Consider the following 60948-nt stretch of genomic DNA (forward strand, 5'->3'; position numbering starts at 1 on the left):
TGGCTTGTCTTCTTTGCTCCTTTGTCCTCCTGGCACCTGAAATTCTGAGTTGTACCTTATGTGTCATAAAATGTCATAATTAAGCATACAATAAAAATAAACCGTATTCAGATTTACCTAATTTCATACAGAACTTGATAGAACAGAGAGCAGAAAATACAAAAGCACAAAATAAACAGAACAACAATATTCCTAATGAATGTGTGATCCTAACAGAGTGATTGTGTGATCTTGTAAGGGCTTTTGCATGATGGGTTCCGCACGAATGTATGACCCTGTTTGCTCGATTGCATAATTTTGCCTATGCGATTGCGTGATGATGTAAACGCGATTGCGTGAGGATGAAATACATTTTTGAATCTGTACAAAACCTACAAAAAATGAAAAATTCGTACGACCTGCAAAAATCACACAGAAAACACAAAAGGTTAATTAGTTGTTGTTCACGTTGGGTTCACCAAAATGTCGTATGTAAAATTCATCATTAATTATCAACTAGAAATAAAGGAAATTGCAAATCCCTATCTAATCAAAGAATTCTAAATAAACCAATGAAATGATACAATCAATCAAATAGGAATGCAAAATTGTTCAATTAGAACTCTCTATTCCATGATCGCATATTGCTTCCATTGTTGTTCTCTTCTTTGTGGTATGGTGACTCTCAGATATTGCGCTGGCAACCTGCAAATGATACAAAGATTCGAAGTCCGTGATTCAGAGTAATTGTGAGAGGATTGAAAATAGAATTTGAATGCTCAATTTATAGATAATTGGAGATGATTGATTGAGAGGTTGAACAGATTGATGAAGAGGTGGAACTCAGGTGAGCTCACATGTTAATTGATAGTTGAACTATTGATTTGGAGGTGGAACTCAATAGATTGAATAGATTAATTGAGTTAACTGATTGAGAAAAAGCTGATTGGAAGATGAAAAAGAATGATTGGAGGATAATTGAGAGTATGACAAAGAAAGTTTTATTTAGAAAAAGCTAACTAAAAGATGGAAATAGAAATTGAATAGATAAATTAATTAATTAATTTAGATGGAATAGTTAAGAGATTGAAATCTTTTTACAAAAAAACAAAGTGAAAGATAGAAATAGAGATTGAAAAGATAATTAATTGATTGAATTAATTAATTTAGCATGTGCTTGCACTTTGACTTTGATTTTCAATTTAATATTTGCATAAGATTAATTCAAATATTGAATTTATTTTAAATTCAATTTGTTATTTGAATATATTTAGAACTTGATTTTGATTTTCAATTTGATTTTTGAAATCATGCACATGTATTTGAAATTAGAAGAAGATAGAAGAAATATGAATTAGTTAGTTTATTAAATAATAAAAGATTATTTGAATTAAAGGAATTAAATCATAATTAATTAAATAATAAGACTTAATTAATATTTAGAAGAGGGTTAATGTTTAATTGATTAGAGATAGAAATTGAAAAAGAATTTATTTAAATAATGAAGATTATTTAAATTGAGGGATTAATCAGAATTAATTAAATAATAAATATTTAATTAATATTAAAAAATGGTTAATGATGAATTGATGACAGAATTGGAAATAGAATTAATTAGTAAGATAATGAGGAAATATGAAATAGAAGAATAAGATTAATTAACTTAATTAAAAAATTAAAGAATTATTTAATCAATTAGAGGAATAATTAGTACATGATCAATGAGACATTTTTAGGTGTATGTACTTGTCCGTTTTATGAAAGCAACACTCAGGTCGTCTTGGTTCAATTATACCTTGATGCTTGTGCCATCTTGCTATATCAAAATCCATGTAAGTCATACTTAGGTCGTTATGGTTCAATTATACCATGATGCTTGTATTAACTTCCAACATATCAAAAGCTCAATGATGACAAAAAAAACAAAGCACAAACAAGTGACTAAACAGGAATGACAACGATAGAAGTAAAGTGATGATTTAGCTGCATATCATTCTTAAAACTTGCATTTAGTTGCATATCATCTTAATCTTGCATTAGTATCACATCATTATCATACATCTCATTTTCAAGATACATCCTACATCATTATCATATCATACATCTCATTTTCAAGATACATCTCACATCATTATCATTATTATACATCTCGTTTTCAAGATACATCTCATACATCAAAGTAATCAATCAAATGCATCACATTCTCACTCATCTCATCATGAATCATACATTAACATTATCATCAAAATCAAGAGCATTATTATGTAAGTATCAATCTTATATCAAAAACATAATGCATATCATCAATCATCGTCAATAACACATCACATGTGGATCAGAGAAAATCAGTGCCATATATATATATATATCAAAAATGGTTGAAATGTACAAGGAATATCATGTCTTTCAAAATACAACAAAGTGATCAAAAATAAAAGAGAAGTCTCTCAGGTATGACTATCTCCTAAGGCTGACGGTCTGGCAGTAGATGTCCCGGCTCCTGGATCTACACTAGGTGGATCACGTCGAGCAGGCCCTGTAACACCTCTTCTCTCTGTCCTCGTATGACTGTGGCCGAATCGACTAGACGCCACTGCAGCATAGCTAGGAGCTTTGTGATCTCGAGGGACCACCTCCTCGTATAAATGTCTATAATACTCAGCCTCCTTGGTCAAATATTGTATCTCTCTTAGCGTGTCCTAAACTGGGGCACCAATCGTCGCTCTCTCCAACCTCTTAGCAAGATCCTCTACCCGACCCCAAGGCTCTCTCTTTGTATCTTGCTCTGCGATAACCTTCGTAATCGGGCGTTGTTGTGCTAGCACCTATGCCTGCAGCTCCTGCACCGTGACCTGTAGCACTCTGATATGTGAATCTTGTCAATGGGTGGGTACCCTAATCTGAACAAGTACCTGTGTCAAAGGTCCCACCCACACCTATCCCTGTCTGAGGCGTCGATGGAAGTAGAACATCATATCTCCTCCTCTGGACAAGTCGCCTATCATCCTCTATACCACCCACCAATGCTAGCATCGCGCCTACCCTACCAACCCCACTAGCACCAAGAACGAGCCCACCTCCTATATCTCCTCTCCCTCTATCTAATCCACCACCTCCTCTATCTCCTTCTCTCCCCCTATCAAATCCTCCTCCACCACCTCCTTTATCTCCACCTTCCTCTCCTACATCCTCTCCCTCATCATCTCTCTGTCTGACTCCCCCTTATCTCTATGGCTCTTCATCCTCATCATCATCAAAACAAGGCAGCATCTTTACTGGATCATATATGCATGCCACTGCATGTGCCACGAAGTAAGCTGAAAACTCCTTTGGCATCCCAACATCCACAACCCCAACCCCATAATCCCAAATATGTCCTACCAACATCACATACTCCTCAATCGTTGCTATGCAATCCAAAGTGGGTCCCCACTCCGACACATCCTGTCACCGACGAGCATATAAACAAGCTCCCTATGGCATTCATTGTTGTCTACCATACTACCGTTGAACACGGCTATGCAAGAATCGCTCAATAATAAAGGGTGTCCGTCCAATCAAGTACCTCGACATATATACATAGGGAATCTCTAGCCCATCCTCTGCCCACACCTCGCAATCCATATACGGTCTCCAAATGACCGTATCAATATCATCCAGTGTCCTCCGCTAATGGTCTAGTTTGTCCAGCTTACGCCTACGCTGGACAACTACACATGTATACCCATAAGCATAAGCCCAACCAACTGACCTATCCCTGTCTGCAAGCGGTCTCAACACTAAAATATGCTCCCAGGCCCACACCTGTAACAATGTCACCCCAGCTGATTCTATATATCCTTTCAGGACCCCCATGCAAACTTGCATCCCTGCATCATCATGTCCTCCAGCACCAATCCCCATCCCACGGCTAGTCCCTTTGACCTACGATCGGGACACAAAAACCCACCAATGAAACTTGCTAATACTGATGGCAATGGAGCGTAACCCAAATCCAAAACTCTTGCCACGGAATCTCATACCCACTAATCTAATCATCCTGGAAGATGTGGCGGAGAACCTCTGTCCCACCCTCCTCAGTCTACTCATAAGGTAATAGCGCCCCAACAATAGGAATCTACATAATCCGATAACACTCCTCTGGTGTGATTGTCATCTCACCCGTAGCCAAGTGAAAGGTGTTTGTATCATTGTGCCACCTCTCTGCCAATGATGTCAATAAACCCCAGTTAATGATATACCGAGGCATGTCTAATAAAGAGGGCGACCCACATCTCTCGATCACATCTTTGTCATCCTGTGACAAACGTGGAATAACTGTCCATGCCCTCAGAAATTGCTCTTGAGACCGGAGCACGCCAAGCTCTGCCTGCAAAACAACAAGTATCCATCATTAGTTCCCAAATCCATCCGATATCAAATCAAAGCACAATCAACTTGAAACAACGGAGGATCTCAAGAACACATCATAAACATATTCACATCAATCTGTGAATCAATCAAAGACCCATATCAAGAATCAAAGACCCATATCGAGAATCAAAGATCCATATCGCAAGCATCGAATCAGGACCCATATCGAGAATCAAAGACCCATATCGCAAGCATCAAATCAGGACCCATATTGAGAATCAAATACCCATATCAAAAGCAGAATCAAAGATCCATATCGCAAACATCAAATCAAAAATCATATCGAAAGCAAAATCAAAGATCCATATCACAAGCTTCAAATCAAGACTCATATCGGATATCAAATTAGGACTCATATCGGAAATCACATCAGGACTCATATCGGATATCAAATCAAACTCATATCGAAAAATAACATCAAGATCCATATCAAACTCAAAATCAAGATCCACATCAAAAAAATAATCAACTTGGCACTCCATATCGAAAGCAACTCATATTGACAGCAATAGACTCAGATGATCCTACACCAGCATATCAGAATTGGACATCATCACAAAGCAGGACTCACATTGGCTCAGGAACCGTAACAGAACAATCAGCAGACGCATATCAACATCTACACCATCTATCTAATCTATTCGACTCACAACGCATTCTTCACAATCTTTTTTTCATCAACTTTAGACCCTACGCGCTAAACTAGGGCTCCTAAGCGCTACATTGCCACCTATGCACTAACAATCAAACCCTATGCGTTAAATCTATCCCGTGTGCTAACTGGAACTTCCATAGCGCTACCCTATTAACCCTATGCGTTAAAAATATCATATGCGCTACCCAACCTACTCATTGCACTTTTATGCAGACCCTATGCACTAGAAAATCCTATGTGCTAGCCTATTGCCCGCCCGTGCTACCATATGCTCCCCAGACGCTAAAACACCTAGGGTTTCCCTATGCGCTAACACTCCTATCGTATGTGCTAAGAAAATTAACCTACGTGCTAACCCAGCAAAATCTGACCCAAATTTGCAAAATGTGATCAAAATAAATAAAATCAATAAAAAATGCAGAGGGATTTCGACCATTTACTGGTTGGTCATAGGCGACGGGTCTCTGATGTCGCCTAGCGTGCTCAAATCGGTGCGAGTATGGAATCGACATCGTCGTCAGAGCTCCAAATATCACAATCACAAAGAGACAAGTGTGCAAATGATTTTTCAAAATCACTTTTTGCCTTTTTATAGGGTAAAATAAAAAAGGTTAATAAGTGGGGTATGTATTTTTCTCTCTTTTTCATTTTTTAACCTTATCAACATCATTTTTGGGAGATGAATCAATACAAATACATTCAACGTAGTCAATATTCTCAAATTGCAATTAATCCAAAAACGCTCACCAATTTGACAATTTTTCACTAAAGCCTTGATTCATCTCCTCAGGGGGCATCATCAATATCGTTCATCAAATATGGGGCATCATATCGACATTTCGACACACAATATCATATCGACAATTTTGACAACATATCCAACAAATTTTCTTTGAATCAACATGTGCACACATGTCACTTCAAAGAGGGGGAAAATATAGACATATAAATCTGACCACTTTCCTAAATAAATATTTAATATTTATTTTAAACCCATTCCTCCTATAAGTTAAATTTTATTTAATTAATTTCTTCATATTCATCTATTGATTAAATGAATTACTCAGTTTATTTAATTAAGTTTGCCTAGACCTTTTCTAGCCTTTAATTAAATAAATCACTTTATTAAATTAATTCCCCTTTCTCCCTTTTTAAGTAAATTTACATTTAATTAAATTGATCCTTGCAAATAAATAAATCTAATTTATTTATTTAAATCTCCCACTTGTATTTATGCAAGTTGCAACTATTTTGGTTGAAACAAAGGAATTTTATTTTAATTAAAATCTGTTTTCCTCCACTTGCATTTTCCTACATCTCTCACTTGCCTCCTAAACCCCTTCTAGATTCTTCTAATCGATTCCAATTTAGCCTAATTCATCTCCTAATTATTGTCACATTCCTAAGCAAAGAGAAGTCACTTCTTAAAGCCTCCAAAGTTTTCAATAACCATTAAAGGTTTTATGTCTTCAACAAGTTAACTTCCATAGTCTTCCAAACCATTTAAGGCTCTTACATAACTATTAATGGTTAACTCAACCTTCTTGCATGATTAGCGACTTTCTCTCTAACTCAACCCTCATCTAACCCAAGGGTCTCATCAAGCATTCATGATTCTAACCTTGGTTATCCCTTTAATCATTGCACAAGAGTTTACCCCTTGGGTAAAAGCTTTATCCAATAGGTGAACCTAACCTAACCTTAACCCTTACCTCCTAAGGTAACCTTCATGTCTTCTCAAGCATTAAATGTTTTTTACATCTCCTCTCAAGCAACCTCTTGTTGACAATTGTCACCATTTCATTGGTGATAATTGTGAACATGAATTGATTAACTTTCAATCCTAGCCCTTGTTAAGATTATTCAATCTTAACCATCCATTGCCCTATTTTTCCTATAAATAGAGCTCTCATTCTTCATTCTCAAGATCCAAGTCTTTAGATATCAAACTTGTAGTCATTTTACTAAGAATTTTAGCCTCGCTTTGTTAAATCATCATAATAACATTTAGAAGCATTTTTAATATCATAGAGTATCCATGCTAGATTAGTATATCATGTTAGGATAAATTTACTAATCCTTTATCATGGTATCATCTTCATACTAGCTTAATCATCATAGTTTCAATATCATGCATGTTTTAGGAATGCATTCATGCTTATAAATCAAACATCACTCGTTCTTGGAGTTGTCATTCCTAAGTCACTTTGCTCAGGGATCTGAAAGCAAAATATTTCCTTTAGGGATCATGTGAGATAGAGAACAATGGGACACCCCTTGGGAAGTTGAACTATTTCAAATAGTTCCTATAACTTGCACCAAGAGTCTCATTTGTGTGTGGATCTTTTGAATCCGACTTTTATGCTTTTGTCGCCCTCATTCCCTGCATACAAATATTATTTTTGGAAGTAATCAAGTGAATTTGGACTATGATAAATTGCTTCTTGTTCTTTTTTGGAGAAAAAACCCTTCAACTTTATTAATGAAGGGTATGTTGCAAAGGATTGGATTGGAAATTGTAATAGAACATATTTGAAGCTTATTCAGAAAAAGAAATTTCTATTTGTTTTCAACCTTTATTCAAAGACACTTGTTTTGAAACAATGAATATTTCAACAAATTTTCTAAATTATGTCAAAGTGGCACAACAGAAACTTGATAACACAAAGGTTTCTGATTGTGGGTTTGTCAATTTCATCCAAGGTAGTCATAATTCTATCTAGGAGAGATAAGGAGGTGCTATAAGCAAAGTATGTTGCAACATTGTACTTCAAACAAAAGATCATATAGACATCCTAGATTAACTTGGGACTCTAGAATCATAATTGGTTTCTTGCCAAATCAATCAGGTGATTTTGAGATTGAATCAGTATTGCTTGAGGACAAGAAATCTTTGGGAAGCACTATAATGCCCCCATTTTTACACTTCCTTGTTCTAATAGAGTTGGCTTAGTTTTGGGGATTTTGTGGTATTCAATTATGGTTTGAAACTCAATTGGTGCTCTAATTGGTGACAATGCTCTTTTTAGCATTATTGAATTTTTCTAAGTTTGTTCTCCTCAATCCTTGAAGAACGCTGCTATTTATAGTAAGTGCTCATTTCAACATCAATTTTTTGGGGTTTGCTCTCTACAATCCTTCAAGAATATTTGCTATTTATAGTAAGTGCTTGTTTCGGGATTGATATTTTTCAATTTGTTCTCAATCCTTGGAGAACATTGCTATTTATAGTTAATACTTGTTTTGACTCCAATTGCCATCCTTGGGCATCAGTTGTGTTCTAGCATGGTTGGTTTCTTTTTTCGATGTCTTCGCAATTTTTTTCGCAAAGTGAATGATATTATTTAAAATTTGCACTAAAGAAATAAAGTAATGTTTAATTATTTGCTAAACTGTTTAAATGTTAAAAGTGTTATGTTTTGTCCCCAAAGTTGGAAATGCCTAAGTGTTATGAAGGACTTAAGATGTTTTTAAAATGCTAAGAGGAACTTCTCTAGGGAAAATAAAATATTTGAAATTTAAAATGCCCTATATCCCTCCAAACTCTATAAATTGGAGTTTTAGCTGCTCTCCTTTCATTGATTTAGATGTTGCACACATAATAGGATGTTGCACACATGAACAACGAAATTATTCCAAGATTGATTGAAGACAAAAAAGCTCATCAAATAACTAGTTTCGGTGGTGAAAGATCCTCTCTAGCTTGTTTGGTGTTTTCACACAAGAAACATATTGGTTTTCACAAATTTTCCAAAATCGAGGTTTGAAGAAAATGAAAATATACAAGATATTTTGATTGCAGATTTGTGGGGTTTTCTTTGGATATTAGAAAAGATTTTGGGGTGTTTTTTTCTGGTTTTTTCAAGTGCTCTTATTGTTGGCCATACAACTGAGAGTTTAGGGCGATGTCCTAGTTGCAAGACCATTTAGCATTAGAAAAAAGAAGCTGGAAAGAGTTTAAATTTATGGTTTCAAACTATGCCTATGATCTAGGCAACTAGAGAGCAACTGATTTTTTGGAGGTTTTTTGTTTATTTGATTTTTCTCCAAGTTCGCCCTATTTTGGAAAGATAGTGTTGTGGGTATGCAAGTTTAATCCCATCTCTAAAGGGATGGGGGTGCTACTCTGCTTCACTTGTTCATTAAGCTTTGAATAAAAATTATCATGTCGTTCTGCTAAATTTTGCAACTTCTCTATCTACTAGGCATGCACGATTATATTTGCACCATGTAACTTGTATGTTTTTAACTATAGGAGCTGAACTTCTCAAAAAAATTGAATCCTTTCAGCGTTCACTGCCATGATGTTGATATTCTAAATCTTAATGCACAATACACTTAAAAGAAAGAAAGGTACAAATGAAAAAAAAATAATCAACCTTATGCTACCCTTGAATGCCTACATGGAATACTCTATTTGATGGTAGATAATAAGGCAACCTTAAACTATATTTCATAGTTAATAGAATTAAAAATTGTAAAGTCGTCAGTTTATCCTTGTTTTTGTTAATGGCAATGCCAAATTTGGTATTTTTAATCTTGAAAAAATGGGGTTTATGAAGATCCTCACATGAAAATTGAGGCTGCCCAGCAAATTTCAAAACTACCATTTGAGGAATATAGCAGGTTCAACGTACCTCATGCCGCTAGGCGAATCCCTGATAATTGACTTTGGAATTTTCAATTTTGAGTATGTCAATGGCTATTTAGCATATTTCAACAACAATCTAAAATATCTCATTTTGACTTTTGAACGCTTATTTGCCTATCCACTTTCCACAAAGAGAATAAGTCAGCTTTTGCAATTCAGTGCATCCTATACCTCGCTGTCAAAGTCTGTAGACTCTTTCATAATAAATTGAGTTCAAAGTTGCTTCGACATGGACAATTCCAATGACCAACTTCAGCAAAACAAATATCATCATAGACAGCCAGCTATTATTTCCGGTGACTAATTGGTTGATTCAAGAATCAAAATATGTTATAATATAATGCATTGCTCTAGCACCAAGACTCAATTGCAGATCTCTTTAATGAATCATTCCCACGTCATGTCAGAATATGTAGGTTCTTCCAACATCAGAAGCCTGTGAAACATATAAAATCATACTCAAACGGCACTGTTAACAATGGCAAAATCTTGCAGTGCCCTTCATTTAATTTTCCCCAGAGCCTGTAATTGTTTTCCAACAGTTGCTTTGAAGATGGCCAAACAAGAATTAAAAAAAATGCTTTATCATTATCACTGGCATGCTTTTTGCCTAGAGTACAACATTGTAATCTTCTACAAAGAAAAAAGGTTCGAACTCAATGTCATAAAAATAGCAAGTGCAAGATTTCCATAACTATAATGAAATGGCTTTCATCTGCTCAAGAACAGACATAACCAAAGGAGCCTTTTCAGGTGATCTTTGCTTGTAATCTTTGACTAAAGCAGCTGCTGCAAGGGACGGCAACTCTGAGCTTTCTTTTTCTTCCCTGCTACGGCCCTTAGCTAATTGATTGATAGCTGCTCCACACTGCATGTTTATACAATGTGTCATGTTAGACAACTGAATATAGCATGTACTTTTCAGTCCAAAGAAGGTTTATTTTGTATCCCAGGCAATTGTTAGGGTACTGGACTGAACAAACTAAATGTATATTTCATAACAGTAAAGGAATGCTTGGGGTAGCTCTACCATAAATGTACATTTCATAACAGTATATTTGTTGTAAATAACAAATATGCCAAGGCATGATGTCAAGCTTTCACATCTTACCAAGCAAACACCATATAGAGCTCGTGTATTCCTTCCCCCAGTGAAGTCAATCGCTGCAGCATAATACTTCTTAGCAAGCTTCAAATTTTCAAGTCCACCAAGTGTATAAAGCACCTGTTCGGCATTCAAGTAGAATATTATTTTTAGATTGTGCAGGCTTGCAAAATGAACTTAAATTTTACAACATGAACAACAAACAATTTATATAGGTATTTAATAGTCAACATAGTAAAAATGCTGCTGCAATGAGTGGTGAGTGGCAAAAGAAGATCACACAGAGTCTTGAATATTATAAATTTAATAAATACCTGAACTGAATATAACAGCACAATCAAAGCAAAGAAAACACAGTACAGCTGTTTGCCTCCGCTTTGGGCAGGCCTTCTTATATTTAACATCCAGCCAAGGATAGGCTTCCCTCTAGCTAAACTGTTGGTCTAAAACTATTGAGCACAAGATAAACTGAACGAAAAGCTAAAATATAAAAGATATAACAGATCTGAAGAATCGTCATAATATAATGAGCTAGATAATATTTAACCTTGAATTTACAACCAGCTCTTCATCTCATCAATTCTGAGCAATATTTATAATATTGCAATGAATTTTAAAAGCTATGTTACTGGAGTTTTAAGTACTAGGATGACAAGAAATGGTGGACTGAATTTTGGGGGCAACAAAATTAATGGGTAATAAGTAATAATGATGTATACATATATATATACATATATATATATACTACCCAGCACGCTATACCTTTAAGCTTAACAGAGGATTCATGCTCTAGAATGGTTGTATCTCAACTTGTATGTGGCTAGATTGCTACTGCCAATCAAAATGAAAACTGGACAAATTATAAAAATTAAAGAAAGTAAGCGCATAGGTACACACATAGCAACACAAGCCAAAACTTAGGTCTTGGAAATTTTGATGCCCAAAGATAGAAATAGAGGATATTTCTAATTTCAAGCTTCACATTTGTAAATGATGAGTATCATTGCTAACATTTCCAACTGGCAGTCAGCAATGTCTTGATCATTATACACCGTGCAGATGATCAGTCCCTAGTGATCCTTTCAGACCTCTCTCTTAGATGTTCAGAATTGCTGTTTTCAATCATTTTCAAGTTTGTTAATTCCCATAGCTGTTTGTCATATCTTCTACTTGGATCATCTTATTTCAATAGTGGCTTTCACCTGTTAAAGTTACCCCATCATTCCAGGAGGGTGAGAAAACCTTCATTTCATAAATTTATTGAATTAAAAGCTACAAGTGTGTTAAGACCAGGATAAGCTCCTGTAATTTCTATCTTAGCTTGGGTGCACTCTTCAAGTTTCGTTAAATTCATTCTACGACAGTTGCACATTGTATGTACTCTGCTAAGCATACACTCACTTGTTACCAGCAGAAACTGTGACTTTGAGCATTCACAACCTGTTGGATATAAATGGTACTAGCCTCTTCATGCTGCATTTCCTCTTAACATTGGATCTCTATGATATAACTCCTATAATTTTTCTGTGAACATTCAAGATTCCCCTTGCTAAAATATGGAATTCCCTGAATATTTCTTGTTCTAAAACCTTGAATGGGTAATGGATTGCATGGGACATGCTCTTACAGGATTCTTCACAGCTCCTGAGTGGATTTTCAACTTTGTTTCTTTCTTTCTTAACTCATTTTTTATGTATATGAGCTCATCCTCCAAATTGATTGTCTTACATTCCTAAGCGTCCTTCCATGCAACTCAATACTTTCACAATGCTCATTTAAGAGACATCAAAAATATGTTGTCTTAGTTTAAAAAATACTTATGACCAAGTTGATTATTGAGTTTCCTCCACTGGGCAGTGGTCTCGGTATCCCAAGCTCCCGTTGCTTGTGTTGGAGTTAATTTTTTAAAGCACACCATCTTCAGCAGTGTCCAGGGCAATCTAGGTGGTACCATCAGAGGGAAGACAGAGGTTCCATGCCAGAGACTGCAGTTTCTATTATCAATGAACAGATGACAACATGGGAATGGGAAAAATAGAAACAGGAGATTTTCGATATTTTCCCTAAAAACAACAGGCAGCAAGTTTTCATGTAGAAACTAGGTGAATGGGAAAAGAAAGGACAAGAAGCCAGTCCTGTTCTGTAGGAAGATATTCGGCCAAAAAGCAACTTACAAATGATTCCATTTTCTTCAAACTTTCTCTGCAAAATAAAAAATTAACAATTCGATAATCATCTCTAAGAACTTTGCAGCAGAAACTCAAGATTTAAATACCACATAAATTAAAACCACTTCAATCACAAATTGATCCTAAAACTTAGGTGTCATCCTTCCATAAAACTACGTCCTATGTTTCAAATGATTTTGTCCAGAACACCCTCGCATCTTCATTTTCATTCAATTCTTCTTGGTCTGATTCTTTCTTTTGATTGTTTTTACTACCTGCTTGAGATAAGTTATTGTACTCAATCCCAGGCATCCAGATGTCCACACATTGTTTGAAGAGGCTAATGAAGGATTTTTTTAGCACTACCAGACAATTCTTCCTTGAAACTGAGGGCAAACTACTAAATGGTTTGGGTGCTAAGTAGTTAATATCTTGCTCTACAAATAATCTATATTGATATTTGCTAAAATAATCTAGATCATGGATTGTCTAAATAATGAACAATAGCATAGTATTTCACCAGATAGATGTATTTCACCAGATAGATTGAGTACAATACTATTATAGGCTTATATAAGCCTTTCACTTTTTAACCAACCAAGTGACTAATAAAACTTCTCCATGAACTAATCTACCCAACAACTCGCAATCTAACCAATATAGTGTTGGATTATTTGTCATTGATGTCTAAGGGTGAATTATATCTGTTTATGATTTTCAGTTGAACAGCTTTCTTGTCTACTTGTTTGAGCAGCTATTATGCTTGAGGTGCCTGCCTAGCTGCTTGAGGTGGTTGCCTGCCTGGTTGAGCTAGCTGCCTGCTAGCTTGAGGTGTTTGGGTGTGTCATTAAGCTGTGTGTGTCTGCATCAGCTGGCTGTGTACCTACTTCAGCAGCTTGCTTGTGTGCTTATTTGTTTCATGTCATCAACTTTGTCAGCTTACTTGCCAAATCATATGCCATGTCATGGTTGAAAAGTCATAATGTGTCGGATATTATTTATTTATCTGAATATGGTCGAAGTTCTTTTATATAAGGATCTGAATGCTTTAATTATATTTCTGAATCGACAGAATGCCACATAAGGGAGTTTTAAAAAATCCGTGTGAAGGATGTTTCAATTTTAAATCTCTGTGTGCTTGAAAAAAAAAATTATTATTTCAATGCATCATTTCTTCCTTGCCGTTACAGTGAATTATGGAAATAAGTTTCTTTTGTGTGGTTGTTCTTTCTATTGCGCCAGAGGTAGCTGCGTCGGTTTTCTAAGCAATTGTAGATGCCGTGGTGGAAATTTACGTGCCTGACGCGTTTTACATCGTGCACTCTTTTTCAAAGAGTGTTCAAATTAAAAAGGAATTCGTGGTTACTAAAAATGGCTTCAGGCATTAAAACTCTGTGGTGTGGGCATGTTCAAATGGAAGAAGCAAATATTAACCGAAAAAGCATAGACATTATTGATAAGTCAATGGTAGCTTGTGTGGCTATATTATCCAGAAGTTTCGAACTCAGAATTTTTTATGAGTGGGAATTCGTGATGCCTTGAATATAGGTTTTTATCCAAAAAAAGGCATGGCTGAGTCGTTTTTTCTGTGAATTGAACTTGTCAAACAATTATCAGGCCTTCGTTAATATGTCGAAAATGGTGTTAATTTTTGGTGAAGAGCACGACAGTAAATATGATGGCTGTGATTTTATTTTTTTTAAATTTGGGAACTCATGAGAATGTGTCTCTGACTGGATTAGACGGCTAAGTCGTGTCTCAGAAATTGATTGCAGAATTCGTATTGATTTGAAGTCGTTTTTTTTATGCCATGTTTTGTGACGGACAAATATACGAATCTAAGTCCTGCGATGCATGGCGTGTTTTGTGAAGAAAAAGCGGCCAGTGCGATTAGTTGAATCTAACACTTGCATATACGTGAGTGTGTAGAGCAGCTTCTGTGAAGATTTCGGTGGGTATTTTTTTAACTCTAAGGTGTTAAAATTGATATGTGGTGCTGTGCGTCTTGAGATAGAATTGGAGTCTCTATTCTTCATATTGAACTCTGTTTACATACCTATCTTATAAAAGACAGACAGATTCTGAGATACTGTGTACCTTTGCTGAGTGTGGCATTTGATCTGGAAAGCATATTAATTTCTAATGTTAGCGAGTTCGAGCTCACTTGGAGGTTGGTACCTCTCTTGAATAGAGTTGAAGCTCTTACGGAGGTGGGTGCCTCTGTTATGTAGAGTTAGTGCTCTTAGAAGGGGAAGATTTTAAGTGAGTTGTTGCTCACATTTGTAATATGGGTTGCAGCCCTGTGCTTTTCTTTGAAGTGAATAGATTTCTCTTGTGCCGTGGTTTTTTACCCCAAAGGGTATTCTATGAGAAAATATTGTGTGTTCTTGCTTTGTGTTATGCTTTTATTTTCATATCCCTGTGTTCAATGGTTTATGAGTTTACAGATATTTTGAAAAATCTGAAACACTGATTCACTCTCCCTCACCCCCCCCCACTCTCTTAGTGTTTCCTGTGTGCTTCTCATATAGTATGAACATATTTATTTCAATAACAATCTACTATACCAACATATATTTATTTACTAATCTAGTAATTCAAACTATAGATGTAATATTTCCAAAATTCCCCCCTTATCACATTACTCCAAACAAAAGTTGGAGCAATAGAACTGGACTGGGACGAGTACAACAAACCAAATAACACCCAACAAACCAAAGGCATACACAAAGTTTACCAAGTAGTTAAAAGTTCATGGGCAAGCATGAATCCACAAACACGCCATCAAGTAATCAAGGTTGTTAAATAGGGATACACACAAACAACCATTATGGATAGATCACCAAGTAATCAAAATTGCTTCAACAAGGACACATATGCCATCCATCATCAAAATTTGTTTCAACAAGGACACACATGCCAACCATCATCAAAAGTTGTTTCAACAAGTACACACATGCCACCCATCATAAAAAGTTGTTTCAAAAGGGACACACATGCTGAAAACAACAATGAACACAACAACAAATAAGGATGGGGACAGACACAGTATCCAACAGCATTCTATGGATAGGGACAAACACATTATTCAGAAACACACAACTCAACCTGTATATAAAGACAAACAAACTATCCACAAGCACACAACCCTACCTATGAATAGGGACAAACACACTATCCACAAGTACAAAAGACTCCACCTTGATCTAAAACAAGAAAAGTATGAAGATCTGGAGCCTTTCATGTGGTTCCAATCTTTGAGTGACATGATGACTCAAAATGGGAAAATGTATCCATACTCGTCGTCTCCAATCTCCTCTTTCACCTCCTCACTTTCTAATAGTCCGATGCAACAAAAAAGCCTTTAAAAGCATCATTAGATGTAGCATGGATAGCTCTAGCGTGTAGAAACTTGTGTTTTGGGAAACAAAGGAAAATAAAAGAAGAAATGGAGTCTCACAGCGAGCTATAGGAATTGCAATGCACTATGAAAGTAATTTACCAATCAATTTCAAGCTACAAATGCTATTTAAATTTCATTAACAATTGTTTGACAATGCACATTGATTCAATTAACTAATAAGTAGTATTTCCAATTATCTACATCTCTGACTACGCAAATTTATCTAAAAGCCTCATGATTTTCAAATGAAGGCTGAGCCAAGCAAAGCTTTAAGTTGCATGTTTAACAACTAAAAACTGATTGCTCTATTATTGTTGGAACAGCAACTGAACAGAACCGTCTTCAACAAGCTTTCTGATGAAATGACAATGAGTTTCCACGTGCTTGGTTCTTTCATGGAAGACGGGATTCTTGGCAAGTTTGAGCACTCCATGATTATCACAAAACAAGGGAATTGGACCTGCCTGAGATATCAGCATATCCGCAAGCATCTGGCAAAGCCAAACTGCCTCACATGATGGCTTAACTGCTCCTCGATACTCTACTTCTGTCGAGGAGAGAGCCACTGCCTGCTGCTTTTTACTAGTCCATGTGACTGCACCGGATCCCAAACTGAACACATATCCAGAAGTTGATTTCCTATCATCAACCGAACCTGCCCAATCTGAATCTGTGAACCCACTGAGTCTAGGATCATGACTCCGAGTGTAAAGAAGTCCATAATCAGAGGTGCCTTTCACATAACGATGCACACGCTTTGCTACTACCCAATGATCAGCCTTGGGGGCTGTCATGAAGCGTGAAATGTAGCTCACTGCAAAACTGAAATCAGGTCTAGTAGCAGTAAGATAGATGAGACTGCCCACTAGTTGCCTGAATTATGTTTCATCTATAGAAGGAGAATCAGACTTGGCTAACAACTTTAGTCTTGTCTCCATAGGTGTGGAAGCAAGTTTGCAATCCTACATTCGAAACCTATCAAGCAAGTTCCTAGCATACTTAGACTGAGAAATAAAAATGCTACTATCAGTCTGCCAAACCTCAATACCTAAACAATAATGGAGAAGCCCCAAATCTGTCATATCAAAATCCTTGCACGGGTCCTGTTTGATTTCTGCAATCAAATGTGCCGAATTGCCAATAATGATCAAGTAATCCACATAGACAACCAGAAAGAGAATATCATCACCAGAGTGTTTGATATACAGATTACTATCAGAAGGACAACGCTGAAAACCATGAGCAACCAAGTACTGATCAATCTTTCTATAGTCTACATACTTGATGTTCTTTGCCGGCAACCTTGAAACCAGGAGGCTGCATCATGTAGACTTCTTCTTGCAACTCCCCATTGAGGAAGGCACTCTTAACATCCATTTGATGGACTTTCCATCCAAACAGAGCTGCAATAGCTAGAAGAAGACGAATGGTACTCATCTTGGCAATAGGAGCAAAGGTCTCCTCATAATCAATGCCCTCCCGCTATGTGAATCCTCGAGTAACTAATATGGCCTTATACTTATCCAAAGTACCATCTGCATGATACTTGACCTTGTACACCCATTTGCAGCTAATGGGCTTCTTCCCTGGAGGAAGATCGGAAAGAACCCAAGTGTTGTTCTTCAAAGGGCTCTTGTATTCTGAGTCCATTGCTTGTTCCCATTCTGGAATCCCTTTTGCTTCTATATAGGTCTGAGGCTCATAAATACTATGAATGTTGGCAATGAGAGCAAAGTTAGTTGTATTTTGTTGCTTGCCCTTATTTCTGGAAGATCTACCCTCAATGAGCTCATAAGGACGAAGATCACTAATGGTCTTAGCCCACTATTTAGGCCGGAGAGTAGAAGTGCCAACATCAGATGAAGGAGGAACAACTGGAACTGGAGGTGGAAGAGGATCTGGAACAGGTGGAAGATTAGAATCATCCAGAGGAAATTCAAGTAGTGCATCATCAAATACAGAATCTGCATCATCCCTCCCATCAGGTGAACCAAATGGAAGACGAACACCTAAATTAGAAGCCTTCAAAGGCTGATCCTCATAATTCTGCTCAAACGAAGAAAGCTGAAATGGTCCTTGATCTTCATCAAAGACAATATCACGACTGAAGATAAGACGATTAGTGTCTACATCAATCAGCCCATAGGCCTTATGGTTGTCACTATATCTTGTAAACATAAGCTTCTGACTCTTGGAATCCAACTTAAAGCGCTTGGTATCTGGAATCCAAACATATGCAAGAGAGCCAAAAACTTTTAGATGGTTGATCCTGGGTTTGCGACCAATCCATGCTTCCTCAGGGGTCTTCCCCTTAACAGCATGAGTGGGAGACCTATTAAGGAGATAGGCTGTAGTAAACATTGCTTCAGCCCAATACTTCTTAGGAACATTTATGTGTTCCAGCCAAAGAAACGGGACTCGAACTCGGCTCGGAATCGGACTCGGACTCGGACTCGGGACTCGGCGTCAAACTCGGCTCCAGACTCGGCTGGACTCGGGAAAGTGAAAAACTCAAGAAATTTAGAGATTTTTAAAGATTTAAAACTTGTTTCAGGCACCCTTTATTGAATACACCTTAAAGACACAATAACATCATCAAACTCGGCTAATTTGATAACATACACAAGTATACATCAATCACATAAGCATAAACGCAAATTGTAGCTGAAGGAAATAACATAGATATATAAATATTGTCAAATGTATACAATATTACAAAACTCATGGAATAAAAAATCCATGTCATCATATGATCATCATCAAATGTTTCATACAAATACCAAAGGTAAATACAACTACAAGCCTATGGCTCAGAGGAGCCTGCACCCTCCGGCCCTGGCCCCCTGCGAAGGCGTCTAAGGTAGGTCCTGGATGATTCGACAGCCATAGCCGCTCCCCGTGACACCATGCCATGCTCACCAACATCAGGAACATCCATGTCACTATCTGCCTCTAAATCTCCTGTCTGTGCTCATGCTCTCCACTCCTCCTCTGCCATGGCTATAGTCTCAGCCTCTATATCTACCTGGTCGATCCAATCAATGTCAGACTCGGAGCTTAAATTTTCCCTACTTATATCGACGCAGTTTCCCCCCATATTTTTCGACGGGGGTTTGGGGGTAGCGCCCCCAAGGTGACATGTTTTAACCCTAATTTTTCTCATTCTCAAGCGAAGGTTGTAGTGAACAAAGACGATACCATTCATTTAAAAAAAACTTTTTAAAATGTATTTTTTTTGTCATTTTACTAACCCAGCCAGTAGCCGAGTTTGAGGCTTGGGACTTGCCAAGTTTGGCGAGTTTGAACCAAACTCGCCAACTTGGCGAGTCTGGCGAGTTTGCTCGCCAGACTCAGACGAGTCCGAGTCCGAGCCCCAGAGACTCGGTGAGCATGACTCGGACTCGGACTCGCCGAGTTTAGGCGAGTCCGAGCGAGTCCCGTTTCTCTGGTTCCAGCATAGACCTAGCCATTTTTGTAATGGTGTGGTTGCGACGTTCTACAATGCCGTTTTCGTTGAGGGGTGTATGGTGTGGTTAACTGACGTTTTATGCCATCTGTATCACAGAAAGTGGAGAAAGCAATAGAACAAAGCTCCCCCCCCCCAATTATCAAACCTAAGAGTAATAATAGAACAACTAGACTCTTTTTCTACCAAGGCCTTGAATTTCTGAAATACAAGAAACACATATGATTTCTATCTAAGAAAGTACACCCACATTTTACGACTGTAATCATCAACAAAAAGTAAGAAATACTTGCACCCAGTAACAGAAGGAGTATTCATTGGAACACATACATCGACGTGGACCAACTATAGTACCTTAGATGCTCGCCATGAGTCACCATCCTTGAACGGTGTCCTGTGTTGCTTCCTAGCCTGACAAGCTTCACAAACTCGATGATTCTGAGTTTGAATATCAGGTAGGCCATGTACTAAATCTTCCCGAACAAGCTGAGCAAGGTAATGAATGTTCAGGTGACCTATCGTCGATGCCACAGACGAGTGATAGAGGAGGATTTTGTTGCGAAGGCATGCTCAAGAGAATCACCTGTATCCACAAGTCTATAAAGACCATGATCCTCAATACCAACAGCAACAAAAGTGTGTGTCACACGATCTACAATTGAACACTTATGGGCACTAAAGATGACATCAAGCTGAGGAGAATGCCGCATAATCTGACTCACAGAGAGAAGGTTTAGTTCCATGCCAGGAGCGTAGTATACATTGAGGAATATGAGATTCCTCCCACCAGATTGTATCTGAACGTTGCCCTTGCCGACAACGGTATACTCTTCACCTCCTCCAAATATGACTGAATCAGTATAGGGAGAGAATTTTGTAAACCAATCATGCATGTGAGTGAAATGTCAAGAAGCACCAGAATCAATATACCAAGCAGAAGATTTCACGTGGTCTGCAAGTCTTTTAGCCATGAAGGCGTAAAAGGCACTCTTTCTGCTCTGTGTACTCAACAACATTGGCTTTAGGCTGAGACCCTCCCTGCTTCCGATATTCGAAAGCTATGTGATTGTGACAATCCTTAATCATATGACCAGATTTGTGACAATAATTGCATTGAACCTTCTTCTTCGAACCTTCCTGTGACTGACTAGAGCCCTTCTGCTGAGAGGACTGAGATGACTGAGATTTGCCTTTATCTTTGTGAAAAGATTTGGCTGCAAAAGCTTGTTCTGAGGAGGATGAAGTGGCACCGCTACCAAACTGTTGTTTCCAGCGATCCTACTGCAGAAGTTTGGTGCACAGCTCTGGAAATTTCAAATCAACATTCGTAGACATAATGTTGAGAGTCTCTATGAAGTTCTCGTAGGATTTTGGTACTCTTTAAGGTTATGACTACCATATCCTCTTCCTCCATCTTTCGACCAATAGCTTCGAGTTGATCTTGAATGTCCTTAATCTTCATGAGATGCTCCTGTAAGGACATCTGTTCATCCATCATGATGGAGAACAACTGGTTCTTCAAGAGGAACGCTCGACTTTTGTTGGATGTCTCATACAACTCCTTTAGATGCTTCCAAATTTCTGAGGCTGATTTGCTAGAAGGAATTTGAGGTAACTGGTCATCTATGACAGAGAGCTTAAGAAGCATGACAGCTTCTTGATTGCGATCATCAAATTTGTCCTAATCAAATCCGGCAGCAGAGGGAAGAGATTCTTTTCCCAAAACCAAATCATCAAGGCGGCGATATTCGAAAATAGTCAACATGCGCTACTTCCAAGTGTTATGATTTTTGTTGTTGAATCGTTGACTGCCTTCCAACATCAAGTTGGTCAATGATGCCATCTTGCACATTTCCCAATGCACAGAAAACGAGAAAATCTGAAAAGGTGTGAATCTGAAACAGAAGCAAAATCAGGTACAAACTTTGAAAAAGACGAAGTACGGCTGGCATGGATTTCAAGAAAAAAAAAATCCGGCTGACCCAAAAAAATATGATAACCCAGATTAGTTTTCAAAAAACCCACAAGGAATCTGAAATCAAAATGCAGATCTGACGGCTCAAAAATCAAGGCACGGAAAACAATGCACCCAGAAAAATCTGACGACCTAGTTGAGGTCTCGAAAAACCTGCCAAAAATTTGCAATCAAAATAAAATTTCGACTTGAACTAAAGGGTCAAAACCCTAGTCGAAAATTGCAAGAAGAAGACCTGGAATGCAAAGAACCCTAACCGTCAAGAAAGAGACAACGAAGAAATCCTGTCACCGAAACTACAAAAAAAATACCCAAATCCACAAAAACCATCTCAGGCCACGACTTTGGTGAAAATCATGAAATGCAACTCGCGAAAATGAAGATCACGTCGCTCCAAACATGGGTTTTGGCGGAAAGTAACCAAGGCGCAATAAATCACGTCGCATGAAATAAATCATAAGAGAAAAAAAAAAGAACACGAAAAATGTCAGGAGGCACACAAAAAATCATACAAAGAGAGATGCAGAAGATCGCGTGATGTAGACGCACGAAGAGACGGGTGGTCGTGGAGCCAACCAGGCACAGGTCGAGGGCAAAAACGCGGCACAAAAAAAAACTTTTAAAAGATTGTAGGTCACGCGCGTGGAGAAGACAAAATTAGCTTGTTTTGATACAATCGTTTTTCCAAAAATCTTAAAAATTTCTAAATGGAACAAATCACCCAGGAAGAATTTTTAAAATGGCTACTCTAATACCATATTACGGAAACATAATTGGTAAAAAATAGTTGATGATTAACAATGAGCAACAACGCTCAATAAATAAATTACAAGGATTTACAAAATAGAAAGTTTCTAGGAAACTTAAATTACAATATATTACATGATTGAGCATTAATAATTAACTTAGGCAAATATAATATTAATATGCTCCACTTTGTATCCCAACTCATACAAAGTTGTGCATGAACAAGTGATTGCTGCAGCATCAAATGCCTCTTATGGCCATTGATCCACGTGACTAGATTCCATCACTTCAGGAATATAAGAAAAAACAATGCCCATCTAGACTGCTGATCCAAAGAACATGAATCGCTTAAAGACCATCTCAATATACCTATCAGGGTAGTCTTATGATTTATATCTATCTCTATTACTCTAATACTCTCTTCCCAGAAACTTCGATTGTCAACTGTTGTAACCTCTAGTCCCATTGACCTACTTTTGGTCATCTATGGATATCATATTAATAAAATATCTTTCTTTCCTTCTTTTCTAATTGCAAGAGATAGCTCAATAGGAACTTCAAACAGGTGGCACTCACAGAAAGCATATTATGGTTTCACAAATAATGACCAAAAAATCATCATAGAGTTGGACACAAGACAAAGATTAATATAGCTCAGCTGACCCAACTTCTTCCAGTTGTGCCTCCAAATGATCATTTTGGGTTCTCCAATATTGTTCAGCTGGAAAGAGCTCATGGAAGCTGTGAACAGGAAGAACTAGTAGTGACAGATGACCACAAAGAAAACCTCCATTAGACGAGGCCAATGAAAACAATTCATATAGGTATTTTATATCTCAGATGCACAAATTCTCTAATTGATAATGGAACTTTAAGCAACTTTGCCACCATCGAATCACCTTGGGTACCTGTTGACGTGTATTTTATACACAATCATACACAGAATAAAATACCAATAGGTATCTTATCCTCTCTTGAGAAAATAGTCTCTAACTGCTGAAGATCTGCAAAAAGGATCAGTTAGATGGACTCCAAGGTTCTTTTAGTGGGGTCTCCACGTGTGGACAAGCTTTTTAATGGTATGATGTGATTTGCTGTTTCCTCCAAGGCGTCTTACGGATTCCAAAGGCTCGAAGATTCTACTAAACTAAAAAAAAAAAAGCTTTCAAAAAATAGCAAAAGGACAGGGTTTAAGGAAGTCTAATCTAGCCTAACCCTATGAACGACTTAGCATGAATGAGATTTGGCAAGACTCAACCAACTTCAATTTTGCCATAAGATAACAACTCAATTGAAATTAGTGCGATCTTCTAAGGTAATAATGATGTTCAATGCATCAAAGACCAAGGACACTACTACGAGGGTACATATCCTAGATACGAAAATGCTTGAAGGTTAGGGACTCAAAATGTTCTCCAGTCGACCACGCAAGGCGTTCCTACAATCAGCAAGAAGCTAGTGGTTTGGATTGCGAATCCCACCAAATATCAAATCTCACACTTAGTCTTTCAAATTAACAAACTACTTTGATTGAGCGTGATTCAAGTACATCCAACAACCATGAAGATAACTTAAGAAATTTGCAACAAAACACCATAACTTCAATATTTTATTGATTTCCAAGTCATCATATACAACAATTGCTTGAGTTTCTCTCTTCAAGACTCAATCTTGCTACAAAATAAGAATTGCTTCTAACTCTAATCTCTCTATTTCACTCTTATCTGACTATTCGACTATTAACTATTACCAAATGAAATGAAAAATGGGGGTATAAATAGCATCCCCAGTTACAATGAAAGGTCCAGATTGAAAGTAAATCAACGGACAAGATCATGACACCTAAACCCTAATTAGGGTTTGTTACAAATGACCTCCTTTTTACTGAACAATATTAAATACATAGCCAAATATTAAATTTGGCACAAAAATCTAGGAGGTATCAACCAATGAAAAATAAGATGTCATGTCATCTTTAACAACCTTTCATCTAGAATCTTATTCCCTTTCCAATTCTCTTTCTTAGCATATGCAATGAATTTTGTCACGATTCCTTCGATTTCTGTGATTGGAATCTTGGGAAGATTCTTGATACTCTCTTCTAAGTGGATGACCTGATCGAATGCATCTAGAAGAGCTGCGTCCCAAGTAGGTTCAAGTTCCTTAGTTCTATCAATCAGGAGCATGGTGGCATACATCTGATCATACTGTTCATCTGTAACATCTGCATCTTTGCGAAAGATGATCTTGATTCTATCCTCAAATTCTTGTATATCCACATCTGTCTCGACCTCGATCCTTCTGCCAAGAATGGTACGAAGTACCTCAAATACTCTGTCCTGGATCGGATTGATCACCTCCTCAACTTGACCACATCTAACACTGATGTCCTCGAAGAGAACACTCTTTATATGGAGTAAGGTTGACCACTGAAACAAACTGTGAGAATCACCTTCTAAGATCCTCTCTTGCGCTAAAATTCTTCTGGATGTATGTCTTATTACTTTCAAGACAGGGATGACAACGTCCTTGGTATGGGCAAATGCAGCTACTGTTGCCATCAATCTGTGGATTATCTCAAGAACTTGGATAGCCTGATGAATGATCTTCGACATCCTTGTAACAAACTCTATGGCCACTGTATGAGATCTATCCATCCAACTACATGTACGCTGGACCAGGTTCCTGAATCTTTCTGCTTCATTGATCGATTGAAGGGGCAATGCCTGCACTGGTGACCTAACTGGATCCTGATGTCCCAAAGGTTCATTGATGTGACTGAAATATGTCCTCCATGCACCGACCTCTCTCTCAAGTTTTCTATTCTTTTCCACTTCTTCTCTAAACTTGTCCTTCAATGCCTCAAATGTGTCGGTGGCATCATCTAAAGTCTGCTCTGCTGTGGATGGTCCTAACTCAAAAGTCTGTACATCATAATCCTCTGCTAGGATCTCACCCTCATATTTATCTGCTGCCGGTGTAGCTATCTGCAGTTTTCTAGATCCAGTCTCATCTCGAATCATCTTGGACATCTTTGTAGCCTTCTTCTTCTCTGTTATCACATGTGAACGTCCAACAAAGCTCTCTAAGTCAATTGCATTGTCCTCGTCCTCAATTACGATCACCTTGGTTAATCTTTCCTTCAACCAATCTGGGATATTCGATCTTGTCTCTTGAACTTGAATTTCTTTATGTACTATTTCTTCTTGTCTGGGAGGAGATGTTACTTCATTATCTTCTTCTAAATCATAGTCTTGGAGAGATCCATCTGACGAAACATGTTGTGCCTGTCCTTCCTCCTGTCTGTCATTCTGTACCATCGACTCCATGGACTCTTCCACTCGAACTGTTCTATTCTCTGGTCTGGAAGAAGTACCCGGTACTTGATCTTTGTTGGCACCTTGCTTTTTCTTGGACGACTCCTTCTTTTCTGATCTTTCCTTTCTCTTTGAACCTCTCGAATGGAGATTGCCCTCACTGGCACACCGAAGGTTACCTTCACCTGAATTCCTAGGATTAGGATTGCCTTCACTAACACTTGCTCCACCTTCGGCTGGTTTCTCTTCCAAAGTAAAAGACATAGCTACGCCTTGTTCTCTCAACTTCTGATGCTGAACGTCTACCCATCTGCGAGTACAAGACAAGACTGGTGCCATCAAATCATCTAAATCCACGACCTCGGGCTCATTCCAATTCAAACTTATTGTTTTGCTTTCTCTATCATATGAAGACTGGATGTGCCTGCCATTGTCCTGAGCTTGGTCGGCCACTCTGTAAATCCTGCATTTCCTGATGAAATCCAAAGGCAATCTAGAATGTATCTTTCGTTTCACTTCAAGATCATCTAGGAGGTTCATCATAAAATCTTCAATTTGATGCTCATGTCTAAATCTTCTACCGACCGTCTCCTCTAAATGTCCATGTGGATCAAAACTATTCCTCCAAGCAAAAGATGAAAAAGAATACAAGGCTAACTCCTTCTCTGCGTCATCCATGGCTAAGACATTAGGACATACCTCAACTGAATTACCCAAAATAACAGGTACCTGAACTCCATTCTGATGTCTGTGTCTAAATGCCTTCACATATGCTGCCAATTGCCTTGTTACCTCAAGTAACACAATTCTGTCTGTCGGATACCTCGGCAACATGTATGGGGGTAAAGGACATCCATGCACTCTAATGTAAGTGAACTTGGGAAACTGAATGAACCAAGCACCGTACCTCTTGATGAACTCCTGGGCATCCTGAGATAATCTGTTGTGAATCCCTCCTTGCAACGTCCTTGTGATGTTCATCGTGAAAGTATCATTGACTAACTTGTAGTTTTTCCCTGGCGGATGATGCAAGTAGGTATAGGATTCACAAGCTCTGACCTCGCCGGGTCCTCTTCCAATCACTCCTCTGTGGGGTAGTCCTGCGTACTCAACACTCCTGATTAAGGCATAGATGACGTATGAACTCATGTGGAAGGACTTAGTAGCCCTGAGTCTTCTCAACTGTACGTCTAAGCAATGGCTAATTATCCTAGCCCAATGTATCGTACCCTTTCCCTGAACAATCACCTGGATGAAGTAAAACATCCATTTCTCAAAATAGAAGGCATGAGGTGCTCCTGTAACTCTGTTGAGCATGGTAATCAAATCTCTGTACTCCTCCTGGAAATCAATCCGATGCGGTGTGTTCAGTACTTTGCTTAGACGGGGACGACTCTTAAGTAGCCAGTTCTTGTTGATTATGCTTAGGCAAGCATCTGGATCATCATCGTACACTGATCTGGCTCCTTCAATGCTCTTGTATATCATGTCCCTGTGCTCTGGAAGATGGAAAGCTTCACTTATGGCTTCCTCTGAAAGGTACGCCAAAGTGTTTCCCTCATTGGACACAATTGTCCTGGACTGTGGATTGTAGTGACGGGCACACTCGATCATCAACTCATGGCACTGAATAGCTGGAGGAAAACCGGCCGCCTTAATGATGCCACTCTCTATTATTCTCCGGGCGACAGGTGATGGCTTGCCAATGTAAGGGACCTCTCGGAACTTCTTCGTGCTAAAGTTCCCCAGGTTTGTATCTCCAATGTTGCTCCATTTAGACACGATCTTGGTCTCCACTTCCTCGGTCTTCTGATCTTCTTTCATGAGAGCTGAGCGGCTGGTGGATGCTCCCGCCTTTGGGGTCGCCATACCTACACAACATTCCATTATAAGAAATAGATTTTGCAATAAATAACGTTGATTAGAGAGATAAAGTTTTTAGGAAACATCATGATAAGTCTCTAGAGTTATCGTTTCCTAAAAAACAACGATTGAGCTAAGAGATTCAAAATTTGAAATACGACGATGAATGAATAAAGCAATAATAATTAAATCGCCATACCTCGATAGAGAGCTAACTCTAAAATGCAAAAAGAAAATTCGCCTAGGCAAAATTGAGGTATAAAATAATCTTCAATATGATCTCCTCAAAATTGACTTTGCCACCTTTGGAGTGAACGTGATCTTCAAGTATCGCCTTAGACGTGGTCTTAAATGATCTTCAAATTTGCCCTTGACAAATCGCTCAAACAAATCCTCCAAGTCTTTAGCAAATTCGCCTTAATGTATCCTCAAGTTCGCATTTGGTGTGGTCTTCAAATTCGCACCACCCTTGATGTATAAAGCGCCACCCTTTGGATGAATGAAATTCGCACCACCTTTGAACACACTTCGCACTATATTCGCCTCTCCTCAATTCGCATGAAGAAAGGTAAAAATGATTATGTGAAAATGAAAATTTCCACTCCCCTTATATATAGCGCTCACACCTTTTCACCCCCTAGGCCGACTTGATAAATAAAACCATTTTTAAAAATGATTTTAAATGATTTGCAATAAAATAACAAGGCCGACTTGCTTAATTGAGCGCTCTAAATTCGATTTTATATTAATTAATTAATTAATTATTAATGCCTTGTGGTTTTTAAATGTGAATTTCGATTTTTAAATAAAGGCAAAAAATAATTAATAAAAGATAACGCCATATTAAATGCTAAATAAAAATGGATTTTCAATTTTTTAATCGATTTAGCATTTAAGGAAATTTAAATTTGTTTATTTGGCGCCAAAATTGGAAGACAAAGGGACGTACCTCATCACTCTGGTCCCTTGGAGAGGGACAGGAGCGATCCACATTTTGGTCTCGATTTTTGCATTTCTTACGTCCAACTTCTTCATCTCCACGTTGAAAATCGATCATCTCGATGTGTTCTTCGCATTTGATCATCTTGCATGTGTGCTTAAGTGCCTTTTGAGTGTACATCGCCCTGGTCCTTTGGAGAGGGACAGGAGCGATCTTCTTGTTTCCACGTCCATCTTGCATCTTTTAACTTCGATCTTTCATTGTTGGCGAATAACATCCTTTGTTCGTGTTTTTTGCGCTTATTCCATTTGCTCGCATGAAGTTTTGGGTGTATTAAAGGGATCATCGCCCTTGTCCCTTGGAGAGGGACAGGAGTGATCCATGTTTTCTCCTTGACCTTGGCAACTTTACACTTTGATCTTCGTTGTGATGTCCTTCAAACGTCGTCCTTCACCTTACCTAACTTCGCCTAGCTTTGATCTTGAAGGAATATGCGTGCTTTTGATAAGGTCGCCCTGGTCCTTGTCCAAAGGACAGGAGCGATGGGGGCTTTTCACCTTGATTGGCAATGTTTGGACGTTGAAAACCCTTGCGAATTACCTTCATACGATGCCTTGGACCTTCTAAAACATTGCGAAGTCTTGTCCTTACGTAAATTTTGCATGAAATGGCCAATGCATCTAACATCGCCCTGGTCCCTTCCTGAGGGACAGGAGCGATCTAGGCTATAGGGTGCGAATTTGATCATTGCGACGACCTTTGAATGTTTGTGCTTGCTAAAGACGCCTTGAAATGTCCCTCGCCACCTTGTCTTGACTTGGATCGTCTTGAAACTTGCGTAGGAAGCAACATCATCCTTGCATCGCCCTTGTCCCTTGGAGAGGGACAGGAGCGATCCTCCTTTTGTAGCCTTTATCTCACCTTGTCAGGTTCCAAGTCTATATTCAACGGATTCGTCTTTCTTCACTCCATTCGTTCATGCCTTGACATTGTTTGTAACTTTGCAAGAAAATCAATTATATCAAAAATCGCTCTGGTCCCTTCCTGAGGGACAGGAGCGAACTAGGCATTTAGCACTGTTATGGATGTCCCAAAAATCTTCAATTTATATTCAACGCATTTATCTCATGTTTTTCCTTGTTTTTGAACGTAAACTTGCCTTGACCTTTGTCTGGATTTTGCATAATGAAGGAAATCGCTCTAGTCCCTGGGAGAGGGACGAGAGCTACAAGGTACCTCGCCCTGGTCCCTTGGAGAGGGACAGGAGCGATTTGGTCAATATAGGTCATTCTCCTTCGTTTCTGCATCTCAAATTATATTCATTTGGCAAAGCATCTTCCTTTGGACGTCCTCAAATCATTAAGTCATCAAAATCTTGCAAGGACAAGGCGAAATTTGATTTGTAGCTCCGGTCCTTCACTGAGGGACAGGAGCGATTTTCCTCCTGGAGGCATTTCTGTGCTCATGAAAATCTTCAATTTATATTCAATGGAAAGATATCGCCATTCTCCATCACTTCCAACTCGAAATTTGTCTGGACTCTGCAGGGATGATGAGATATTTGAAAATGAGCTCCCGTCCTTCACTGAGGGACAGGAGCGATTTTGCTCCTACAGGCCAAAATAACATGATTTTTCACATTTTAACACTTCACGAGGCGAAAACAAATCAATTCCAATGCCCAGGATCAAAATCAAAAAAGTCAAAATTTGGTCAAAATATTCAATCAGACAAAAATATCACATTTGACTGCCAACACTTAGACAAATTAGCTCTGCATTAACATTCCTATTGAAAATTAGACCATTTTGGCGAATTCATTGCATTCAAAATTTGCATCCTAGAAAAGGAAGCTTGAAAGCTCTCAAAAAACGACTGGATTTTGGCTTGAAAAGACAAAATTTAAAACCCTAAGGCTTGACCCTAAATCCAGACGACTAACTAACTAGCAAAACCCTAAAAACGAAAGCGAAAACGAGCGAAAAACAAGCAAAAAGAGGGGGTCCCCATTTGCGATGGGGCGATGTGTGAAATGGTCACAACAGTACCCCAATACTCCCACAACTGATATACTTTAGAGAGAAGCTTCTACTAAAATATTAGACAATTCCCAGCTTATCAGTCAGCTCTCCATATCGCTTTTCTTTTACCATTGTAATATCACTTCCATATTTGCAGTAACCACTGCGAATTTTCTCAGTTATGCACAGGACAAGTATCCACGTGCTGGCCATCACTATGAGATGCATATGATTGGAAAACAAAAGTTGTGAATAAGAACAATCAGATGCAATGAGACTATCCAGAAACACGATTACCAAGTGCTAGAATGGAAATCGTGACTTTACAGAAACAAGGAATACTGCGCCCCTGGCACATAAGGAATGGTGTTGTCATGAATTCATTCATGGCATTCTCCTCTCCACCCTTCAAGATATGCTACTGCCATGCAAAAACGTATAACTGGAATCTCATATGAAGTGACTAAAAGCGAAGTAGAATCAAATTTGGGATTATAGGAGATGCAAATAGATAAAGATAATTTGGAAGCAGCTGCTCAACATAACACAAAACACTCCTATATCTTCTTGCTGACTTATGATCTGAAATTTTAGCTTAAGTTTTATCAAACTTAAAAAAACTGGCTGGTCTTATTTAGCAACTGTCCCCTTAAACAAGAAAAATGGCTCACTGAATATATAATCCAGTTGGCATTTTAACAATTACAGTTAGCTATTGATATATTGTTGGGCAAAAAACCCATATCTCAACTTATTCGGATTTCTGCGGCTCTGTAACACTTTAGACCAAGATAGCTTCTCCCACACCAAACAGCAGTAGCAGATAACGAAAAGAAGGAATTATACTTGAATAAGAAGAACGTTAATGTAAGCAACTATACTTGTGAAACAGCATCATTGTGCACTATGTTTAAGCTTCACATTTACCAATACTTCATATCCACATGTAGAACAATTATTTACTATCTTTCAAAACAGGGAGTGACAGATAAGCCACACACCTCTGCATATGATAGGTGAAACAAAGCATTTGATGGTTGGGCAAGTATCAGCTCTTCAAAGCAAAAGGCTGCTTGTTTATACCTACAAAATAGAAACCAAAAATCAAGTGTAAGTTTCTACCATGTCATTATATATCAGTGAGGGTCTACTTTGCTGATCAGAATATTTTTTATGCTTGTAATCCAATCTTCACTAGAATTTAACAGTGGCTGGGAATAGGGACTGATTCTTCTATCAAGAAGCTAAAATCAATTAATTGCCCAAGTACTATACTCAAATTTGCTTCTGAGACTGAAGCAAAATGCTTACTAAACACAGGTAATATTTAGAACTTCCAAAAGGGACGTCAAAGACAAATAACTCACATTTGAAGAGAAATATATATGTCCGCAAGCTCTCTCCAAGCATCATGATCTGCCATGAATCTGCAATGAGGATTTTTTAAACCAACTTATATTGACATCATTTTCCACCATTGCTTATAACTCTGCTTTAAGAGAAAATGCATTGCCTCACTTACATCTCAAGGTATTTATTGAGACATTCCACAGCTTCTAACAAATTGCCTTGCGCCTTAGCAATGGCAACTTTCCTCTTATGAATTTGCTGCAATTACAGATAACACAGTCACTCCACTTAGCCCTAATATAATAGTTTGCATACATCACCAAAACATTGTAATAAACGGACTAAGAAAACATAGTAGGCATGGAAGAACCAATGTAACACAACTAGAATTCACTACCACCCAAATCTTACAGACCCAACAAAGCTTTTAACTTCCACCTAAAATGAAACGTTAAGAACATATAAATTATAGCTGGACCACCTGGTCTAATAATTTGATGTGAGAACTGTTAATGCAACAAGTAATTATCTACTATTCAATTATCTATTGTTTGGCAGGGGAACTGTTGATATATAGAATATGAAATTTAAAGAAAGACAAAATAGACATCCCATATAGATAAAGGATGATTTGAAGAGTGAACTTCTTGAATTACTGAAATGAATTTTCAAAATTAATCAGCACCTATATACAGAGCTTGTGGTTGCTGCCTCTACTAAAATTCCTCATTTTCCAATTTACATTCAGGTAAATTAATTCAACAATGCAATAGTTATAAATAGTTTTACCATATTAAGATAAATCTTCAAGAAAACCACCTCTGTAAAATTGCAAATTTGTCTGGATCATCCGAGGAACCAAACCACTTTCTTCTAATATTTCTCGCATTGCAATATTTCTTTCTTCAAATAAAAAATGCTCTCTTAAGGCATAAAAACACAATCTATTTATAAATTGTATGGTGCAGCATATGCAGCAGGCTTACATATTTCAATTTTATTAATATTATCAAAATCAGTGGAATCCGCCATGTTCATCAGGGCTCTGTATTTCAATTTCAATAATGGCATTGCTAGGCTGTATGTAAAATGTCAGTGTCATATGTATACAGCAACATGACTTGGATGTGATTTATGTTCTCAAAGCAGGTCATAAGTTGTGGGAAGCTTCTAGTTTGAGTCAAACTAATAGTTGGAAGGGCTATTTTTGAGAAATTCCAATCCTTCGCTTTATCCTCCAATATTAACCTGTGCATGTTTTTTATCATTAAAATGGCTACATTCAAAATTAAGATCCATCACTTTAAGTAGGAAAGCTTATCATTTAACTAATTCTATGTAGAAGTGATCAAGAATGCTTCTGGATGTTAACAGTCTAAAAAAAATTACAGGTGATCCATCATTAAGATGAAGATATAAATGAAAGAATTGCAAACCAGTGCTCATTAAATAGACAAGGGGAACATGGTACAAATCAGAAAACAAGGAAATAAAAAAAGGAAGACTATTAAAAGCTGAAGAATAAACACAAAAAAGAACAGTTTAAAATAACTGAATAAATAATGTAGAATAATAATAAGTCATTAAGAAATTAATTGATGTGTTTGTAATATTTATATACATATTTGTGAGAATAAATAAAAAAAGACATAAAGCCCTTTAAATGAGAAACTAAATAAGGAAAGAAAGGAAAAAAATATTCAAAAAGTTGTCAGTGAATAGAATATTAATAAATAATAATTATTATTTATTATTAGTAAGGGTGCATGCGTGTGTCTATATGTAGAAATAGAATAAACCTCAGTTACCGGTTCTTGCCTAAACTGGCTGGGTCCTGGTCCTGGTCCCTGCCCGGTCCTGGTCCCAGCCTGGTTCGCCCTGGGTCCCACCCGGGTCCTGCCCAGGCAGCTGGGTTCCCTGTGGGTCCTGCGTGACAGGACCCACAGGGAACCCAGCCGCCTGGGCAGGACCCGGGTCCATGCAGGACCCACAGGGAACCCAGCCGCCTGGGCAGGACCCAGGTAAAGGACCCACAGGGAACCCAGCCGCCTGGGCAGGACCCGGGTGGGACCCAGGGCGAACCCAGGAGGACCCGGGTGAACCCAAGCCCGTGGGTTCCCAAAAACGGGGCCCACGGGTTAGGCAAGAACCGGTAACTGAGCTGAAAAGAATAAGAAGAGAAGATATCAATATCAGAATATTTATTGGCATTGGCAATTATGGATTTATGATTTATGATTTATCTGTTATCATTTATGTATCATTGTATGGGAAAGTTACATTGTATGTTTCATATTTGTATGTTTGAACTGTGAACATATATAATTTTGATGTTTGAAGTTTGAACATATATATATATATATATACGTACGGACGAACCCGTACCCAAAATTTATTTTTTTTGGCCGAATCTGCGAATCCGTACCCGAATCCGAACCTGAATCCAAACTGGAACCGGTAACTTAGGAATAAACCCATAAGGTAGGGTAACACCATACAATACTCATTATGGAAGAAGCCACTCCATGCTATTTCTCAAAGAGATCTCAAATACAATATCATACTACTCAAATATCTACTAGCAACATAAAGTAGGGGTAAAGCACTAAACCCATGCAGACCTCATAATTACCTAATACCCATACAACTATCCTAAGGGATGTGTGCCACATGTTGCATCTCCATCCACCCATATACATTATAATATCATATCCCTAGGTACATAGCATATATTGATGAGGATTCATAGACCATAATATAGACCTTAGCAATGGACTTATTTTATTATTCTATTAGTTTATTTAATCCTATGTAAAAGCTAAAAGTCAAAAGTTAGTTTCCTAGTTGGTAGAAGGTTAGCCTTAGTTAACTATTTGTTAAATTTTTTTGTTTTGCACTTCATGTTCAGAATTAGAAGATATTCTCAAATCCTATAATTTTGGCATACGTATGCCTATATAATTGTGGATGTTTTCTTATCAAATTAATCAAGTTTAGAATCAACTTTGCATTTTATTTTTGTAGAGAGTATTGTTTCTTTTGTGCTGAATTTGATCGCCAACCGTTGCTCTACTTGATTCCATATCAATTAGTATTGGATCATTTTCCAATCCGTGAGTTTGGGTTTATTTTCCAATCCATTTGATTTGGGTTTTGATGCTCTCGTCAACAAACTTTTTGTAGAAGCATCAAAACAAATATTGGTTAGCACCATAGCATCAAAAGTTGTTGAGGAAGTCAAGATTGTCTTTTGTTCTATTGAAATACAACTCACAAGGGCCAAGTTATGAAGATTTGAAGTTTCAACTTGATATTTTGGTCATTGTTATGGTATGTGCACAAAATTCTAGAAAATTTATGAAAATTAATATTATTATTAGTGTCGCTCTTGCCCTATTGATCTTTGCTCTTACCTATTTTTTCGAATTGATGTAGTCGTAAAATAAATTTTGTATAATTTGTACTTCCAACTCAAGATATTTCCAATTTGCTCTTAGACTCCATATATAGTACCCATTTCTAGAGCATTCTGAACACATTTTGCACTCATACAATACCATTTTTTAATACAACTCTTTTGAAAGGACCTAATTGTTTGAGGAGAAATCAAATATAGCATCAAAATTATGTCATTTCAAAAAATAATCTACTTTTGCTAATTTCCTTTTTTGTGAGATACAAACGATCAATTATTGACTCTAACTCATAATAGCATGGCCACTAATCTAGTTGAGAGAGTTGATGAGCTCAATTGAGTGGTACCCGCATTGACTAATAAAATCAATGACATTTCTATTGTTCAAGCACTTCTTGCCCCTAGGGGGTACCATTCAACAACCAATAGCAAGGTCAAGATCTCTAATAGATCTTGAGATCTCGATTAAATGTACAATTGGGTCCTTCACATGGAGACTTGGTTTGAGTATAACCAAGTTCCTAAAGCCAATAAGGTACCCTTTGTGAAATTAAATCTCTCTAGTGTCATGAGGTCTTGGTCACTAAACACCCAAATGCTCTAAATCCTATCAACACAGAGCATCAACTTGTCAAGCTATTAAGGTTGCATTTTATCTTCCAACAATGACCAAGATCCAATTGCAACAAGTTCATCAAATGTTTGTGCAAGACAGCATCTAACAGCTCAAATGATTGAGGATATTACATCGTGTCAAATCCAACTTCTACTCTAATTCTCAAGTTCATGAGCAAATTACAAGAACACCTATCCTAGAGATGAAATACACTATCCTTGGAACACTAGATGTTGCATTCTACCAAGCACAATTGACAAAAGAAAAACTTGTTGCCAATCATGAGCATCTCAGCATTCCTTTTCTACAAGTCCTTTCAAAGCCTCAAATTCTCAATCACACCATAATTCTTTGAAAGAGAAATTATTTTTCTTCTCCTTCCTCTTCTCATTGTATACATTCTTCTTTTTTATACTAGAAGTTTGCTGAATTTTGTACTTATTGTAAATAGGGCTTATGAAAAGTTCAAGTGTTTTAGTTTGAAGAAGAGTTCAATTGTAGAGTCTCCTAAAGCGAAAAAGAAGAATGTTGCCATCAAGAGTTTTGGTGATGACAATGCATATGAAGAGTTGAAAGGTAGACTCAAAAAGGTCAGATTGATGAACCATCATTTTACTTCTAAGGGACTTGACAATTTGTTTGTTACTTGTACCACTTAACACATGATATCTTTGTGGATTGTATCATCAATAATGGTTTGCAAAGAGAATTGACAGCAAGGTCCATTGTTGACAAATTGCATCTATTGATGGATCTATATCCTCATCCATATTCACATAAGATGTTAGTGGTTCATCTGCATATATCACACACACATGCATTAGGTTTTTTGCACATCATCCAAAATTTGTTGTTAAGGTCACTTGTGATGTGACCACTATTAATTGTTGTGGTTTGTTGGTCGGTAAACCCTATTAGTATGATAGGAAAGCTCATTAGGATGCCTTGAATAACACAATACTCTACAATAGTATAATAAGACATTCTTAATCAAATGTACTCACTACTAAGAGCATCACAAATCTGGCACTCACCCCCAACAAGCATGTAAGGCTATTAATCAAGCACAAGCGCTTGCATTAACTTTTATAAGTCAACAATCTTAAGATTCTAAAGCATAAGTCACTATGTCCAAACCACATGTTGCTCTTTACAAATTGTAGCAATCCTATTCACATGTGTTTTAGAATGAAATGTCCCCATTTTTCGGTCATTCAAACATCTATGTAAGCTCCAACTTTCTTTAGAGAGTGCCAACCTTTTCGATATGAAGTTCAATTAGTAGCATTGAGTTCAGGAGATCAAGATGAGTCTATTGATGCTTTCCAGGCCAAACCCGTCAGTCTAGGTGCATTCCATACTTCTTGGAGGAATATTCCATTTTTTAAAAGTATCAATTTTCATTGCATTGGATCACTAGCAAGCTTTGGAGTATATTGGCACATTCTGAATTCACCTCCGAGCTAATTTTGTATTTTTTGTAACCTTGGGCAGATGAGTGGAAATTAATTAAAATATTAAATAATTAAAATTTAAGCTGTCAAAAGCTAAATTAAAAGGAAAACTTATATTAATTATTTATTAGGGTGAATTTCAAGTGACTAAAGTGCAGAAAAAGTAAAGATAAAATACATCATTTTATAAAGCAAAAAAAGGTTTAAAAGGTGATTTACAAATACAATTTCCAGAACGACCCCCTAGAAGGTTATAAAAGAGGCTTTAGAGACTCATTTCGGCATTTTGGTTGTTCATTCAACAGAACCCTTTTGCAAGTTTGCATTGTGTTCAGTTTTTTAATCCCTAGGACAAAAACCCTAAGGGAAATTTGGTTTCGATAGTGAGAAATCTTCGCTAACCAATTGCAAATGGAAGCACTCAAAATTCACAAATGTACTGAGATTTGGAGGTAACAGTTTGGTGTTGAAGATTTAATTATTTTTATAGTTCTGGGCATAGATGGAACACTCGCAGAGTACTCAGCCAGTTTCAAAAACTCGCCAAGTTTTTGAGCTCTGCGAGTTTTTACGACTTTAACTCACAGCAAACTCGGCTAGACTTAAAAAAAAAGGCCCAAACATGTGAAAAAATTATCAATTTTTGTTTTTTCAGGTCAGTTTCATTCTCTTCATCAGAATATACACATGAAATATAACATTTAAGTATAAGTGGCATTTCAAAATGTCTTTTTCCTTTCTTATACTTTATAACACCCGACGCCTTCATAAAATAATAAGAGTATTTTTTCCGGTCAAGGGGAGTGCCCCCAAACCCCCGTCGAAAAATATAGGGGGAAACTGCGCTGATGGAAGTAGGGAAAATTTAACCTTAGAGTCTGATTAGGCTCCATATAACAACATAATTAGCATTGAAGAAATCCTGGTATTATACATTTTAGCTAGGTTACCAATACGTCTAGGATTTCCCCCAAATCCGGATGCGATTCGTCTTGGATTCGGATTCGAAGTGGAATCCCTGTGGAATCGAACAGGGTTCCTCCATTTTGATCATGAAACGTATCCGCGTTTTTACCCACGCATACCAACGAATCCGATGTCGATGTGGCATATTTCTTGCATTTTTTCGACGAATCTACTTCACGCGCGAATTTTGAGAGGTTTTTTGTTGACTTTTGCGGAAGGAAAATGGGTCATTTAAACCTTAAACAAAATAAGAAGACATATTTTTTATTTCTCTTCCACAACGGCACAAGCAGACAAAAAACACATTCGGATTTGTCTTCGGCACGCAGGTCTTTGTTTGTCTTCGGCGACGACTCGGACAGGCGACGGCTCACAGCAAACAAGCAACACGAGGGCTCACAGTAGACAGGCGACGCTCACAGCTCACGTGAGGGCTCACGGACAGGCGACGCTCATGGCTCACGTGAGGGCTCACGGACAGGCAACGCGAGGGCGAAGAGTTGCAACGTCAACGGCAGACTCAGGCAACGCAGGCTCAGGTGTGTAGGTTTTTTATTTCTTTCAAAATAATTCTATAGTTTGTTTATTAATTTTTAGTAGTTTGTTTATTATTTTAGAATCTATAGTTTGTTTATTAATTTTTAGTAGTTTGTTTAAGTTTATTTGTTAATTAATGATAAGAAAATTAATTTATATAAATTATTAAATAATAAATGTTAAATATTTAAATTCCATTTAATGGGAAAATGAAATTATTCATAATGTTTAAGTAAACATATATACGATAATACTATTTTTACAAACTTCTAAATTACACAATAATTAAAATATCCATATTTACATTTCAAAATAATAATAATACAAATTAAAATTAAATATCAATATTTGATATTTAATTTTAATTTGTATTATTATTATTTTGAAATGTAAATATGGATATTTTAATTATTGTGTAATTTAGAAATTTGTAAATATATTAATATCGTTATAGGTTACTTTCATAATTATTAATAATTTCACTTTCACTTTAAATTAAATTTAAATGTTTAACATTTATAATTTTATTATTTATATAAAATTAAATTTACTATTAAATATTTAAATTTTAATAATTATTGTTTAACTTGTTGTAGATAGCATAATGGCAACAACTGCTAGCTCAATTCCTCAACGGACTTTCAAAACCGGCCCAGATTCACCTTTATGGAAATATGTCAAAATAACAGACCAAGTAAAAGGTGGTGGAACATTTAATTGGATATGCAACTTTTGTCGTGTGAAAAAAACTAGCTCCTACAGCCATATCAAAGCCCATTTTTGTGCCATTCCCCAACAAGGAATCAAACCATGTCCAGGAAGGGATGGAAATGGGTTGCCACCTCAACAAATAGCAGGATTTATTAGAGAGCAAGAGGAAGCAGATGCAAGTGTTGGTAATGCCTCAAACCATCCTTTGTTGAAAGGAAGAGGAAGTAGATCAAAGAGGCCCCCTACTTCTCCATCTCAGAGTAATTTTCCTAATATCGTGGTACAGAGCCACCCATTCTTGGGCATAACTGATGAAGAAGAACCTGTTATTGTGAAGAGAAGCAAGGGACCATTAGAGAGAGCATTTAAAAATGATGCTAGAGAGATTGCAGATCAATCCGTTGGAAGATGTCTATATGCAAACGGTTTGTCATTTAATGTGGTACAATCACCATATTGGCAGGATATGTTGAGAAAGGTAAATGAGGCTCCACAAGGGTACACAGGACCAGGTTATGAGAAGGTGCGTAGCACCTTACTAGCAAAGGAGGTAAAAAGCTTAGAAAATGCATTGGCTCCCATTAGAAATTCATGGAAACAAACAGGGGTGTCCATCATTTCTGATGGATGGAAGGATACCAAAACTCGACCATTAATTAATGTAATTGCAATGTGCCCTAAAGGGGCAATGTTTTTGAAAGCCGTGGATTGTGAGGGACAGGTGAAGGATGCACAATTTATTGCTAACATCCTTATACAATGCATTCAAGATGTGGGACCTCAAAATGTTGTCCAAGTAATAACAGACAATGCAAAGAATTGTAGAGTTGCAGGTATGTTGATTGAGACACGGTTTGAACACATATATTGGACACCTTGTGCTATCCACTCTCTCAACCTCATGCTACAAAAGATGGGCAGGAAAATAAATTGGATCAAACAAATTTATGTTGAGGCTGAAGAGATCCAAATGTTCATCACAAACCATAGCATGTCACAGGCCATTTTCAGATCATTTTCAAAGTTGGAGTTGCTAAAGGTAATTGAAACACATCAATTTCTAAAATCTACATTTCACTTTAGTAATCCTTAATTTATTTTTTAAATTTGATCATGTCTTCTTTGTATTCTAATTTTATTTTTATTTTTTTGAATAGGTTGCCGAGACTCGATTTGCATCCAACACAATCGTCTTGAGGCGACTTGTGAAGGTACGGGAGCCACTTGCTAGCATGGTAATTAGTCAAAGTTGGTCCATATGGAGGCAATCCAATACTGAAAGGGCAACAAATGTTAAACACATGATCCTAGATGACACTTGGTGGGATCGAGTGGAATATCTTTTGAGTTTCACTGAGCCCATCATGAGTATGACCCGTTATACTGACATGGATCACCCATGTTTGGGAGAGGTATATGATGGCATTGACTCGATGATTGAGGAAATGAAAGTCATCATCAATGCAAAAGAGCAAGATCCCGAAGAAACTTTCTTCAAAGAGGTTCAATCTATTTGTGTTGAGCGGTGGAAGAAAATGACCACCCCACTACATCTTCTTGCATTTGCATTGACTCCCAAATTTTATAGTGATGAAATGCTTGCTAAGCCATCAAGGGTACCACCATATAGAGATTCAGAAGTTAGTGAAGGGTGTAGGACAGCACTTACTAAACTCTTCCCCGATTCTGAAATGGAGGATTTAATGTCAAGTGAGTTTGTTGATTTTGTAGCCTCCAACGGTCAAAGTGTTGCCGCTCTCCGTGACAAGTATAAGAAGGATGCTCATGCTTGGTGGTACCTTAATGGCCATACATCACCAAACCTTCAAACTCTTGCAATCAAACTTTTATTGCAAGTGAGTTTCTTAATTTTTTTTGCTCTCTAAATTTATATTTTTTACTATTGTCACCCTCTAACTTTGTGTCAATTATTCAATAGGTTGCTAGTTCCTCTTCATTTGAGCGAAATTGGAGCACATACTCCTTTATACACTTAGTGAAACGCAACCGATTGGCAGCAAGTAAGGCAGAAGAGCTAGTTTATGTGCATTCAAACTTGCGCCTTCTTACTCATAAACAAAAAGAGTACAAGGATGGGAACACAAAGTTTTGGGATGTAGATCCAGAGCGAACTGATTTGGATTTTTCATCTGCCAAACCAAATCTTTACTTTTTGGGGAGTCCAATTGCCAATTTGCTGCTAGTGCAAGTGGCAGTGAGGCTGCATGTGGTTCCACTACTCTAGCTACATCATCTAATGTCAATGATGATGTTGATCTTGATCTTCCTAGTGACCCATATGATGCTGATTATTAATTGTGTTATTTTATTGTTGAACCAATGAACAATGAATTCGATATATCTATCATAACTGATTCAAATTTTGACAAATGGAAATTAGATAAGACTTCCAGTAAATTTGTTATATTTATATCATATATGATAGTTCCAAGTTTTGTTTAGCATATGGATGATATTTGGGATTCTAAATTTAATTTTTGTTTCTACTTTTTAGGCTGCATATATGTATATATTTATGATTTTTACTTTTTTTTGTACGAACGTACCCAAACATACCCAAACACCACCCCCCCCCCCAAATATTTGTCATACTAGCGTATCGTACCCACTTACCCATACCGGCAACTTAGCATTTTAGAGTTGAAAGTTTGAAACTATGAGTATGAATGATGAAATTTCAAATATTGCGTGTTTGCAGATCTCCACCAAGATCTAAACCTATCTCTCTACCCCTCTTTTTCTCACCCTCAGACCCCGGCGAGGGGTGCTGCTTTCAACCTAATTTTAATTTGCAGATGCTTGGTGGCAAAGTTGGGGTGGAAATACCCCAAATCGCAAAAAAATTGCCCTCAGAATCTTATGTCAACCTTGTAGTTCATCCAGTTGTGAGCACAATTAGAGCTTGTTTGAAGCCATCGACACGAAGAAGAGGAGCAAGCTAGCTCAAAAACACCTCAATGACCTTGTCTTTGTGCAATATAATCTTCAATTGCGCGTAAGGAAGGTAGAGGAAGTAGCAAGTGATCCACTTGACTTGGATGACATAGATCCTTACAGTGATTGGACATCACAGGAGCAGCCTCCATTGTTTTCTAAGGATGACAACACTGATTTGAAAAGGCAAGCTATGGAGGAAGAGGGGGCTGGATTTGGTTTCACGTTGGATGACATTGAGGAGGAAGAGGATGAGGATGAGGAGTCATTGCCAGTGCCACAAGCAGATGGAGACATAGCTTCATCCAGGATGGATGATGAGCCAGCCATACCGAGCGAGGAGGCATAGTCACGCCCACTACGGACTTCTAGGACTAGACCCTCTAGTTTTACCTCTCCCCTAGTTTTAGCTAGACCTAGGAAGAGGAAGTTGTAATTGTATTTTGTAATGATGTATTTACTTTTGGTTTTACAAAAACTATTTACTATTTTGCTTCCAGCCATCAGCATTCCTCATGAGGATGCGATTTTGTAGACACTTTGCATTTAAATATATCTAGAATCAACTTGTTTCTTTTGTGTTGTCATTTATTGACTCATTGGATGCATCTTCTCATTAAATTTTGCAAAAAAAATGCATTTTTTATTAAAGTTAAGTGTGTTTTTACCAGTGTTCCACGGCCGTTCGGGACGGGGAGACGGGGGGACGCGGGGATGGGCTTCGGGGACGGGGGGACAAGGGAAAAAAATTTGGGGACAGGTTTCGGGGATGGGGGGACTTTGGCCTGGAGGGGGGAAACGCATTTCCATGGAACACTGGTTTTTACATTGCCGAGTTTTTCGCCGAGTTTTTCCCGAGTTTTTGCCGAGTTTTTTTCTCAGGGGCTTCGCGAGTCGAGCCAAGTCGCGAGTAGTCCAACTATGGTTCTAGGTATTTGCTGTCGGTGGGTCTCTATAAACATTTCCATCTAACATTGCTTGAAAAACAATTCACCATTGATATTATATGGTATCTTGATGAGGTTGTGGCCTTTCAGATAGATGTGGGAAGGTTTTTTGAAACTAAGCACAGCCTTCAGAGGAGTTCAAGGTTAATTGGACTTTGTGGATAATCAACTAGTCTTTTGGGGTATTGAAAAAAGGGATGTCGCCCACCTTGAGAAGTTGTGGAAGCTCAATTTTCCTAGCTACCACTTCAGCAAAGTCAACAATTGTTAAATATAAATAGCCAGGAGATTAAGAAGGGGGCGTGGTAATTTAATATGGTGAGCCATAGCATATCCCATCCTCAACACATATTAAAAGGGTAAAATATGAAAGAGTTCAAATGAATTTGGGTCTGCTCCTTGTCCCTATCACCAACTCACAGGGCATATAAAAAACATCAAACTTGAATCACCGAGTTTAAGGAATCCTACTGGGCCATAAAAAGGAGACTCCTACCACAGTCTGGACTCTTAAAAACTTTTGTCCAGGTCAGAAAAGACAGGCATAAGGAATGAGGAGACTGACTTGGAAGAATTGTGAGGTCTTTGTTGCCTAGCTGCCTCTTCCTAGAATTGTGTGGTCTTTGTTGTCTTTGTTGTCTTTGTTGCCTTTGTTATTTATCATTGACTATTATGATGTCTACGTGAAGGATATTTGAATGTATTGTTACAGCCTGTTTTGAACCAATGAATTCAAGATTTCTCTATGAGGTGTATGCAAATTGTTTGACAAAATGCCCATTTTGTGAACAATGGGAAATTGCAAAAAGAATTTGTTTCAAAATCTAAGATTGCTTATTACATAGAAGCCAAAGACACTTCCCCTAAAGTGAGCAATCAATCACACTACTGACATTATTCTTGCTACACCTCTTCCTAGTGCCCCATTGTATTGACAATCAATTCCCCAAAGTGATGAAATCAAAAGGCAAATTCAAGATTTGTTGTCCAAAAGTTTCATCAAACCAAGTAAATCCCCTTGTGAGTCACCGATTTTACTTGTGCTCAAGAAGGATGGAACTTGGCAACTTTGTGTTGATTTCCAGACATTGAACAAGATCACCATAAAAAATAGATATCCACTCCCTTTCATTGATGTCCTTTTGGGTCAACTTCAAATACCAATTTTTTCTCCAAGATTTATCTAAAAAGTGGGTATTATCAAGTACACATAGAAGATGCATGGAAGACATCATTCTAGACCAAAACAAGTCTTTTCAATTGGCTTGTGATACCATTTGGCCAAACAAATGCTACCACCACTTTCATGTGATTGATAAATGAGACCTTTAGAGATTGTTTTGACAAATTTGTTATTGTCTTCTTAGTTGATCTCGTTGTCTTTTCTCACATTTGGAAAGTGCATCTTCAACATTTAGAACATGTTCTTTGCACACTTAAACTGAACAATTCGTATGCCAACTTTTCTAAGTGTTCTTTTGGTCAAACATCCATCTCCTATCTTGGATTTTTCATTGATGCACATGGAATTCAAGTGGATTATAGTCTAACACCAAAAAAAAAATTGCATTTGTTTGTTTGAAGTTTATCAAGAAACATGTTTCATTTTTTTTACAGAAGCATAAGGAATCACTCTGCTGTCATAGCTTTTTTAATAACATACTCGTGCAGAGATTTTTTAAGCAAATACCTCAATAAGGAGGCTGGAAATGACAATATGAAGGTTCTGATTCAACAGCAGAAGTGGACAGATCTGCTACAAGCTTCAGTTGACTCTACAGATACATAAACTTTGACCAAGCTTCAACTTCCCACTTACAAACACTCCCAACGGTTTCTTAGCTACGAATAAATCTCCAGCAGGTCTGAAAATTCGAGCAAGGATGCATGATCAATTCTGAGAATTGCAACTCTATGGTGTCCAAGCAAGAAAGCTTTCCCACACAGTAAACTATCATTCAACCATTCACAGCTCCAAGAAATATATCTGTCCAGCAAGGAGAAGTCACTCCGGCTGCCTAAGAGAGAAAATTTGCAGGTCTAAGCGCTTCAGCAATAAATTCCAAGTGCCCAAGAACCAGGGCAACTCTATAGAATAATCACCAAGGATTAGAATGACATCCAAAACGATTCAAATTGATTGCAGATTATTCCAGGGACCTAGACGTCTCCAAAATAGAACAAAACTTGACCAAGCACTGAAGCAACCAGCTCCACAATTCTAACACCTTGCACAGGAAGGAAATATGACCTCCAAACTCTATGTCCTCTTCCAATAATTCCAAAAGAGCCTTAAAATCTCCCAAAGAAAGTTCTAACTCAGTTGCCTACCTCTAAGAAAACCTCCAAAAGAATACCCACAGCTAAAAACTTTAATTTCTGCCCTATTCGAACCCAAATGTGAATCTTGCCTTCAATTTCAGATGTATGGCTGGGTATATGAGAAGCATTTATTCCAGAAGCAAATGTGGTCCCCACAAAATATTAATATTGACATATATCTCTGTATTCATAAATCTATTTCAAAAAATATGGTCACTGTAAGTTATTAGATTTTATGCATAAATTGTATAATACATATATTTTAAAACTTATAGCATGCACATATTATTTATTAAGTAATATTAAATTCTAAAGGTTTACTCAAAAAAAAATCTGTTGTTTAGAGATAAACTAAATTTGTGATGTATTCACATCATTGGATTTAGAATATCTAGCACATTGGTGCTGTTATAAAATCATAAGCTACCAATTTCCATTTTTGCAAAGAAATAAATGATTTAGGTTAAAACATTAAGAAATGTCCAATGTGATGTTTGTCCTTGGAAAAAAATAATAAATGTATGATAACAGATTTAAGGACAGAACCTACTTGATCTAATGGGTGCTCTTCCAACAGGCCTGAGTATACTTTATTTGCTTGCTCCCAGGATCCTTTTGCTTCAAACCACATTCCTTCCAACCTTCCTGATATCAATGGCAATATGTTACACTATATTCATTACATCAAGAGGCGTAACTACAATGGCAGCAAGGGGAGGTTGTAAGTACAGAGTGGATAACAAAAACTCCTTAAAATAAACTTGATGGCCATTTACACACCAAACCTTCATTACAACCAGTCATGCATGGTGATATATATAGCCCAATTGTGTGTGGTCATAGAGAGAGAGAGAGGAAGAGAGAGATAGATTTAACAAGCTTGGAAAATTAAAAACCTAATAAACTAATAACATAGAGAGCTTAAATGTATCTACCTAAAAGACACCGAGAGATATCAATCTCAAGGTACATATGTCACAAATCCAATATAGATGCCTCGAAATTGATTTCTCTAGGCATCTTTTAGATCAACATATTTAAGATATTTTTGCTAGCATAAAAACAATATAACCTTAAAAAATGCACATGTGAAGCAAATTTTGGCAATAGATGAAGTATAATAAAAAAGTATCTGATTTATTTAACATTAATCTTCAAATCCTAATGGAGAGAGGTATAACATTTCTTACCGACTCTGATGCTGTCAGGAAATTTCTTCATGAGAGTTTGAATATAATCCTAAAAAAAGCAACAAAAGAACACACCAATAAATTTCCTGATTTTCAAAATGTGATTTTCACCAAACCATATGTGTATTTGCAAAAACAAATGCTAATATCTGTATGTTAAAATTACCAACCACATTCAATATAAGAAACAGTGATAAAACATCCTTCTCAAGATTCCCTGAAAACATGTGATTCCCTAAGAGATAAGTGAAATCCATATTCAACCAAGCAATAACATGAAGAATATAAAGATATAGTTTTTCATTCTTTTCAAGTATACTTCGTTCATGGAAAACTTGGGCAGAAATATATAAACACACCACAATTCTTCACTCCAATCTTGTAATATATTTTACAACACATTCCTGGGCCACATCTTAACACCCTTAGGCCATTCCAAGATCATTCACTCATCCTTCATGCACTCACTTCCCAAAGTAGGAGATTAGAGCAACCATTCACTTCTCAAACATGATTAATTAGGTACAGAATTGGCATTATTAATCATATGTACCAATGGCATTGTTGCAAAGTGGCAGATATTGTGATTTGACATTAACAAACATGAAAAGGAACATTCCATGGGTCAAAGGTCGTGTAGAAAATCTAATGTCAGGAACCATATAAATTTATAAAAGGTCAAATGACATTTGATCTATACTTATTTATGGTTCTATCAATGCTTGTAATGCTTATTTTTTACCTTGATGTTCAAGAACAATATTAATTTAATAACAACAAGTACTTATGGCATGCACTCACAATGATTTTACCAAGCAAAAACACCTAATCATAAATGGCTCACATTATTACTGCTTTTAAATTCTCATGCAACTTGACTGACCAAAAATGAAATGAGGAAACATTAACCAAAGCATAGCAATCATTCTCCAAACTAAATTAGCTAACCAAAAGACAAAGATTTTTCAATAAATCATATGATTTAATCAAGAAAAATCAGGTCAGGATTGGGCTGTTTGAAAAAACAGAAAAAAATTAGGGTTAGTGTTAAGGATATTTAGGGAAAAAAGGAAAAATTCACAGCAAAGTCAAATCAGCATAAATTCAGACAAAATTGTCAAGTAATTTTGGCAGAGGTGATTTTCAGCAATAAAATTAGTCAAAAACTCTCACATAGGGCATATAGCAAGAAATCACAATTTATCATGATTTTCTTGTGATATCTGCAACTACAGACCACAGCATAGACCAAGGACCTACACTGTGACACAATAACAATGTCAACTAAAAATTTAACATCGTATGACTTTTGAGCACTTTGTTGTGTTGCAAGGGAGTTAGTTTAAGTGTACATAAAGATGACAGAACGAAGAGTAAAAACTGAAATATTAAGAATAGTGGTGTGCAGAACTCAACTAGAACCTAGGTTTCGATTCTAGTCAGACAGACTACTGATAATTGATCATCGTCATCTGTAACAACACAATGTAGATACGCCATTATGTTGTTTGTAACTAGGTCTATATATGGGTTCGGATTGCCTTAAGGCAACATCCGAACCCATTTAGGTCTAGGCCCTATCCTAAAGGGTAACGTGACCCCAAGTCTAAGCCCAGCCCTATTCCTCACGCCATCCTAAATACACACGCCACAATAACTACATTGGCGCCAAAAGAAAGGAGGCCGACTTGCAATAATAAAGGTGAAGATGCATATAAATAAAGATACTTTGCAAAAGACAAATCATTCATTCATTCAAGTCAAGCAAATTAGCTCTGCCTGAAAAGGTGCGAATTCACAAGGAGGGTGCGAAATTGTTCAAACTTGTGCGAGATTGTCCAAGAGGACATAGGCTGTTTTGGTACAGACTTGAAGAACTTAGAAGTGCAGATCTGTCATACAAAAGGGATCAGATCTGACAAGGAAGCTAAGTATTGTACTTGTGATTTTAAGGGAGAATATATTATCTGACCTATGGGTCTTTAATGCTGGGTTTTTCCTCCTTGGAGGTTTTCCTAGGGTATGTGTGTTTGTCTCTTGTTTACTTCCTTCATTTCTGAGTTTACTAAATTATGTGTTACTAAAATGTTACAAATCTGATTAACAAACTAGGGCATAATTAAAGGACATAAAACTGATTACTAATCTAGGGCACAAAATTACATGGTATCAGATCTAACAAGGAAGCTAAGTATTGTACTTGTGATTTTAAGGGAGAATATATAATCTGACCTGTGGGTCTTTAATGCTGGGTTTTTCCTCCTTGGAGGTTTTCCCAGGGTATGTGTGTTTGTCTCTTGTTTACTTCCTTCATTTCTGAGTTTACTAAATTATGTTTTACTAAAATGTTACAAATTTGATTAACAAACTAGGGCATAATTAAAAGACATAAAACTGATTACTAATCTAGGGCACAAAATTACATGGTATCAGAGCTAAGGTGTCTCTAACTTCTAATTTTAGTGAATCATTTGTTGCATATAGCTGCTGTTTGTTTTCAGATTAAAATGTCAGGTTTGAGGGCTGAAGATAGACTTGATGGAGCCCTTGATTTTGCTGCTTGGAAAGTCCGTATTCTATTGATCCTTGAAGAAAAGGATCTACTGAAATTCGTAGAAGAAGAAGGGCTGTCCCCTCCAGAAGATGCTGAAGAGCTGAAACAGTTCAAGAAAGACTCCCTCAAGGCTAGGAAGATCATAATTGAGTCCGTCAAGAATCATCTTGTCACTGTCATATCAAAGTTTGTGTCTGCCAGGGAAATGATCAAACACTTGGAAGGAATGTATGAAGTCAACAACCTCAGCAGGGCTCTTGCTCTAAGACAGCAGCTTCTTCACATGAAAATGAAAGAAGAAGACTCAATCATAGACTACTTCATGAAGATCAATGAACTAAAGGACAAGCTAAGTACTCTTGACTACCAAATCTCAGATAAGGATCTTGTTATGATTGCATTAAATGGTCTACCTAATGAATGGGAACCATTCATTCGTAGCATTGGTGGAAGAGCCGATTGTCCCAACTTTGAGCATCTTCAATTTGATTGCATCGAAGAGGAATCTCGAATTGAGGTAAGAGGAAAACTCAAGAACTCTCACAAAGATAATCATGTTCTCTTAGCTAAATCTAGGAAAGGTGGACATTGGAAGAAAGAAAAGAGAAGCAAAGATTTTAGATCCTCCTCCTATGATCCAAGGAAGAAGTCAAGAGATTCCTCTCACATTCGTTGCTTCAGATGTGATAAATATGGTCACTATGCCAAAGATTGTCAGAATGATCCAAAGGAAAGGGAAGTCAATTTAAATGAAGTTGCCGAACAAAGTGAGGATTATCTCCTCATCTCTGCTCTATCCAGCAATGTTCCTACGAACAATAATACGTGGATACTTGACAGTGGTGCCTCCAGACACATCTCAGGTTTTCATGAGCATCTCTCAGATCTGATTGAAAAGGACACCAACCTTCATGTGGTAATCAGTGATGATACTCGATACTCGGTAAAAGGTTCTAGTACCACCTCTTTAAAACTAGATTCTGGTATTTCCTTACAACTCTGTGATATTCTCTTTGTACCTGGTATTAAAAGAAATCTTATTTCCATTTCTGCCTTAGAAGATAAGGGTTTGCAAATAGCATTTTTTGAAGGGAAAGTACTCGCTTGGTCTAAGAAATCTAATTTCAAAACTACTCGTGTTATTGGAAATAGATGTGATAGTTTATATAAGCTTGCAGCTAATCCAATTCAAGCTCTCATTCATGCCCCTGAATCATACGAGCTATGGCATAGAAGACTTGGACATCTACACTTTCAAGCCCTTCCCACTCTCGGTAAAATGGTTAAAGGTATGCCTAAACTTAGTTTATCTCATGATGATGCTTGTAAAGGTTGTGCAATGGGTAAAAATGTAAAGAATCCTTTTCATAGAAGCGATAGTAGGGCTAAAGAAAAATTAGAAATTATTCATTCAGATTTATGTGGTCTTATGTCTGTAGCATCTCCTAGTGGTTTCCTATATTATGTTATCTTCATAGATGATTTCTCTAGGAAAAGATGGATATACTTTCTTAAATCTAAAGAATTTGAAGAAGTCCTAAACAGATTTAAAGAATTCAAAGCCTTAGTTGAAAATACTACAAGAAATCAAATTAAATGTTTAAGGTCTGACAATGGAGGTGAATACACCTCAGGTAGTTTCTATGACTTTTGTGTTAAAGTAGGAATTAAGAGGGAGTTCTGTGTTCCCTACAATCCTCAGCAAAATGGAGTTGCTGAAAGAAAGAACAGGACCATTGTTGAAGCTGCAAGAGCCATGATCCATGATCAAGACCTGCAACCTTTTCTATGGGCGGAAGCATCCAAAACTGCAGTTTATATTCAGAATAGATGTCCTCGTCATGCCCTAAAGAATGTAACACCTGAAGAAGCCTTTACAGGAATCAAACCTGACATCAACCACCTAAGGATATTCGGGAGCCCGGTGTATGTTCATGTGCCTAAAGAAAAACGAACCAAGTTGGATCCTTCTGGAAAGAAAGGCATCTTAGTGGGATACAGCGAATCTTCAAAAGCCTTCAGGATCTACATTTCAGGTCAAAGGTATGTTGAGGTAAGTAGAGATGTAACTTTTGAAGAAGATATTGCTTTCAAAAGATCTAAAGGTTCATTATCTAACAATAATGATATGGTGATTGAAAATCAAGATTCAATAGTTGATGCTAACCCTAAGATACATGAGGAGTCTACTGACCTTCTGGATTAGGAAGTTCAGAATGACCCAACAGAACCCATGAACTCTACGGATATACCTCAGGATATTGTGGTATGCAAGAAGAGACCACTTTGGGTTAGAAACACAATTCAAGATGCTGAAGGATTTGTTGCTACCAGAGGAACCTTTAGAGATAGCAAGAGATTCCAAAATCACGCCAACTACATTTCTGTGATGTGTAATATCATTGAGTCTGATCCTCACAATGTCAAAGAAGCCATGTCTCATCATGCTTGGAAATTAGCCATGGATGAAGAGTATGGGTCTATCATCAAGAATGATGACTGGGACATTGTACCCAGACCCAAAGGTAAGTCTGTTGTTTCCTCTAAATCGTCGTTTAAAATTAAGCATAATGCTGATGGTAGTATTGAAAAATACAAAGCTAGGTTTGTAGCTCGTGGTTTTTCTCAAAAGGAAGGAATAGATTATGAAGAAACTTTTGCTCCTGTTGCTAGATATACTTCTATTAGATCTATAATAGCTATTGCTGCAGCCAAAGGTTGGGAACTACAACAAATGGACGTTAAGACAGCCTTTCTCAATGGTGTTATTGATGAGAAAGTCTATATTGAGCAACCAGAAGGTTATGTAATCCATAAAAGAGATTCTCACGTTTGCAGGTTGAAGAAAGCCTTATATGGGCTCAAACAGGCTCCTCGGGCTTGGTATGAAAGAATTGATAAGTACTTACTAAGCTTAGGGTTTCGTAAGAATGATGCTGATGCTAACATTTACCTAAAGGTTTATAATGATGATATGCTTATTTTGGTTTTGTATGTGGATGATTTATTTCTCACTGGTGAAAATAAATTAATTATAAGATGTAAGGAAGAATTAGCCTCAGAATTTGAAATGAAGGATTTAGGTCTAATGCATTACTTTCTAGGGTTAGAAGTATGGCAAAAATCCAATGAAATTTTTCTAAGTCAAGGAAAATATACTATTGATATTTTGAAAAGATTTAGAATGATGGATTGTAAACCTATGCATATTCCTATGGAATCTAACTTAAAGAAGTTAAGTGTTTCAACAGCTAACTCTGATTTTGCAAATCCATCTGAGTACAGGCAGCTGATTGGATCATTGATGTATTTAGTCAATACAAGGCCAGATATTTGTTATGCTATGAATGCCCTCAGTCAATTCATGAGCTTGCCTAAACTTGTTCACCTGGTGGCTGCCAAGCACATCCTAAGATACCTGCGTGGCACTATTGGTTATGGGCTGAAGTATTCACTTAACACTTCAATCTTCCTGGAAGGCTATTCAAATTCAGATTGGGCAGGAAGTGTCAAGGACAAGAAAAGTACTTCGGATATCTGCTTCAACTTGGGTTCTGCAGTGATCTCTTGGGCATGTAGAAAGCAATCTTCCGTAGCATTGAGCACTGCAGAAGCTGAGTACATTGCAGCATCTGTTGCATCCAGAGAAGCAGTGTGGCTTCGCAAACTCCTTGTTAGATTATTTAGTCAAACTAGTGGTCCTACCACCATTCATTGTGATAATCAAAGCTGTATAAAGATGTCAGTAAATCCTGTATTCCATGACCGGTCCAAACATGTTGAAACGCACTATCACTTCATTCGAGATATGGTGCAAAGAGGCGCAATTCACCTAAAGTACATTAGCACGGATGAACAGGTTGCGGACATCTTTACCAAACCTTTATCCAGAATGAAGTTCGAGTACTTCAGAGACAGACTTGGAGTTGTGGAAAACGAAACCCTGATTGAGAGGGAGCTCCAACCTCAATGACTCTATCTGCAGCACTTTGATCATTCTTTGCTTGTGTGCAAGAATGAATTGTGTCCAATCTATGCTTGTGTACTAGATGGATATTTCTAATTATGTAAAGACCCACTTGTGTATTACACTTTCTATGCTTGTGTGCTAGAACCATCCTATGCTTGTGTGCTAGGTGGAAGATGTAATTCTATGCTTGTGTGCTAGATTCATTCTATGCTTGTGTGCTAGATGGAACTCTAAAAGTTCAGATTATGTATTCTCTTCTTCCCTAGTTAAGAGGGAGTGTTGTTTGTAACTAGGTCTATATATGGGTTCGGATTGCCTTAAGGCAACATCCGAACCCATTTAGGTCTGGGCCCTATCCTAAAGGGTAACGTGACCCCAAGTCTAAGTCCAGCCCTATTCCTTACGCCATCCTAAATACACACGCCACAATAACTACATTGGTGCCAAAAGAAAGGAGGCCGACTTGCAATAATAAAGGTGAAGATGCATATAAATAAAGATACTTTGCAAAAGACAAATCATTCATTCATTCAAGTCAAGCAAATTAGCTCTGTCTGAAAAGGTGCGAATTCACAAGGAGGGTGCGAAATTGTTCAGACTTGTGCGAAACTGTCCAAGAGGACATAGGTTGTTTTGGTACAGACTTGAAGAACTTAGAAGTGCAAATCTGTCATACAAAAGGGATCAGATCTGACAAGGAAGATAAGTATTGTACTTGTGATTTTAAGGGAGAATATATAATCTGACCTGTGGGTCTTTAATGCTGGGTTTTTCCTCCTTGGAGGTTTTCCCAGGGTATGTGTGTTTGTCTCTTGTTTACTTCCTTCATTTCTGAGTTTACTAAATTATGTGTTACTAAAATGTTACAAATCTGATTAACAAACTAGGGCATAATTGAAGGACATAAAACTGATTACTGATCAAGGGCACAAAATTACATGGTATCAAATCTGACAAGGAAGCTAAGTATTGTACTTGTGATTTTAAGGGAGAATATATAATCTGACTTGTGGGTCTTTAATGCTGGGTTTTTCCTCCTTGGAGGTTTTCCCAAGGTATGTGTGTTTGTCTCTTGTTTACTTCCTTCATTTCTGAGTTTACTAAATTATGTGTTACTAAAATGTTACAAATCTAATTAACAAACTAGGGCATAATTAAAGGACATAAAACTGATTACCGATCTAGGGCACAAAATTACATGGTATCAGAGCTAAGGTGTCTCTAACTTCTGATTTTAGTGAATCATTTGTTGCATATAGCTGTTGTTTGTTTTCAGATTAAAATGTCAGGTTTGAGGGCTGAAGATAGACTTGATGGAGCCCTTGATTTTGCTGCTTGGAAAGTCCGTATTCTATTGATCCTTGAAGAAAATATCTACTGAAATTCGTAGAAGAAGAAGGGTTGTCCCCTCCAGAAGATGCTGAAGAGCTGAAACAGTTCAAGAAAGACTCCCTCAAGGCTAGGAAGATCATAATTGAGTCTGTCAAGAATCATCTTGTCACTGTCATATCAAAGTTTGTGTCTGTCAGGGAAATGATCAAACACTTGGAAGGGATGTATGAAGTCAACAACCTCAGCAGGGCTCTTTCTCTAAGACAGCAGCTTCTTCACATGAAAATGAAAGAAGAAGACTCAATCATAGACTACTTCATGAAGATCAATGAACTAAAGGACAAGCTAAGTACTCTTGATTGCCAAATCTCAGATAAGGATCTTGTTATGATTGCATTAAATGGTCTACCTGATGAATGGGAACCATTCATTCGTAGCATTGGTGGAAGAGCCGATCGTCCCAACTTTGAGCGTCTTCAATCTGATTGCATCGAAGAGGAATCTCGAATTGAGGTAAGAGGAAAACTCAAGAACTCTCACAAAGATAATCACAAGTACAGCCCTCAAACCTGACATTTTAATCTGAAAACAAACAGCAGCTATATGCAACAAATGATTCACTAAAATCAGAAGTTAGAGACACCTTAGCTCTGATACCATGTAATTTTCTGCCCTACATCAGTAATCAGTTTTATGTCCTTTAATTATGCCCTAGTTTGTTAATCAGATTTGTAACAGTTTAGTAACACATAATTTAGTAAACTCAGAAATGAAGGAAGTAAACGAGAGACAAACACACATACCCTGGGAAACCCTCCAAGGAGGAAAAACCCAGCATTAAAGACCCACGGGTCAGATTATATATTCTCCCTTAAAATCACAAGTACAATACTTAGCTTCCTTGTCAGATCTGATACCATGTAATTTTGTGCCCTAGATCAGTAATCAGTTTTATGTCCTTTAATTATGCCCTAGTTTGTTAATCAGATTTGTAACATTTTAGTAACACATAATTTAGTAAACTCAGAAATGAAGGAAGTAAACAAGGGAGTTATTTTAAGTGTACATAAAGATGACAGAACGAAGAGTAAAAACTGAAATATTAAGAATAGTGGTGTGCAGAACTCAACTAAAACCTAGGTTTCGATTCTAGTCAGACAGACTACTGATAATTGATCATCGTCATCTGTAACAACACAATGTAGATACACCATTATGCATCTTGTTTCTTGCTTCTATAATACCAAAAAGCATATTTCTCATCTTCTATTCCTTATTTATTGTAAACTCTTTCTAGTCTACCTCAATGTTTTAATTAATACCAAAACTAAGTCTTATACCCTTCCCACATTTTTCTCTAAATTGAGGTGTAATTCAAAACACTAATTATAACATGCTGAAAGTAATTATTTATTTCTTTATATTCTTCTTTCTGTTATTTTTTAAGCTCTTTCTTTGCAACCCATAACACCTAATAATAAATTGGAAAAATGTTGACGAGATCCACAAACTCCATCCCTAAGCTTTTAAGATAAACTAAAACATTAAGATCCTTTTGGCAATGATGATAAAAATTTAAAAAAGAATGGCCCACCAAAATGTCAATACTTACAATCTCAAAATCTAAATAAATATAAATCATAATTAGAAGATCAATGAGAGAAAGCTTTAATAATTGTTATGAAGAAGACAACTAATCATGAAATACGCCTTAGAAACAAAATCAGAACAGTTCCAGTTTTTTAAGTGATGAATAAAAAATGGAAATTTAAATCCAAACAAAACTTCATGTAGATTCTAGCATCAACTTATATTTTCATTTTGCATGAATCACTAGATCATATATTCACCTAGAGATGTGAGGATATGTATACGGGGTTGTGGATGCCATTTCAAATTAGTGCATGTGGGTAAACAAATAAGGATGCAGCTATATATGGATATATTCACCAGAAAACATGCATACAACTATTCTGGAGCATATTTGCTTTTAATATAAAAAGGAGCTACCCCTTAGGTAGCAGTTTGATAAAAAAAAAAAAAAACTATTCTGGAGCATAGTTACCAGGTTCAAAAAATATTAATTCCTTCATGAGGTCAAAATAATTTGCAGATCTGGATTTTTCAAACAAAAATATCAGTAAAATTTCTATACAAATTGAAAAGACTGAACCATATTAGTTAAATACGACCAGTCCAAAACTAGACCCGGCTAGATTTGGTTCAAACAATCCGAATTGAGTAACTAGATTCTGGAGTCTCATGGAGATTAGGCTTAATCAAATTTTGTTATAATAATAAACTTGACAACCTGTCTCAAGTTCTCATTTAAGTTTTTAACCATATATTTGTACTGACTACTTAGGCCTAAAATTTCTATCCTCTTCTTAAGGAAACGTTTTCTAGGATAAGCTACAGAATATTGACATGGGAACCAGGAGACCAACTGACCTAACAAAATATAATAACTCCATTGTATAAAAAAAGAAGAAAAACAATCATGTGGAGAAAAAGAGATTGAAACAAATAAATCAGATTACCTTTGCAATGGCAAGATTCCGACAATCCAAAGCTGCAATGGCTACCTGCTCATACAGAGTCCACACTGCAACATAAGAAAAAAGAAGTTATTGGTCTAAATTACAGCCCAAGAAGTCCAAATGCAGTTGAAAGGACATTACAGTCACATAATAAGAAATTGAACCATAATTCAAATTTTAACAATGTTGACAAATAACCAAAATGTAACAACGGGACTGAGGGCATAAGAAAGAATAATAAGTAATAGCTACGACTAATGGCCAGTGGGAGAACCCAAAAAAAGGGAGAAGCCCCTCACTAAAAAAAAAAATACAACAATTTGAAAAGTTAAAAGAGCATTTGATAAAATAAAATACATTTTCAAACAACAGCAATATGTGAATGGTGAAAGAGAAATTAAACAAATTTGCCTGATACTGAGGCTATAAGTACTCATTATTGGAGGTTGAATGTTCAAATCTATAGAGGGGCAACATCGTCTAATTCACTGAACAACATGTAAGGTAAATAAAAAAAGAATTCACTTTATCAATGCTTATGTAAGGGGGTTCTCAATACACCAAATAGGTGTCTCACTTGGCAGTACTGTAAAAAAATACCTTTACCTTTCACAAAAGGGTATTAGACAATGATACCTTGTGGATGGATCTCTGATCTAGTGGTTGAGCCAGGGAGTCACTGTGTGAAAGACCCATGCTCAAACTCCATTTGACATAGAGCACAAGTGTGTGGGATTGATGAATTTGGGAGTTTGGCCTGAGTATTTCAAAGGTTTAAAAAGAAACAGAACTCTCACTACTCCTCCCTAGGTGGAATAAAAATTAAATTAGAAAAATTGCATTTTCCAACATTAATTTTAAAATATACGATGATGATAGACTGTGGCATTGAAAAGTAAATTCAGATTATATGTTGCATTATGATGTAGAGGTAAGCAAAAGGAAAAAATCATGATAATTCAATATCAATGATAATAGATATAAAATCATAGATTCATTAAGAGGAGGAGAAAGATTAGTAAGTCTATGCAAAGGATGTAACTAGTTGTTCTGGTCCATGTACGTCCAAACAGTGAAGTTACAACCATGAGTGTGCCAAAGAATAAGAATGCCTTATACAGAATGACCAGACTGATCGAGTCCAACCCGTAATTCCTAGCGGCATCCCCTAGATTCTAGCTGGTAATAAAAGAGACAAAGAAGTACTACTAAAATCCAAGGCAAAAAAATCCCTGGCTTGGTGAAGAAGCTGGTTGTAGGCTAATAAGGGCACACTGCGGACAAGTAGATCCAAGTTGGTTGTTGGATAGTAAGATGGACCCATTCGACAACACTGCTGTTGAGTAGATAGTGAACTGACCTAAATGGGTAGCTAAGTAGCAAAAACCTAACCTGGTCAAATTATGAGGTTCTATATATAAAAATGCAAGTCAGTGCCTGGTTGAACCACTGCCTATTGATGAAGCACAGTGATGTCGCTTTCACAAAGTCCTACAACTTCTCATAGGTTATAGCCTGTTTCTGGCAGACAAGTGGATCTTCTTAAATCTCTCAACTCTGTTTTGAGATAAGCGCATACGTGCAGTAGCGGATCATTCTTTCAGTGAGATGCTATAGCAGGAAGGCACAAACTAGGTTTTGCATTTCTCTTTCCAATCAAACAAAGAGTTAACGATTTAAATCATAAATTTCACTAGTAGAAAATCCAAATAAATGAACTCACACTAAAACCTCAATTGGTATGAGATTTTCAACTAATCCCCAAACCGTAACACTCAAATGGCAAGAAATCAAATTGCATACACTTAAGTAGAAAATAATTGAGGATTGTGTAACAGAGCCTTTATCAAATCCGAATGAAACGTGTTAAAAAATCAAATTGGTTTAAACATAATGCTCCAAGTCTCGGGTGACTAAGACATAAGAGATGATTCTATTCGTGTCATCTAAGCCAAAGGCTACACTGTTTAAAGAATCTAACCTTAACAAATCTATCCCTCGAAAAGCAGCAAACTTAGACGTAAGCGAATTTTCTTGAAATAAAAACAAAAGAACTTTGGCAAAAAAAAAGTCAATAACAGTCTCCTCCAAGCTACAGCTAGATCACGGTATCTAAGACATATTACACTGTAAAGAGAATCTCCCAATAAAAACTACTCTCTGATGGTCATAAACCCTTAAAAAATCTATTCCTCGGGACAGATGAAATTTAGTGAAATTTCTGGAAATAATTAAAAAAAACGAGTAAGGCTAAAAAGATTGCAACTTTAAAACGTCTGGATATACTATTAAAAAAATATCAGAGGAATAAAAATTCAACTGACCATCTCCGCCAAGTTTAGATCTGCTCTTGGAATCATTAAGCAGCACCAATCCGTGCCGTAAAACATTCTCCGAACGCCTAATTTTAAGTTTCTTGATAAGGCACAAATATTCCCAAACATTTCCTCCTCCATTTTCTACCTGCGACTCTAACCGATTCAACTCGGCCTCCTCTGCAACTCCCACCATTATTTTCTATTTTTCCCGGCTAAGCTAACTTATAGAGGAATACTTAAATCGAGAATAGAATGTCAATTTCCAAGGTATTTTAACCAAAAATGCAAAATAGTGCAGAATTCTGCACCAAATCGAACAATCCTCAGCCCGTTTTGATTGCCTACGGATGCATAATAGATATACGAAGGTCAAAATACGAGCTTTGCGGAAAATTCTCTATATATATACCGCATCTAGAGTGCATTTAAGGCAATTTGGCCTTGAATCGAACCTAGAAAATATCGATCGGCTTTTTCTGATACAAAGAGCAGTGTAATTTGTTTTTTCCTGAACTATGTGTATATATTTTAATTTTATTGATCAAATATTAGTAGGCTTCGTTGTACGAATATGATTCGTTTAATGTGGAAAAAAAGTCTCATGACCTTAGATTTCAAGGTTAAAAAGGGTTCAAACGGGACTTGTGAATTCATGAGTAGTTCATTATTGTCTAAGAAATGAGCTTGTGTTTTTTTTAAAGAAAAGCTTAATTATTTAATGTTCATATTACTAAATAGTTTGTGTTTAAAAAAAAAAAAAAATGTTATTATAAAAGATAGGATTAGTTTTTTGTTTTTTTTTTAAAATAGAGTTGTAAATAGGATAGGATTTTTTAAGTCCAGTGGAAGGATTGTAAATGATATCTTGATATAGTATTTTGCACATGGATCATGTTTGTAACTTAGGCATCGTCTTCTTATTGTAGTTGGATGAAATCTTTGTTGACACTTCAATCGTCTAAGACACTTGACAATGTGATTCCAAACTATATGTTAACTATTTTTGAACCTAAACTTATGTTATGTTTCCTACTCTTGCATATCATTTAATTAAATAATTAAGTAAAA

General features: G+C 37.0%; 1 protein-coding gene across 1 annotated transcript; it reads right to left on the minus strand.

Annotated features, from left to right (window-relative positions):
- Window positions 1-9870: 9870 nt before the first annotated feature.
- LOC131857056 (uncharacterized) lies at window positions 9871-60380 on the minus strand. Its single transcript, XM_059209083.1, has 9 exons — window positions 59887-60380; window positions 57563-57627; window positions 47167-47215; window positions 46527-46621; window positions 32226-32311; window positions 32071-32130; window positions 31705-31786; window positions 10810-10923; window positions 9871-10566 (listed from the first exon to the last, which is right to left on the minus strand). Exons 1-9 carry the CDS (start codon window positions 60071-60073, stop codon window positions 10393-10395), a joined length of 912 nt encoding a protein of 303 aa, XP_059065066.1. The 5' UTR covers window positions 60074-60380; the 3' UTR covers window positions 9871-10392.
- Between the last annotated feature and the right edge of the window lie 568 nt (window positions 60381-60948).

This window comes from Cryptomeria japonica, chromosome 7, assembly GCF_030272615.1.
Source record: "Cryptomeria japonica chromosome 7, Sugi_1.0, whole genome shotgun sequence".
In the NCBI taxonomy this organism is placed as follows: Eukaryota; Viridiplantae; Streptophyta; class Pinopsida; order Cupressales; family Cupressaceae; genus Cryptomeria; species Cryptomeria japonica.

Bases quoted from the DNA above. Each gene is read 5' to 3' on its own strand.
- LOC131857056 (XM_059209083.1), bottom strand. From the start codon at position 60,073: ATGGTGGGAGTTGCAGAGGAGGCCGAGTTGAATCGGTTAGAGTCGCAG. The intron at 32,312-46,526 runs GTAGGTTCTGTC...CTGTAATTGCAG, and splicing joins AAGAGCACCCATTAGATCAA to CAAATTCATAAGAGGAAAGT. The intron at 32,131-32,225 runs GTAAGTGAGGCA...TCCTCATTGCAG, and splicing joins CTCAATAAATACCTTGAGAT to ATTCATGGCAGATCATGATG.